Source organism: Triticum aestivum, chromosome 3D (genome assembly GCF_018294505.1).
Source record: "Triticum aestivum cultivar Chinese Spring chromosome 3D, IWGSC CS RefSeq v2.1, whole genome shotgun sequence".
In the NCBI taxonomy this organism is placed as follows: domain Eukaryota; kingdom Viridiplantae; phylum Streptophyta; class Magnoliopsida; order Poales; family Poaceae; genus Triticum; species Triticum aestivum.
The window spans coordinates 30,366,379-30,437,936 of NC_057802.1; the positions used below are offsets into that span (position 1 = coordinate 30,366,379).

The 71,558-nt window shown below is 45.7% G+C and overlaps 4 protein-coding genes, 1 long non-coding RNA gene and 1 pseudogene across 5 annotated transcripts in view; 2 read left to right on the top strand and 4 right to left on the bottom strand.

Annotated features, from left to right (window-relative positions):
• Nucleotides 1-8,693: 8,693 nt before the first annotated feature.
• On the bottom strand, nt 8,694-27,203 carry LOC123073931 (uncharacterized). Its single transcript, XR_006435798.1, has 3 exons — nt 27,058-27,203; nt 17,316-17,320; nt 8,694-8,705 (listed from the first exon to the last, which is right to left on the bottom strand). It is a non-coding gene; the product is annotated as an uncharacterized lncRNA (long non-coding RNA).
• LOC123073930 (ervatamin-B-like) lies at nt 18,415-20,121 on the top strand. The gene is made up of 2 exons (XM_044496916.1): nt 18,415-18,990; nt 19,343-20,121. The coding sequence occupies exons 1-2, from the start codon at nt 18,432-18,434 to the stop codon at nt 19,948-19,950; spliced, it is 1,167 nt and encodes a 388-aa protein (XP_044352851.1). The 5' UTR covers nt 18,415-18,431; the 3' UTR covers nt 19,951-20,121.
• Nucleotides 27,204-29,815: 2,612 nt separating the features above from the next.
• LOC123073932 (uncharacterized) lies at nt 29,816-31,436 on the bottom strand. Its single transcript, XM_044496917.1, has 2 exons — nt 31,254-31,436; nt 29,816-31,081 (listed from the first exon to the last, which is right to left on the bottom strand). Exon 2 carries the CDS (start codon nt 31,062-31,064, stop codon nt 29,943-29,945), a length of 1,122 nt encoding a protein of 373 aa, XP_044352852.1. The 5' UTR covers nt 31,065-31,081; nt 31,254-31,436; the 3' UTR covers nt 29,816-29,942.
• A 1,793-nt stretch (nt 31,437-33,229) lies between these two features.
• Nucleotides 33,230-33,631, bottom strand: LOC123073933 (uncharacterized). The gene is made up of 2 exons (XM_044496918.1): nt 33,524-33,631; nt 33,230-33,391 (listed from the first exon to the last, which is right to left on the bottom strand). The coding sequence occupies exons 1-2, from the start codon at nt 33,629-33,631 to the stop codon at nt 33,230-33,232; spliced, it is 270 nt and encodes an 89-aa protein (XP_044352853.1).
• A 19,941-nt stretch (nt 33,632-53,572) lies between these two features.
• On the top strand, nt 53,573-56,056 carry LOC123076095 (WAT1-related protein At5g64700-like; annotated as a pseudogene).
• Nucleotides 56,057-68,838: 12,782 nt separating this feature from the next.
• The window catches only part of LOC123077118 (uncharacterized), a 6,276-nt gene continuing 3,556 nt past the window's right edge, over nt 68,839-71,558 (bottom strand). Inside the window, exons 8-16 of the mRNA XM_044499334.1 lie at nt 71,193-71,270; nt 71,053-71,121; nt 70,915-70,974; nt 70,685-70,804; nt 70,471-70,598; nt 70,108-70,383; nt 69,853-69,983; nt 69,290-69,325; nt 68,839-69,202 (exon numbers count right to left, since the gene is read on the bottom strand). Of these exons, the coding sequence (XP_044355269.1) occupies nt 69,094-69,202; nt 69,290-69,325; nt 69,853-69,983; nt 70,108-70,383; nt 70,471-70,598; nt 70,685-70,804; nt 70,915-70,974; nt 71,053-71,121; nt 71,193-71,270 (1,007 nt within the window). The 3' untranslated portion in view covers nt 68,839-69,093. The remainder of the gene's footprint in view (nt 69,203-69,289; nt 69,326-69,852; nt 69,984-70,107; nt 70,384-70,470; nt 70,599-70,684; nt 70,805-70,914; nt 70,975-71,052; nt 71,122-71,192; nt 71,271-71,558) is intronic.

Below are 71,558 nucleotides of genomic sequence, written 5' to 3' on the forward strand. Positions count from 1 at the left end.
CTCGGGCATTTCATCGAACACCTTGTGTGCATAGGAGGAACCAAAAGCAAACCCACCACCCCCTTCTGAATATTGTGAAGTGAGCTGAGTGAAGTGAAGTGAGCTGAGTCCTATATATAGGGATGGGCCTTTAGTCCCGGTTGGCCTGGCCAACCGCGACTAAAGGCCTTCGGGGACCTTTAGTCCCGGTTGGCCAGGCCAACTGGGACTAAAGCCCCTCCCGTCCGCCAGCTGTCGACCGAGCGCGCTGGGCCCAGATAGTTGGTCGCGGGTCTCCTCCCGAACCGCGACTAAAGACCTCTTTTGTCGCGGTTCGATTATTTTGGGGACTAATGGGGGCGTATGGAAGCCTCTTTTTCTACTAGTGCGATACACAACTTGAACATGGCGATGTTCTATGAAGCTTGCGTAGAGCTTCTGCCGCGTTGGCAAATATTTGCAACATCTGCTTCGATGCCTGCTAGAGCATGTTACGGTGGCACTTGAGGGATGCAAGTGGTGCGCCTTCCAGTGGTTGATTCAGGTGCGAGCTGCCCCAGTCTAGTACTGGAAAGTCTTCACGGGTGATTAACTGGTGTGAAGCTAGGGTTTTGCCCTTCTAATATGTAAAATTATACTCCCTCCGTCCGTAAATACTTGTTGGATGTTGTTCACTAAGGAGGGCTGTAGAGTGATGACCAAGCTGGAACTAGGTCTCTTTTGTGAAGGGGCAGTTCCACATAAGGTGCCCGAGTATTTCCGACTGCTGATGACAAAGGGCACAAGTGTCATCATGATCACATCCTCTTGCAAGTAATATATTGACAGCAGGCAGCATGTTTTTGTGAAGTAACCAGAGAAAGAACTTCAGCATTTCCTTGATCTTTAGGTGCCACATCTTTGTAAGTTCAGGTCTCTTTCAAGTAATCCCAAGAACTAAGAAGAGTGAGCGGTCTTGGCAGAGTCAAAGCCGTCCATCTCCAGCGAATTGTATCGTGATCACAAGAAAAGCTGACATGTTGAACATGCGTCCCAGAGGTTGTCAAGGTTCTAAGTAGAGGAGATATGATCAAGACCATTCATCCATCACCCATTAGAGATAGCTTCAACGACAGTTAGGCTTTTGCTTCTTGCAAGGTGAAAGAGCTCAGGGGGCCACATCTCTGGAGGAGTTGCGAATGATCCATCTTTGTTTCCAGAATATGGCGGTATGGCCATCACCAATAGACAAGAAGGTGGAGGCATTAAACATATTTAAGTCAATTTCCGAGCACAATAGCTGAGAGCCAACCCATGGCCGAGAGGGTGATTTTGAAGTTAATCATTCCCTACGCAGTCGAAGAGCATGATTGAAATGGGTCAAGTTCTTTATACCCAGCCCGCCAATTTTGTTTTGGGAGCACAACTTCTTCCAGTTAACCGCACAATGTATCCCCTTGGCCTCCTCATCACCTCTCCAGAGGAAATGATGACGAAGCTTATCAATCATTTTGATTATCCATTTGTAAGGGGTGAAGATTGCCAGGTAGAATGTGGTGATAGAGGTGGCCAATATTCCATCTTTTTTTGGCAACTTCCTTTCCATCCAGCAAGGTTTGCCGCAATTCTTTCAATGAAGATTTGGAAATTGGAGCGTATTGGCTTGCGGATACTTAGGGGCAATCCCATGTACTTGCGAGGCAAGCAACCAGTAGTGGCCCTCATTTATACTCTAATGAAGTGCATCTCAATAGTTGTAAGATAGGTGTTGATAGAATTTGAAACATAATATTTTTGATATGTGGCACAGAATAAATGGGAAGAGAGAGAGAGAGAGAGAGAAAGAGAGAGAGAGAGAGAGAGAGAGAGAGAGAGAGAGAGAGAGAGGAGAATTGTATGTAAATGAATAAACGTCCTTGCACAAGCTCCATGGTGAAATGAGGGAGCAACCTTATACATTCTTTCACCTCCACTGGGCACATTACATACACTCTATTATTATTGAAGTAGTTGTATGATGACATGGCTATTTTTACCCACAAGCTAACCAACAAACTACTGAAAATGCCCTAACAGAAGTATCGACAAAACACTGCATCTCGGTTGGGCCATGGACCACACATGTGACATGTGCGTTGGGGATCGGTTTGACAGTTTTGTCAATTAATCTACGCTAAGCAATGTGGTAATTTTAGCGCGTTAATTGGGTAGATTCTAAGTTGAAGAACCACTTATGATGTTCCTTTGTTCTTCAAATTTGGTCGGTTGGCCCAACAAACCCCCGCAAAGGAGTGCATCTTTTCCAAACCGACCGCACTTCTCACCAATTGAAAATTAGTTGTTGCACCTTGCATGAGCTGTTAGTTAGTGCATGCATGACGCCACACATGGGTCGTAGTAGTACTCCCACCGGTTCCATAATGTAGTTATATAGATTTTTTGAATAGTCAAATCTCATAAACTTTGACCAAGTTTTTAGAGAAATACATTTATACATCTAGAATGTCAAGCATATATCATTAGATTCACTATAAGAAGTATTTTCATATATTATATATTTGATATTGTTGATATAAATAGTTTTCTTCATAAATTTGGTCAAACTTTATAAAGTTTGATTTTAAAGAAAAAGACTATACACACAACATTATGAAACGGAGGGAGTAGTCCTTTGGAGGCAACTAACGGTAGACAGGGCCGAGTACTCCTACTAGTTAAAACTGATTTAAGTGGTTTGTCGTTTGCATATATACTTCGCCGTTGCCAGCACGCGTACATCTAGAAGCCTGAGAACCATGGGGTCATTCCGAACGATCACTAGCTCACCAATCACCACAACCTTTTTTCCCCCGCAAAAAAAAAAGAGTCACCACAACCCTTTTGCTTAGACCAGTGGAGCGTAAAGTAAGAAGAAAGGACAAGGAGGCAAGACTCCGACCTGACCCAAGTCCATGACCGCGCAAACAGTTTTTTCTATTGTATTACCATGGAGGCAGCACTTAATAGTAGGTGTGCAAATGGGTACAGTTTAATGTATGATTTCACAATCTATAGTTTGACAAAATGAATTAAGTTTTGAAAAATTACATCACGTAGAAATGAAAGTCTAGTTTATTTGTTGAACCAAGTATGATTAGAGGGTACCCTAATTAAGGTCTCAATTTGCATTCCTTGTTAATAGGGGGCGAACTCCTTTTCTTGCATGCGTAGCCAAGCCGATCAATACAAACTATGGAAATTTAATTGTGATACCCAGCGAGTGCTCGTGCGAAGAAGTACAAAGTGTACACTGCATTTCAATATATTGTTGGACAAAGTACATTCTGTTGGGTAGCAAATAAACAAGCTGTTTTAGTTATTTTGTGATATTACTCGCTCCGCTTGGTAATTCTTGTCGTTTGCAAATAACGTGACAAGAATTATGGAACAAAGGGAGTGCTGAACACAATAGCTTAGCTTAGCTAGAGCCTTAGAGGTCACGCGGGTGAATGTTTCAACACGTGTTGGCATTGTTTACATACCGGAGAAGAGGCACGCATCCTGATTTTTGGGCAAAAGCAGCCCAACACAAGGGGCTCCATGTCTACTACAGGTCCAAGATATGATGAATAGGCCAGCGGACGACAAGGGGCAGTAGATTACATACGTACATGATATTCACACACACACAAAAACCGTCGCATCCTGCGGTCTCACTCACTCCAGTGCTATATCTACCTACCCCACCGGCCCACCACTGCCACCCCACAACCCAAACACTCACTCACTCACTCTTCTCTCTCGCTCGAAGACAAAAATCATCACCCGCTGCGGCGGACGACACCCAGGAGGATTGTCCAATTTGTCTAACGATGAACCACGAGTGAGTTCATTCATCGATCTGCTCTAATTCCCGATTGGTGTACAGTCTCGAACCATATATACATGCATGATTGCATGCATGCACATCTGACCGAGTCTGATCGAGCGTGTGCTCCGTTAATCAATTCATGCAGAGGACCCGACCCCCTGGCCCTGGGCACCATCACCAACAACCTCGATGGGGAGGCAGCCGCAGCCGCTGTCGCTGCCGCCTTGGGCACTCCCCTGCCAACCATGGACAACCACGTCTCCATCCTCGTCTCCGAGGACGGCGGCATCTGCGAGGTAGGCCAGTTCAATTACCTCCTGAAATCGGACTAGGTATATATCTAACTAAGAATCACGACCGGCCGGCTGGCCTGATCAGATCAGTCAAGAGAAAACCTACACTCCTAGCTACTCCTGTTCATTCTTAGTTAGATATATACCTAGCCCGATTATTATTTACAATTACCTCTGCTTTTTCTCCTGTGCTATTAGCTTGTGGCCACCGAGATGACGACTGGGCTTACGGTCAACACCATCGCTACCAGCCGGTTCACCTTCGGGAGGGTCGTTCTGTGCGCCTCCGCCGGGCCGTTCGTCGCCATTGTCGGCATAGGCGGCTTTGCTTTCATCGAGGGCTAATTGCGCGCGTGTACAAGGTGAGTGAACTAATGTAATCCTTGAAACTTTTCCCGTTTTGTATTCTCAACTCAATGTTGCACGTTAGTCGGTCTCCACACTGTGCGCCATGCACGACATGGGCTGAGTTAATTATTGCTTAATACCGCTGCCATGATTGGTTGTCGGCGTCGCCATGATGACCTCCGGGACGACGACCGTCGACGGGGGTAGTCAAGCACACTGCACACCCCACGCATGCGTTTCTCCCCACCGCCGTCTCGTCGGAGTTGTCGTGCTGCTGCTAGCTTTGTGGAGCCGTATCCGCCCTCGCCGCTTCCAGAGTCATCAAGGCATCGAGAGCGGACTGGTGGTGCAGAATGCCGTGCGGACACCTGCCGCCTGCCCGGCCACCACAAGCACAACCCAACCCGCACGGGCGGGCTCCAGCTCCAGCAGCACCACCTTGCTTGGGCCATCTATACGGGCTCACCAAAACATTCCTTTTGGGCTAGAGGCCGAAATTGGCCTCCACCACTACACATGTTGTCACACTGTTACAGTAATTCGTTAGCCACATCCCTCAACATAACAACAATCTTTTCTGCAAATCAAAACAATAATAATTAGCCAACTTTATATTACTATATGTCGCATCTTTCCTTTTTTTCTTGCGAGAATACTATCGCACATCTTTAGACGTAGAGCTAGTTGGCTTAGACAAATCATGTTGACGCGACTAGGTATATCGCGAAATATAGTGTGTAGTACATTTTCTATAAGTCAAATGTTATAAATTTTGACCAAATATATAGAAAGAAATTTAAATAGTCCTACTAATTTATTTTTGGCCATTTTGTTAGCTGATGCCCCAGCAATTCAACCGTACTTTTTCCCGGGCTTGTATTTCCGCGTTTTGTTCAGCTGTTGTCCCCGAGCTTTTGTTAAGCTGCTGGCCTAGTACAAATCCCACAGTTCCATTTCGGGGCTTCTTGTCAAGCTCTTGGCCTAGGACTAAATCAACGGTTTTATTTCTGGGCTTCTTATTAAGCTAAATGTTGCTGATTTTTCTGAACCTGGTAGTGATATGCAAACAAAACACTTTTTAAGTCTCAAGCAAATACAGGAAAACATAGATATAGAAGATAGATACAAGTATGTGCAAGAAAACTTGAAACTTAACCATGGCCGTATACGGCATGTACAAATCAAAGTGAACAAGGACAAATGTAATCTATAGTAAAAACCCAACAAAATGAGCAAATACCATATAAGACTGACAATGAAATGAAGCGGCAGCGATCGAAGTACTAACTGTGGCATAAGGAGGGGAAATTAAATCAGGGGTATTTTTCATTGCTCAACGTGCAGCATCGTAACAATGGCCTCCTGTTGGGTTTTTATGTTTGTTTCAGAGAGAAGCCCTGTGTTAGGTATTCCAAAAGAATTTAGTCGGCCTATTCATCGCTCATAGCGACTAGTTGCCTCTAATAGCACAGGACAAGTGACATGGGCCGACCCAATTCGAGACCTCGACACATGGAGCGCGCACCTGGTTCTGCGGGTTTTTTTCTTTCATGTTTCTGTACTGGTTATTTCGTCGGTTTTCTTCCAGTTTTTATTTTATTTTTCTTTTGTTCATTTGTTTTACTAATCTGTTCCATGATTTATTTTTGAAATTATGTTTTTGTAATTTGGTGTATTTTTTCAAAATCATGAACATTTTTAGTCCATCAACAATAGTTTTTAATAAAATATTTTTAAAGCTTGATTAAACCGGTAGCCAGTTTTTTCTCAAAGCTAGGATTGGTTCTTTGCAGCCAGCTTTTTTATTCAAAGAGATGATTTTTCTCAAGGTGTAGACAACGCTACTTGGGCCGACCACATGTGTGTTGTAGCGTTTATTCGTTGCTAAGAACGATGAATAGGAGCTCTCACGATCTTCGCCTAAGTTTTCTTCCTCCACAGTTCTGGTCCAAGCTCCTCTAAAGGAAAGCGTGGCTCAAGTTGCTTGGTTTTTGTGAATGAACCACCAAAGGATGTATACAAGTTTAATCTACATGCTGCTCTTAAGAATGATGGCAGAGGAGGTGCAGGAGCGGTTGTTCAAAATGATAAGGGTGAGGCCATCTGGGGCATGTTATCCTCTTTGCCACCAGTTAGATGTAGCAACAGCAGAAGCAAGAGCACTACGACATGGCTTAAAGCTTATTGAAGACTTGGGTGTATTTGGGTCATTGTAGAATTAGATACGATGATACTAGTATTCTCCTTCTTTTCTTTTTCAAACAAGTGGCATTCTCCAATATTTTTTTCCTTTTTGAAAGTCTCACTCTTGATGACCGCTAAAGCTTCTACTCTGCTGACTAGAAGATCGATACAAGGTCAACGCTCCAGGCTTTGCTTCGTGTGGTATGATTAGAATACTCTCAGTTTTTTTTCTGTGACACTTGCTTGGGCACTCGGCAGCGCCACTGTCCTTTTTGCAGTCCCTCTCACGGTCTCACCCAAAGGGCTATATCTATTATCTCAAGCAATGCAATTAACATGTGCGTCCTTGTATGCAATTAAATGTGTGTATGAAAAAAAAACGCCTTATATTCTGGAACGGATGGAGTATTAGATCTGATACTCTAACATGTGTATGATAAATATTAAAGTAAACTTGGTCAAATATTGAAATGTTTTGCTTTCAAAAAGAACACCTTATATTTTAGAATAGACAGAGTATTAGATTTGGCGTTTTGCTAACGAGCATATGGTAAATACTCTCCCCTGATATGACTTCACAGGGCAGCATCCTTTTGTCTTGTAAAGGCCTGGGCCTTCCCCTTGCAGCCCGCGGACATCCTTCCTTTGTCTCTAAGAGTGTGTCACATGCACTCCATGGTGTGGAGATGACTTGAGCCTTTCATAGGAGAAAGTTCATGAAACACGCCAAATCTATCTATATAATATATATTCTTAAGAAGTTCATCCCCACTACAAGCAATTCTCTCAGCATGCAGTCTTCTACCTCACCAAGTGTGCCATGTGAACAAGCAATTTTCACCAGTTCCCCGTGCACTAGGGAGATGATGCTTCACCCTCATCAGGTAGAGCGACATCACCATGATCAACCAAAGAATGTTTGGTGATCAGCGCAAGGCTAAACATCGCACCTTCAGTGCATTGCTCAATAGCTCTCACCCCACCGTCAGTTGGTGTGGCAGTCTTATTAGAGTGAAGACCATCTGCTGAATGCATCCATTCTCACTCAAGGATTTTCCTTGAACATGATTTTCCATTTTTTGACAGTAACTGTGATCATCCACCATATATGCTTGACATCAGACCATATAACATTATTAAAGATGTGCTCACTTCTAGTTTTCCCAAATATAATGTGCCAAAGGATGCAAGCACAAAGGAAATTGAAAGCAACATGATTATCATTTGCAGGCCACTATCTAGCATTAGAAATAAAATCTACACCTAACGGTTTAGCAAAGTATATTGCAACTGCTTCCCAAATTTTCCTAGCAACCACACATTTGAAAAACAGCCGGTCTATTGTCTTTGGTTCAGGTTCAGAGAAGAACACACAATCTAAAGGCTAGCCGATGTGACGTTTCTCTAGATTATCTCTGGTCATGAGTTTATTGTTAGCTAGGAGCTAGAGGGAAATTTACACTCTAGCGGTGGAATGGACCATACATAAGGGACGTAAACAGGTTGGAACCCCCTAAAACTGATGTCACCCTTGCATTCTCATTAACAATCATCCATCTCTCTTTAAATTTAGCAAGCAGGTCGAAATTGTCCTGAATTTTCCTTTCTGTGAATTCGATCCTGAGAATCGTGCTGAAAGGCAGGAGGCTTGAAAGATACACCGCCGTCCTCCACACTTTACAGATCATACCGTGCCAAGAATCTTGGATACGACGCATGCGTGTGGATCCACATCTTTGGTTTTCCAATTCAAACAGCGTAGTGATGGTGACAAAACTGAAGGACGGCCGGTCGGCATTTTCCCAGCTAGATGTGGACATTTCTTGCAATTGATACCGATAACTCGACCGTGTAGTAGCTAGCTAGTACTATTGTTTTTTGTTAGAGAAAGGAACCTGTCTCCAGCGTGCATCGTTATAAACACCAGTGCTACTACTACATTGCACGCTCCCTCTAGTCCTCTTCATCCTCCAGATTCCCACACAGCCCCAACGCCGCTTGACTCCGATACAGAGAGCCCGATCCTTTCCTTACATGTCCATCCCGTCCCTTCCCGACGAGCCACTCTTCCGCTCCCCCCACTCAGAGCTGAGCCGGCCATGGCCGCCTCCTCCGCCGTCGTTTTGGAAATGGAATTGGAAGTCAACAACAACAACAACAACAACCCCATGGCCAACTTGGAGCTGGAGGAGGCAAGCAGAAGCCAGATGGCGCGGCTAGTGTCTCCAGGCGCGTCGAGGGAGCAGCTCGCGCGCGCGCTGTGGGTGCTGAGCTCTGCGACCCTCTTCGTGGGCGTCAACGCCGGGCTTCACCGGCCGGCCGCCACGGGATCGGTCTTCGCCCGCCACGAGGCAGCATACTACGGCATCGTCGCGGCCATTCTCGCCGCCGTGCCCGTGGAGATGGCGACGGCCTTCTGGCTGCCCCGCTCCGACGGCCGGCGGTTCCACGCTTTCGCCGCGGGTCTCCAGCGCGTCGCCCTCGTGCTTCTTCTACTCGTATCGGCCGTGGGTGGCGTCGGGCTCACTGTCAAGCTCTAATATACTCGCATGCATGCATGCATGGAGTAGCTAGCTAGCTAGCAATTCATATATGTACATATTTTATTTTCGTCGGTCGCGTCTACATGTCCGTGCGAACGAGACGTCTCACTTGCACACATCTATCTACGTCCCTAAATAAGTCATCGTGTCTTGTTAATATATAGGAGTATATATTAGTGGGTAATTTGTCTTGGAGCAACCTGAAGACACATCTATATATTAGTGGGTATATATTAGTGGAATATCTAAAGGACCCAACCTGAAGACATACGAACGTAGATGAACAACGAACAGATCCGAGCAATCCACCAAAGGCAGATCCGCCGGATACACATCTCCACACGCCCACCAAAGATACTAGATGCATCACCGGAACGGGGGCTAGGCGAGAAAAACCTTATTTTATCTTCAAGGAGCTGCCGTCGTCTGGCCTTCCTAAGTAGGACATAAACCCTAACAAAATTCGAAAACACATCTAAAAATCGGCAAGGGCCGTGATCCACCGTGCCTCCATGGTCTTAAGGCCACCGGAGACGAGGCGAATCGGCGGCGCCACGGGAGGCGGAGGAACCCTATTTTTTGGGGGAAGGAGCGGCTACTTGAGCCCCTACGTGCGTGCGTTGTATGCCAACCAACGACTTTGCGAGGGATTTTTGACTTAAGCTGTTAAGCAGCTCCGGCACTCTCCACGTATGTAACCGGTGGAATGCAGTCTCCAAAAGAGAAAGTGTATGCACTCTCCTTTCTTGCCCTTTATCAAGTGACCAAATATAGTACATCTCCTGTAAGAATGCGTAGGTTCGATGATCACAGACGACACAGTGACACAGTAAGTCAGTGACCATCGTGATGGCGTCATTTGTGACACATGACCAATGGTGCCGCCCGGCGTCACGTATGCTGCAGCAATCTGCAAGAAAAGACGGACTTCTCTTGGCCGTGATGGCGATCTCACCTGGGAGAACCTACACTACAGAGTGCATGCCTTGCCTTGTTTCTTCGCGTCCAAGTTTCTGCAGGAAAGAGAGCAAGAGCAAGAGCTTCTTCTTTCTCCTTCCGCACCATGCCCACCTTCTTGCTCCATCTGGTCGATAGACCTGCCCACCCGTGCTGGCCTGATCGCCTGCCATCTTGGAGTACACAAGATTACTAGTAGTAGTAGTAGTCATTTTCCTCGTACAGTGTAGTCGGCAGTGCACGTACCCTCGTCCTTGGTCATCCCTCGACCCAAGTGGCGGTAGCTTTCTTTTGGCAGTTAATTCATATACGCACTGCTCTTAAGAATAAAGTAAAAAGGTAAATAGAATCCTAGTCACTAGATTCGATCCACCGAGGCACAAATGGTCCACCGTCCTGTTCACACATGCATGTACACACTACAATACACCATCATGCATATGACACCACCTTTTGCGTAGAAACATCGCAGGGCTTATATAGAGCACGGCCGGAAAGCTGTATGTGGTGCAGTGCAGTGTATTCACCCTTCTAAGCAAAGATCAGGGATGACTATTTTTCTTTAACGCGTCAACGGCAGGCTTACGCCTGCCTGAATCATGGATGACTGTGAAAAGTAACAAGAGAATAAGATGTACTACCACAGGAGCAGGACCACCACTGGCCCCAGGGGGCGATGGTGACAACCAAAGTGGACTAGTTAGGTCGGTGACCCGGTGCTCGATCGAATGAACGATGGAGGTTGAGTTTCTTGGTAACGTACGTTTCCCAAATGACGTGGATGCATACGATTTTCCTGGGCTGGGAAATGCAGCCGAATTTTCTCTCTTGTTTTTGTTCCGACAACCACGACGATGCATGGACAACAACATTGAGTTCTGCTGCTGCGTAAAGTGCTACTGCACGGTCACCTGAAGAGATTGTATCCTTGGGGACAAAACGAGATTTGGGCCTTGGAATTAATAAAATGGTTGTATGCATCGTTCCGATGCAGAGGCCGGGGGTCTTCCTCCTTTTCTAAAAAAATATATGGCAAGCGGCCAAGTCAAGTGTTTTTTTTTTTGGTTTTTTATCTATTGTTCATTGTTTTTGGCCAAGTCCCAGGTGGTTCTTCAGTCTTAACGACAACGACGAGAGATCATCACCATGTCTTTTTCGGCGACATGCCTTTATGCATGTGGTCATCTTACTTTATGAATGTTGGATGCAAGTCCAACTAGAGCTAGCTTACTTCATTAGGGAAAACTGTAGTTTGTGTGCAGCATCACACCTCCTACCCCCTCCAGATTCCATGTGACGGTAGTATCCGGTGATTTTCCACATCCCAAATCTGCAGCCTGCTTGAGTTTTGCTGCTTTGCGATGTGACCCATGCGATCGATGTAAAAAAAGCATTGTGTCGTCTCTATCCTTCCTACCTCCTCTCCTCTCCGTGACTCGGAACTGCACTAATAAGCTAGTTTCGTGGTTGACATACGAACCGCTTGACTTCACCCACGTGAATACGACCACGACGTCCCGTAGATCCAGTCGCAGAAAGAGCGGCCGGCTGGAAACCTGTCGTGCCTGATTGATGGGTATAGTTCGAATAAGTAATTTTACCGAAACCGGGATGTATCGGTGTTGGATCTACCCTTTGTTCATTTCGTCAAGATCCGTGCGTTCTTTGTCTATATATACATTGATAATACAAGTGTGGGTCCCTTTGCATGCAACAACTTTTGTCAAGGGAAAGGACACTTTGCATGCATGGTACATATATTATCCCCCTCTCTCTCCCACCGCTAGAATTTTGGATGGTAAATATGCTTTGAATCTAAACTCTATTTTTGGAAAAATTTATATATTTGAATTCAGGGCGACGAGACCTTTGAAACAAGGCCGATCTTGGATATATTTTGAACAATTTGAATTTTATAGTTTTCATATTTCAGTTCTAGTTGTATTTCACAAACATCAGTTTCACACACTGAATAAACAACTTGACAAACACAATGAAATATGTTTCATGTATTTCATAAATACCAGTTTCATATATTTTAAATAATCATTTGAACGTATTTGAAATAACCCATTTAACATATTTCCGCACACACAAAAAAACAATTTCATAAAAATGATTTCACTCATTTAAAAAAATATCAGTTAAGAAAACAAATTTCACTCGTTCCAAAAATAGATTTCACAATTTCAAAAAACACATTACACTCATTTCCAAAAGATATAATTCACTCCGAAAACACATTGCACTCACTCAATTGAAGTACTATACTATATTTCTCTTGTTTAAAAAAGATTGATTTCACTCATTAAACAATATAGATCTCAAAACTAATTTCACTCATTTTAGAAAGCACATTACGCTCACTCAATTGTAATGTTATGTTTCATTTGTTTCAAAAAAACTGATTTCACTCGTTCCAAAAGATAGATTTCACTCATTCCACTAGTTTCAGAAAACAAATTACACCGATTTACAAAAGATAGATTTCACTCATTTCAAAGAATATAATTCCACTCATTCCAAAATCAGTTTCACTAGTTTGAAAAAACACATTTCAGTGATTTGGAAAATTGATTCACTCTTTAAAAAAAAATCTCCAATACTGTATTTATGAAATATCTTGAAACGTATTTCACTCATCACAAAAATTATTTTCAAACATTGAAATAGACAGTTTCACAGAACAATGGATATATTTCATTTTTCAAGTATCTTATTTCTCACATTTCACTCATTTCAGAAAACGCATTACACTCACTCAACTAAAATACTATATTCCACTTGTTTCAAAAATCTGATTACACTAATTACAAAAGATAGATTTCACTCATTTCACTAGATTCAGAAAAACACATTACAGTCACTAAATTGAAATAACAATTTCACTTGTTTCAAAGATAGATTCCACTTATTTTTTAAACTGATTGGAAATACTCAGCTTCACATTTTTTAAATAACTAGTTTCACATATTTTGCACTGAAATATGTTTCATATGCATGAAAAAAAATGCCATTTCAAAAAAATTGGTTTCACTCAATTAAAAGAACTTATTTCAGAAAACTGATTTCACTCATTTGAAACATTGAAATTTAATCACGTTTAAATGTATTCAAGATTGATCTTATTCTAAAGGTCTTGGCGCCAGGAATTCAAATATATAAAATGTTTCTAAAATGGGATTATAGTTTTAAATATATGAATGAATGAAATTGCTAAAGAGAAAAATAAAAGGCAGGATTTAATCCCGCATGCGGATGCATCTTCACGTGAATCAAAAGAGAGAAGGGATCAGACATGCATCAAGTACTACTTTATCACAGACATGGACCTGCCATTTGATATGACATAATGTTGAATACGCCATGCTCTTTGGGAATACACTAATATACATAAGATGTGGGCCAGCAAAGCGCACGAATCACAAAGTGGACAAACGGCAGATGCTTAGCCGGTACCTCCCGCCACTGGTAAAAAGGAGTTTGCGGGTATATATGTTGCACAGCAGCATGCATGCATGCATGTTTTTTTTCTTGTAACGCCGGACAAGAATATGACCGGTTACGGTGAGACGACGGCCATTAGGACTGTAAATGAAGTAAGTTTAAATGTTAGCACACTATGCTACATACGATAGATTTTGCATGCACACACACCCAACCTATGCAACCCGTTCAATTGCCCAAAGATGGATGCCGTGGAAAGAAAACTTTCAACAGCAAGCCGCACAAGCAAGATTGGTCGACGCTCTATTTGCTCGTGTGGCGGGCCCTGTGGAATGAAAGAAATGAGAGAGCCTTCAATAACGTCAGTTGCTCCCCTGCTCCTCTCACATTGTCTTGCCAATAAGTCGCGGAAAAAGGAGGCTCTGGACATGACCACGGCGGCATCACATGATGCTCAATGGAGCGGAACAAGCAGATGCTATATATCGATCCAGGCTGAGGGTGCAGTTTTCCTGATCCGTTCCATATTGAGCTCTTTTTTTAGATACAAAGAGGGAGGAGCTCCCCGGCTCCCATTTCACTGAAAGGAAACCATGCACCCGAGTACCACAAAACGCGCGCAAAACAAAGTTTTTAAACTCTTCACTTGAGGTGAAGACAAAAAGAAGAAGAAAATGGTCTAAAGGTCCACAAGGCATACATGCCAGGACAAATCCAACATTCTAGCACACATGCAAGCAAAAATGCTCACGCTACATCGCTACAAGTGAGGCTAGAGCAGCCAAGTCAAGAGTAGACATGGGGCTCGGCGCAACGCTGAAGCGATCGACTTGTGGCGGCGACGGCGGCCCGAACTTGACACCATGCAGGGTGCATTCTTCAGATCATGTTAGTTCTATGTTTTCATATAGCCCAGAGAACGGCTGCACTAAAGACATTAACATGATCTAATGATTTGCCAGCAATCCACAGTCAGGCAATAGATTCTGGGTTTTTATAACACTAGCAGCAACCCAGATTTGTTTTGCAACTACACATCCAAAAAAGAGGTGATAAACTGATTCTTTACAAGAGCAGAAAGCACATTCTTTAGGTTTTTCCAGGTTCGTCTTTTTCGAATTGTCTCTAGTCATCAGCTTGTTATAAAATAACAACCAGTGGAAAATGTGCACCCTACTTGGCATAATAATTTTCCAAACCGAAGGAAAACAAACTTGGGTAGCCCCTCTGAAATTTACAATAGTGTATAGAGAGCTAGAGGTATACTGGCCAGAACTTTCATATTGCCAGACCAAAGAGTCACAGTCTTGTGAAAGAACTATACTCTTAGAAACCTCCTCTAGTTGAGACAATTTTCCATTGGAGTCATTATCTCCTTCAGAAAAAAAAATGTTACTAGAGTGTGGAGATTATTCATTCCTACAGTGACATGTTATTGCTTCTCTTTCTTTTCTTAATTGTGCTTGCTTTTGTGGTTTGAGCCCAGCATACTTCTTATCGGGAAAAAGCCCAGCGTACTGGAGCCCAACTTTATTAGGCCAGACTACAAAAGGGCTAATAGAACCATGGCTCCGGCCCATGCAGGGAGGAGGCAGAAGATGTGCATCTCGTCTGTCGTTCCCTGTGTGGCGTTGATGATTCTTGGAAACACTCTCTCATTGAGTGCTCGATGAGTCGATTTGTTTGGGAGTTGGTAGACGGGGATCTGCTAGAGCATACGATGGCCACGAACGAACCCAACCACAAGTCATGTCGGGTTGATGATGGTTTGTGTGCCTCCAACGGTCATTTCAACACCCACATGGGTTCGCTCGTGGCTATAAATAGCCACGCCTCTCAACCATTTGTGGTGGGCAGCTTCGAGTGATTTTACAAGTGTTGTCTAAGCAACCCATCCTCCTGAAGATTTGAGAGAAATCGTAAGTGGCGAAAAACAGCCTAAAAACTGCAAAGCGAGTGAGGATCACTGAAAAAATTGATCAAAGCTGAACCTAGACTTTTTACTCTTGAGGACTTTGCATCCTCTTGATTGTTAGAAGTTTGTTGAAGAGCATCCAAAGTGTGGATTCTCCGAAGGACTAGTATGGCTAGGTCCAAAGATCACCTCAAGATCTACCACAAGTATTTGGATGAGTTTTGTAGAACTTAGTTCAAGGAGAACATGACAAAGACTTTCATGCCTTTAGAGTTGTGGACCAGCCTCTCCAACCCGACGCAGAGTTGTGCCAGCAAGTTGAACTAGGCGAACACTTCACGTTGTTTTCTATGAACAAACGAGTTCTATTTCTTCGCAATGTATTATATTTCCCCCCTTCGTGTTTTGAATCATTTCCCTTGTCCATCTTTGTCTGCTATTGGGACATCTAACTTATTTCATTGCATATCTGGATGCTTTGTACTCTATTTAGCTTTTCAAGTGTATCTTCTTGTTTGTTAGACTCGTCTATTGGTACTTCTACCTGGTTACATTCTTTGTATCGAACCAGTGAACTTTGACTTATTTCTATATGAACTTGAGCCATGGGAGGGGGGAGGGGACTTTGTTGTCCTGAACCTGCACCGCAGAGTTTCATTCTTTGAGTGTAACCAATAAATTTCGCTTCATTTCTATCCGAACTTGTGGTTAGAGGCCTTTGTTGTACCAAATGTGTGTCACATGGTTTCAGTCTTTGTTCTAAACCAACGAATTCTATATTATTTCTGTCTAAACTTGGTCCGGGAGGATAATGCTATACTAACGCTCATTTGGTGACTCACCGATCTACGAATATTTTGTTCCTCTAACTAATGTGTGTTTTAAAATCTATAACACCAAAATTGATGCTTAATTACTAGTTGTAACATACATTTGTTAATTATCCGTGTTTGCAATCAAGGTTGACATGTTGTTTCTCAGCTTCGTGGTTGGGATGCTCTATGTTTTGTTTAGTTACGACTAAGCTTATAGCCACTTGCACTCATGAACTAAGATCATAGGAGCAACAACACCGGATTGTGTGGCTATTCTATGTTTTGTTTAGTTAGGACTATGCTTAATCACTTGCACTCATGGACTAGGATATATCATGGCAGTAACACCACTGGCCGGATCACGTGGAATCTTCTTTGTGTCTTTTAGTTATAAGTATGATAAACTTAACCATGTGCACTCGTGGTCTAAGATCATGACAGCAACAACACCGGATCGTGTGGCATGTTCTATGTTTCGTAAAAACAAATCTATTGATATACATTACAACTGATTCTCACAACAACACACATGCATGGTATTATCCAGTTGACTAAGATCGTGGCAGCAACAACACTGGATCGTGCGGCATGCTCTATGTTTTGTTTAGTTAGGATTAAACTTAACCACTTTCACTCATGACTAAGATCCTGGCATGAACATCACCTGATCGTGGCAATAATTAAGAAACTGCTAACCGACATGGTGAAATATCCACATGGGCTCGGCTTTAATCTCAACCATTGATTTGCCTTGGGAGTTGTATATATTTTATAAGGAGGGTGTACATAAGCACACTTTTTTAACGCAGTATTAGACACAGACACTCATACACACACATATACATTCACCTCTACGAATGCACACACACCTTACCCCGATGAGCATTTTCAAGAGACTAAGCCGGGACAACATCTTGAGATCGACGAAGTCATCAGAGGTGCCTACGTAGTCAATGGAAATATCTCCTTCCACTGAACACAAGCGCTTGCGTAGTCAACGGGAACATCTCCTCCCACTAAACAAATATCACCGGAAAGGCTGAAATAAATCCAGAAAAATACAAGCACCTATCCCAAGTCTAGGACTTGAACCTTAATGGACTGATTCCACTACAAAGATCCTAACCATCTGAGCTAGGCTTTTGTACTCCTCTACTCGGCCGCTTGCATGCCCATAACTACACAGGTAAACACGCTAATTAGCTTGAGTAAACATTTATTTTCTTTGAAACTGAAAAAAACTGTTACTACAATTTGAGAGCTGTAATAAAATAACACAAGAAATATTTTCTTTGTAGAATACTTCCTGATAAAATTGAAATATGCCAATGCTGGATCGTGGCCTTCTACTCGGATCTGACATGTTTTATTATGCAATTAGCTCTCTTCTCTGTCTAATCCGATCCAAGAGCTACCTCCATCCATGGTACATAACTGAGTCAATTAAATTGTATGCACGGTTGAAGCCAAACTTAATCTCGCGGTGATCAGATATTTGCATGTCCACGCTTTGTTTAATCCGGCCATCATGCTGGCTAATACTCCCTCCGTCCAAAAATAAATGTCTTAACCTTAGTACAACTTTGTACTAAAGTTAGTATAAAGCTGAGACACTTATTTTAGGATGGAGGGAATAGTATTTTATACGGAGAAATTTTGGCCTCTATAATTTCAGATATGTAAGCATGTCACAAGCATTACATAGCTGGTGCAGTGCCCCGTTGGCTACCGGATGATTCCGCTTTGGTGATGTAAAAACCCGACTGCATGATAGCTTCAATCATCGTATGGTTGGACAAGACTTTACTCTAAATAAATATGGGTGGACTAGACGTGGGAGACATGCCTTGTCCACACCACCTGAATCACCACTTTCTTCCCTCGTCTCAGTGTGCTTCATCTCAGTTACTATTTTCGTCTTCCTCATTGAGCAGCTACCTCACACGAACCTCCGTTGTAGAGTCTGAGCCGAGCTGGACCAGCGGGGCAGCACGTGGGCCATGCCCTCATGCATGTTACTTCTTTCATATAGCAGCTGATTTAGTTGGGCTATAAAAGCACCACAACCTAGCTGAGCATGAGAGCATCCAATCACCATCAACACACTAGCGTTACCATCAAATGACTGGTCACACGATCACGTTCTCCATGTCTAGGTGCTCTTCAGTAGCGTTATGTGTGCTCCTTGCCACCAGCTGCCTCATGCTAGCCGGCTGCTCCTCTGAGTCGTTGCCGACAAGCGATGATCTTCCCCGTGAGCGCTCCGACATCGGCATTGACGACCACCATGGTCTGATGATGGACCGTTTCCACGTGTGGATGACGGCGCAGAACAGATCCTACTCCACCTCCGATGAGAAGGCTCGCCGGTTTGAGGTATACAGGAGCAACATGAGGTACATAGAGGCTGTGAATGCTGATGCGACTACCTCTGGGCTCACGTACGAGCTTGGAGAGGGTCCCTTCACCGACCTTACAGATGAAGAGTTCATGGTGCTTTATACCGGGCAGATTCCAGAGGATGACAAGGAGATTATCACCACCCATGTTGGCCCTGTCAATGGCGCGGGCCCATATGAGGGTGTCACCGTGTACGCTAACTTGTCGGCTAGGGTGCCGAGTAGCGTGGACTGGAGGAAGAGAGGCGCCGTCACCCCAGTTAAAGACCAAGGGGAATGCGGTATGTGCAACATCTCTTGTTCTTTTTCTCTACTAGCTATATATAATCAGTCTTGCTAAGTCCCAATCGACTAAGATTTAACGAAGTCTTAGTCAATGCTATATTCCGTAAGATCTTACATTAAGATTCATGCAAAATTTTCTTTATAGTTTTTCCTTTTTCTCTATTGTATGTTATGTCACTTGACCGAGACTTTGTTAAATCTCAGTCGACTGAGACCTAGCCACACCCATATATAATTATGACAATTGAGAATGACAACTTGCTAACAAAGTAACAACAACTACAAAATACCTTTTAAATACCATGCTAGCTCAATGATTAAGTTATAAGCATTGCTATGCAACTGCAGGATCTTGCTGGGCATTCGCCGCCGTGGGTGCAATCGAAGGACTACACAAGATCAAGAGAGGGACCCTGGTGTCTCTGTCGGAGCAACAACTAGTAGACTGCGATTCCTTTGACGGTGGTTGCAATGGTGGCCGGGCTAGCAGAGCTTTCCAGTGGATCCAGCAGAATGGAGGGATCACCACCACATCCTCCTACGGATACAAGGCAGCCACTGGTCGGTGCAGAACGAACCGTAAGCCGGCCGCAAAGATCACTGGCTCCGGGAGAGTCGAGAGCAACAGCGAGGTGTCGCTGAGGAATGCTGTGGCTAACCGACCTATAGCCGTTTCGATCGCGTCAAGTGGCAGCCACTTCCACCACTACAAGGGAGGCATCTTCAACGGGCCATGTAGCAGCACGAAACTGACCCATGCCGTCACCGTTGTAGGCTATGGGCGACAGGCACAAGATGGTGCCAAGTATTGGATCGTGAAGAACTCGTGGGGGGTGACATGGGGCGACAAAGGTTACATGCTAATGAAGAGGGGCACAACGAATCCATCAGGTCAGTGTGGCATTGCGACACGCCCAGTCTTTCCCCTTATGGAAGTAAGAGAATCGACTGATTAATACGCACAAAGTTTGTAATATTAGCCTGCAAGTGCAAAGTGCCTACACGTATGTTGCATATATTTGCCGCTATATGTCTAGGCGTGTAATTCGTTTTAACAATGAAGGATCTGTACGAACTTTGTAAGTTATGTTTATTTGGTTTCAATGTAAGATGTTAACTTATTGGTAGCACTATCATGCACATCACCTCATCCTTTAAAAAAAATGCACATCACGTCATGTGCTTAGTTGCATCTACCTACTTCCATCCTCTATATAAAATGGAATGTGTTGTTGAGGGTCAAAAGAGTGGTAAACCTTTGTCTACACAGGGACAAAATATTTATAAATCATGAGCAGAACACAGAGACCAAGGAAGAAACAAAAGCTAATTCTTGGACGCGGCAACAGCCAATCAGAGTCCTAAAGTTACATTCTTTGCAGAGTCCTAAATAGAAGAAAGGTGTTCAAACCGTTGTCGTCTTGTGTCACATTCTTTGCAAAAACAACCAGCTGCGCGCTCACGTCGCATACATGGCACACGAATTAATGGAAACTAATTTGTTTTTACAAATCTACTTTGAAGCTTCGGTAATAAGCAAGTGCCGCTTGGGCCACTATCTATCTTCCCGTACGCCGCTGATGTTCATCTTTTTTTTATCAGGCAGTTGATGTGTGTCGCGTGTTTAGGCTCCTATCATATCATAGGGATGAGCGCCATCTATACTTGTTTAGGAAGAAGAGGCTCCGATATCATATAATGCAATGGATTGTGATGTTGCAGTGTGTTGTCCTCTGGGGCGTGTGATGTATATTTATATGTATATTGTTACAATGGTACTCGGTGACCTTGATTGACGTTTAATAAAATGGCTGCATGCATCTTGTGATGTTGTAGCGTGTTGCCCTATGGATGTGTGATGTATATTTATATGTATCATTACAATGTCGGTCTACGTCAACTTTGGCGAATAAGCCATAGAGACCTAAACCGATAAATAGATGAATATGTTCTAACAGCTCCATCAGCTTGTATAAGAGTCCTATTAGCCCTCCATGAAAGAGAAACCTCCTATGCCGATGATGGCAACAAATGGCACGATGGAGGCACATAGGACAACCCTCCCGATCAAGAAACAACGTTTGTCAACCTCGTGAGAGTGGGACAGCCAAACGGCGATCAGAGCCTCCGCTATTCCAGAAAAGAAAATGCCGATGAGGGTGAGGTAATAGGCGAGCTTGTTGTGGCCGAACAGCATGCCTCTGGCCGGCTTGTAGAGCGCAGTGCCAATATCGATGGCCAGAGTGAGCAAGGCCACTGTCCACAGTGCTTGTGAGAGCTGCACTGAAGATACTACTCTGGTAGACGGCTCCTCATCGATTGGGTCTATGTTTATACTGAAGTTGTCATAATGGTTGTCATTGTCGTGTCCACCCTGTGCAATCAAATTGTCGCATCAGTATCATCCCCTACAATCATGGCAAATAATTGGAGAATAGACAGGGAGGGAAAGAGATGGAAGACTAGGGGGAAACCTAAGTGTGCTTGTGTGTTTGAGAGAGAGAGAGAGAGAGAGAGAGAGAGAGAGAGAGAGAGCGCTTTAGACGGGAGGCAGAACATGCCACGGTGTCTCAAAACTAAATATCAAATCATATAGCGTAGAGTAGCGATATCTCACCTGCGTCGGCGCCACCGGAGAGTTGACAGGAACCAGCTGAAGGCCGTCCGTCACCTGAATGGCAACTTGTGCAGCAAGCTATATGCATGTAGCAGTACCATATTTAGTTAGGAATAGACAATTGATTAAGCTAATGACGGTGGCTAGTGAACCGTTGTACTACTAAATACCTCACTGATGTCGCCGCCGCCGTTGACCATGTCCGTCATGACAGTGTAGTCGAGCTAGTTGAACGAACGTGCACATGCTCTAATAAAATAAGCTGACCAAAGAGGCGCATCAGGGAATACTACAGTCATATACTATAGAATCTCACCTGCGGTCCGGGGTTGTTATTGTTAGTCCTGCTGCCGCCGCTGTTGTCGCCGTCGTCCTCGTCAGAAACCACAAGGCCGCTTGCCATCTCAGTGGCTACGTGCTGAACAACCTACATACATTAATTTATAATACGATGAATTAATTATGGAAGTGCAAATTAGGGTAATTGTACACGTCGTAATAAGAAAGAGAATATCTCATTATCGTACCTCGTACACGACGCTGGTGGGGATGAGGACTGAGAGGTGGTCCTTGGTTTGCTGGGACGACATGGACTTGAGCTCCTGCTGCTCGCTGGTGCTCGTGCTGGTCCTGGTGACATATCAGATCGAGATGTGGCAACGGATCGAGGCTACACGAGAGAAAGCTGATGAATTCATGCATGCATGCTTACCGGAGGTTCTTCATGAGGCATTCCGCCACCTCCACTATCTCGCACATCGTCGGGAAGCTCTCTGCCATGGGAATGGGATCCATGGTTCATTAAACAGGGAGATCGAGGGTGGCTGCTGGCAGATGATTTGGCTAGATGCTATCTCCTCTTACACCGTCCGGCAATCAAGTCGGCCGCGGGAGGGGTCCTTCTCTTACCGTTCTGTGTTTATACTGTAGGGGTTTTGCGTGCATGTTCAGCTAACCCAACCGGCCACCTTTCCCTTACGCGTAGGGATTAGCGCGTATGAGTGATCAATTGGATGCTTTTTCTATTCTAATGTGTGTTTGCTACCGGGGTTTACTACCTACTAGAATCTTGGAGCCGGCAGCTCGGTAGTTTTACTGTACCTGGGCAGATAAAGACGTGTTCCATTATTAGAAATGAAAAAGTTTACGGCTGACCTTATTTTACCGACATAATCACACGAGTGTCAAGCAGAATATGTGATACTTCCTTTGTTTGTTTTTATAAGACGTTTCAGACAGCTTGCTTTGTACTGTTTTGAACAGTGTCTGAATGTCTAAAACGTCTTATAAAAATAAACAGAAGTAGTACATAAATATGCCATCTTGGAAAATCATGTGTAGATACTGTCCCTACCCAAACAATTAATGTTTTCTTAAGAGAAAATTAAAACGGCAGAACGCTGGTATTTCAACTAGAAGGAAAAGTGGAAAACCAACGAAAGCTAAAGGGGGTCTTTTGATCGTATTGTTACTCTCCAAACCTAACATTTTTTAGCCAACTTGTTTTGCATTCGTGGCTATCAGCGTCAAGTGGAACCGACTAACGATATGGAGCAAAAGCATAGGGGCACGTTACGTTTTGAGTGCCCATGGCCGGTGAACCTTTAGGTCAGTACTCCCGTAGCATGGACGCATGGTTGTCAAGTCAAGATTACGATCCCAACCTCCAACTTGCATTCCTCCTTCCAGGCTCGGTCTTCGTTAGATTTATGATCTCATTTCCAAAAGATATTGATCAAATTTATAAGTGAAACTAGAACAAAAACCCTGACATCACAAGAGGCAATACCTCTTGCCAAAGCAAGAACAAAGGAAACACAAAACACCAAGTGCATAGTTACAATACAATGCGAGAAACAACTCCTAAATATTTGGAGTTAAGTATAGGTTGGTTGTGTGATGCAACACATGTTATGTTGTGAGCACATAGAAGACAACATTTGCAAAATAGAGGGATGCTATCGAGGCAGCACATTACACTAGGGGACAATATAGAGCAAACTCGGAAGGTCACAGATGGAGAGCACAACAACATTTGCGCCGGAAATATTGGCCAACAAGCATCGGACACATCAACCTACACTACAAGAGACATCATCGTCTACATTATTAGACCCGTTGGAAAGGACCTTGTGGTAGTCTTGTGCTAAAATGCTTCGTTCGCCCTCCGTGGTGAGGAGCCCCGAAGGAGGTAGTAGTGTCGCAAGAGCACGAGGATCGGTGCCTCGCTAACCTAGCTTTGGAGGAACATGTGAAGCAAAGAAGAGAAAGCTGAACAAGCTGCATCCTGGGTACGCATTCCTTGCAACACCTTCAGCAAGGCAAGGACACTCATAAGCGTCATCGTCGCGGAGCCCCTATATGTTTTTAGGGTCTCTTTCCGAAATGTAGACCCACACTCTTTCCCAATCCCTCCTGCTCACTATTCTCGGGTTTCTGAAAATACCGAGACACATACACAGCTGGTCACATGACATCTACTAAGAATTAGAATCATGGATGTTTAAATTTCACGGGTGTTACAAAAAAAATCATGATAAATCTAGTAATGTTTATTTGATGTTTTAGATACTATGTTCAACTCTTTTGTAGGTGGTTATGGTTATTCTTAGAAATCTTTTAGAAGATATATTGTCGTTTTCACGCCACCCAAGCGCATTCGGCGGGGCACCGACCTTGCTCCTCTGTCAAGCCAAATTTTCTTGAGTTGTTCATGCACGCAACATGCGCTACATCACGCTTTCACGGTGACACTATGACACATAGGTTCCACCGTCTAAAGTAGTATAAATGTAAATACAGTTGAGTCATAAAATTCCACTGTGACACAGAATGGTCCCCTCTCGTCGACACATGAATTGACCATTATTAATACTAGCTTTGTAAATTAATATATCTCTACTCTTATGAAAAACAGAGTTGGTGATGATGGTATGCTTGTCATCCTGCAATATAGGCCATCTGATTTATATCTGACGGATAGGAAGGAAACTATGGCAATTTTGCAAAAAGATACCCACACCCCTCTCCACATTTGCAAATAAGGCCTTCCCTCGTTTATCCTTTTCTCTCACAAGGTAAACTACTCATACAAATGCATCTTGATGTTCTGTGCAACGCACGGGCATCTTGGTAGTTAATATAAGACGTAGAAAGGCTTTAGTGATTTGAAATGTATTTTATTAGTTTACAGAAGAAGTAACTTTTGGATAAAACCATGGTATAGGGCAAGGAAATTAGGTTACCATGTGGTACGGTGTAGACACTGGCGGAGCTATGTGTATTACTGCAGGGTCCATGCCCCCCCCCCCCCCTCCCCCCAACCGAGCCCACGAATCTTTTGTGAAGGAACTCCGTTTTGGGTGCCACAAATGGAGAGAAATGCAGTCTTTGCCCCCTACAAAAAAATATTTTTGACCATCCACCCTCCCCCCCCCCCCCCCCCCCCCTCATTATCCCTCACTAGCTCTGCCACTGGGTGTAGGTGCACCTTGGGACGCTGCTTCAGTGACGTAACTGCAGGTGCACAGTTTAGTCACTGACATGTTACGTCACCGAAGCTCAGTTCTGCACCTTGCATATGTGCATGCATGATCTTGACAACACAGGGATGGCGAGAGGCCAAGTGGTTCTCGACGACAGCCAGGACGACTATGACTCTGGAACGCAGGTGAGACCATCGATATGTCTAGAAGGAGTAGTAGTTATGATTCTGATTAGTCTCCCAAAAAAATAATTTGCCCCGACACGTCTTTTCGCATGTGGTTAGCCTATTTTATTCGGGCATGCATGCATGATGCATGTTGAACTAGAGCTACCTTATTTTATTAGAGAAATGGTGGTTTCAATGGCATCACCAAACTCACGCTTTTGTTTCCTCGTATGCCCCCCGAGAATAGACCCCTTGGAAATGATTCTGCATGTCCCAAATCTGCAGCATGTTTTAGTTATTGTTGCTTTGTAGGAAAAAAATTGTCCGGTTTTGGGACTACCGACTATAGGAGCATGTATGTGATTGTGAGACCACCAGGATAGCAATCACGATTTGGCTTTATAATATAAAGCGGGGCGAAAGCCTTTTTCGGTAATAGCAATCACGATACGTATCCTTGTTTAGGGTTTGTCGCAGTGCCGGCCTTGGTTTTTTTCTTTTTGAGGTGAGGGGTCGCCGTTCCCTCACACTGTAGTGGTTAGGAGACTCATCCCTCTCAAACTTGACCGGTGAGTTAATGGATCCACCTCTCCTCTGTTAGTTGGTGACGGAGAGGCGGGAGGGGATCCCAGGGACGAAACAAAGAAAAATTCCTATGGTGTCAGCTACCACCTCTGTAAACAATATGTAAAATGTTTTAGGTCACTATTTGGGTGATCTAAAATGTCCTATATTTGTTTACCCAAGTAAACTTCAATTAAGCAGTTATTAGTACAAATTAGTGAATAAATAATAAAAACGACTAGTGTTAGCTCACACCGATGCTTCTATGTCAGCTTTGTCCCTTGGGGTCCACGTGCCTTGGCTCTGGCGAATAGTTTAGGTTAGGATTCTTTTTCTCACGGGGGCGACATTCGACGAATAACAACGCTTCATCTTCGAGCTAGTTTTCCGGGTTATGATCCACCTTGAGCTCATCCATAGGGACAAAGTCGGCAAATTCCCAGCATAGATTCTTGTCATCTCTTTAGGGCAACGATGTTAGGGTTTTTTTTTTTTGTCGAGCGTGCACGACATCGAGACTTGGTGTCACAAGCTTCAGGTTGATTCAAGGGTTCTAATGACGACGACTGCGGCTCTGGGACACTGGTCCCTAGGGTCACATGCACGAAGACTTTTCGACTATCATCTAACTGGTCAAATGGGCTCTGGCAGAGAGCTGTGACAACAGCGCATCGGCAGCTCGTTTTTGCGATAGTGGTCGTTCGGTGGTGCAGGGCCTTTGTTGTAATTTTTACTATGTTTGTGGTGATTTGGGCCCTTCTGAAAGAAAAAAAAATATTCTGCTTTGCGATGGGACCCATGGGAATGCAATGTAAGAAAAGTCGTCCGTGTCTCTCCCTACCTGTGACTCGGAACCGCACCAAGCTAGTTTTTGTGGTTAATTTCTGAAAATATTTTCCCCAACACCCACGTGAATATGAGCACGACGTCGTGTAGATCCACTCACAGGAACACTATCGTGCCGGCCTGAAAGATGGCTATTTGTTGCTCCAGCAGCATGCATGCCTGTTGGTTTTAATGCCATGGGCATGCACTAGGCACTAGCTACGGACAAGACACGAAAACTGAGATTAACAGCTCCAGATTCATCATCCGTAAGAAACGACAGAGAAAGAACAAAGAAACGATTGGTTGGTTGCTTTGTATACAAAACGGGGGAAAACCCTTTTTCAGCGATTCATCATCCGTATATTACAACAAGAAGCGATTGATCATCGTTTTCTGAACGACTTTGCTTCAAAACTACAGGTTTTAGCCCTCCGTTTGCTGGTCGCCAAAGACGAGAGCTTCGCTTTTGGAAGCGCCAGTAGCGTAGGGCGACCGGGCCAGCCGAGCCCCTCTGAATTAGTTGACGGCTTTGATGACTCGACGGTGAATAGCTCAACCACAAAAAATTGTCTGCCACCTCAACTTACAATCAATATATATATACTGAGAGCCTCAACATCGCGAGGATGTTGCATTTTGTTACAAGAATTAGGATTCTGAATAAAGGTAGCAGAGGACAGTGCACAAAGAAGACGAACTGAAACTAATTTTGTGACAATTTGACAACTATTTTTGGAGGCAACATCAACTTGATAATGACACACCTGCTTTGTTTGACAACCACTTTTGGTACAGAGACAATCTATGGTATTCTTATCTCCAACCACTATAAGTAGCTCTTCATGGTTCCAATTCCAGACGCCGAGTGAAGGACCCAATTAGGCCATGCCGAGTTCTTGAAGGGTGTAAAGTCAGAAATAGACAAAGCATGCCAAGATGGTCGGCTCCCAAATTGAACAATACAACAGCATGCCGAAGCTAAAATTAGGCAAAATGGGATTCAAATTCAATTGAACCACGACGGAAGTGCTTGGAGGCTGCCGTTTCGCTCTTTTCCTTCTTTTTGTTTTCCAAACATGCACCATTGTCCATTTATTTCTTTTCTGAACACCTCCAACCCCAGCGTAATAATTGCAGTTGAGTTTACTTGGTTTATCAGGGGAAATTCAATTTGGCTCCCGGGAGCACATGCTCCCGGGCCCAAAAATAATTTATTAAATGTCACAAAAATAAATACAAATTTTTTATGTGATCTTAGTCACACACAGATGCTACCTACAAATTTTGAGGCAAAAGGGTTAAGCATTTTGGCCTGTGCAAAAAAAAAACAAATTGAAGACCAAAATGTCACCCCCAAAATTGTTTTTTCACCGACGAAACACTGCTGCTCCGTTTCGCATAATATTTGTCAAGCATGCTTGCGACACTAACACAAACATCTACAAAAAAATTGAGAATTTTTTAATTTTTTAACAGTTTTTAAATTACTGTTCATCCGGAAGCATATGCTCCTGGGAGCCAAAACGTCCCTCCCGTTTGTCAGTCAGTATGCCACTAGTGGCCATTAATCTGCCTGATTCGTAGACACGCCGTATGGCTACAACCTCCCCATGAGTTTCAGTCTGCACTTGATCATAGATTTACACTGTCCTGTACAGCGGAAGCCCATGACGCTGAGGACAGCAACATTATATTGTACTCCTAGATAGTAATGTTGCAAAGTCCCTGTGGCATGTTGTTTGTCTGGAAGGACACTTCAATCTTGAAATTATTGCACTGGTGAGAGTAAACCAGTATACTACTGAAGAAATAAAATGGATATTTAAACAATTATTAGCGGAATAACAACCTTTAAGTTATCAACAACCTTACTTTCATCAACAGCACTTCTAACCAAACTTTCCGAGGTCAGAACTCTTGTGGTGGACTTGCTGCAGTCTAGAATACACCTGTGCAATGCAAGCAAAGAGCCTTGCTTCTCTTACAAAGAAATTAAGATCACTATTTAGTGATAAGATAGGAAATCAAATACTACCGAAAGTAATTAAGATCACCAGTTAGTGTGACTAGACAACACTCAAGAGTCATATTTGAAGCTACTCTTTTTGTGAGTTTGCTCCAGATATTTTCATTAAATTCCTGCTCAAAACAAAAAATGCAAACGCATGCCACCTGGTTACGTAATTACGTTACAGAAACATTGATGATGATGAATTAGCTGACAGTGGGTAATTTAGCTGTTTTTAAGGAGTGAGCGAGCTTTCCTCACCTTATATATAAATCGGACTTGTGAGATTCAGGAGACTGTCGTCCGTTGCCTGCACCTCTTTCAGTTTTACTGTTGCCTCCTTTCTGACTTGTGCCTCTGCAGCAGAATGTGATAAACTGATGCCTAAATCCCCCAAAGTAAAACACAAATCATATATATGCACCAATACCCATAAAAACTACAAAATTAAAGTGTTAAACAGTGGAAAGACGGAAAGGAAATAGGGACTGAACCCAGATGGTACTAAATAAATATTTCAACAGAGAAAAATGGAGAAATACTACATCAAGATTAAAGGAACATTAAATACTCTGGGTTTCCTAGAGTCACCTTCCTCAAATGAACTAGGGCATGTCCTTTTCTTCCAGGAAGGGTTCTGCTGATGGGTGCGTTGTGGTGGTCACTGACAGAGAAAGTACGTTAAGCCTATATATGATTCCGGTTGCTACAAAATGGTGCATCAGACTCTGGATTTGTACCTCATAAATCTCTCAGCAACAGCTAAGTTTTTTTACCAGGTTCTGTTATACAGCTTGGGGAAATACACACACAACAGTTTGTTCCCTAACCAGGTATATTTCACAATGCAGGTTTGAAATCTCCAGCTTCAGCTTCCCAACAAACCAAAAACATACATGTCCTGAACTTCTATTAACCCAGAGTCCCAGACCAAAAGTGCAGATCTATAATCTTATCCTTCACTTCAGAAAGTATGTTAGATTACAGGCATTAGAGCCTGCGCCACCTTCAGATCACATAAATTTTATTATGCTCGATCAACTTCAGATCACATAAATGCTAGTATTATTCGATCAAACCTGCGCCACCTTCAGATCACATAAATTATATTATGCTCGATCAAACTTGTGCCCAAAACAAGGCAGCTTCACAGAGCAAAGGGGAAGCCTCAGCTTAAATATACTGAAAGTCTGAAGCCAACACAATGTCATTACAAAGGTAACATAAAACCATAAGAACACAACCATGAACAGCGATGGAAGCCTACACTCCCTTTAAGTTACCAGAGGTCAAGGCTGGAGAGGAGTTGAATAATTGTGTAAGGGCGAGAAACAAGAGATATGTCTTTAGAGACTCGTTCTTCTCTGCGGCACTTGAGGTTGTACATGTAGATGTAATCACGAGAAAAATCATCGCTCTTTATGTAATAGATGCAGTTGGCGTCAATGGATGGGAATTTATCAGCATTAACAGACATGCACCTGCAATAACCACGGAGGAAGATGGCACGGTTACCAATGTTGTGCACATGCTCGAGTACATAGCTCTCAGTGTCCATCTTGTAAACCTCCATGCCATCTTTTAGCTTCATGATGATCAGAATTTCTCCGGCAGACTCCATTAGGTAGCAGCGGTTGTCATATCCTATCCAAAACTTCGATATGGATTCTTCTTCAGACATCATGGTATCTTCATCATCCGACTCAACAGGCTCAGCATTGAAAAACCTCATCAGATTAAAGATCCTCCTGGCCACGGCAAGCGGAAATGGCGCCACCGATCCCAACTCGCCGATAGTGTGGATACCTCTGACAGCCAGCCTGATCAAAGGGCAAGCATACCTGTCCTCGGACACGGCGTAAGATTCACTATCAGGTTCAACCATGTACACCCTGCGAGGCGATTCGCGTAACCGGACATCATCATCATCAATGTACTTCCTGAATAACAAGATGATTGCGGGCGAAGAACCGGCGACGAGAGCAGCAGAGTCCACGAACTCGTCGGGTTGCGGCGCCGCGAAACGGAGCGAGTAGCCTGTGAAAGAATTGAGGACACTGAAGCTGTGAGGGGATTTATCGTCCATCAAGACGAGGAGACCGTCCGGGGTGGTGCTGTCAATAAAGTAGTCACGGAGAACCGGGAGCTCCTTGCGCAGGAACCGGCCGGTTGCAGTGTTCACCAGGAGGTGTGTGTTGCTGCGGGAGCTGTCGATGCTGACCCAGTGGCGGGGGCGGAAGCGAGGGTCCGGGGTGCCCTTTGGGTCGTCGGTGGCGGCGCGCCAGCTATGGCAGACGGCGCGGAGGTCCATGTAGTAGTCGAGGTCGCTGGTGGCCAGGAAGCCGTCGGCGATGCGGCGGACGAGGTCCGCCGGGAGCGAGGACCAATCTGCAGATTCCATGGTGGAGGCCACCTGGCCTGTTGGCAGCAAATACAGAAACAAAAATGGTGGATGGATTCAGTGGGGGATACTGATAGCAGTAGATGTGAATCCTAGTCCATGGAAACTGCAGGGCGATAGGACATCAACCGGCGCGGCCGCCATTGGGGCTTCTTGAACAGAGCAGAGAGGGCAGAGGAATGGACTCACCGTGGCGAATGCGGCGATGCAGCGGCAGCGAGGGCGCGGTGGTGCCGACGCCGGCCGTAGTGGAGGGCGTGGTGCTGGGTGCGGCGAAGCCCCCGCGAGATCTGCGCCGGATTGGCGGCGGATTGAGGCGAACGGGAGAGCGCCGGGGCGGGAGGGGAGGGAGGGGATTCGACAGGGGGTTTATTTGAGGTTCACCATTTTTGTTTTAAGGAACAATCACTTCCTTTTATTCCTTTTATTCAATCACAACAGAACGTTATATGCTCAACCAAATCTGATACATTTATTGGTTGCATAGATGAGTCCACGTATGCTTAACCAAATTATTTTGAAGTTGAATGTGAGTTACCCAATAACGTCTTTCATTATGAGATTGTGTGAACTTTGTGAACGTTACTGGTCCATGCTCAGTCTCTACACTTTCACCTTGGTAATCACCTTGTGCATGATCACATAAGCAATCATCACATTTCACACATCTTGCGCTAGCTCCATGTTCTGGTAGGGTACCGAACAATAGCCCATCGAGATTGGAGCACGCCGAAAGCACACTCCACATCCTTCCTAGCACTCTCTTGTGCTTGTGCAAATCTAGCTCGCTTCTCTCCTGGAGATTGTTTTCACAAGAGTTGACCACTGAGGATAGATACTGTCAAGTAGTATCCCTTATTGTAGTGGTAGCCATTGACCTCAAACTTGACCTCAAGGCAGTTGCCTTCAGCAAGCCGTGCGGACACTGAAGACCGCTGGAGCATGTTGATGTCATTGTGAGAACCTGCCACGCTGACGAAAGAGTGCCAAATCCAGAGGTCTTGTGATGCCACGACTTCGAGTATGACCGTGCAAACTTTAACATGCCCCTTATACTACTCCTGTCAAGCAAATGGACAGTTCTTTCACTTTCAGTGCATACAATCTATACTGGCTAGCGTTTTCAGAAAGCGTCTAGATTCATTGATCACCAGCAACTTGGGTTGTGTCTACAACATTTGATTCTCTGAAGTACTTCGGGTCAAACACAACAACCAAAGCTCTGTAGAACCTGTACAATGATTCAAGGCATGTGGACTCACTCATCTAGGCACACGCATCCAGAAGATCACCAGGAATTATGTATGCAAGCATCCGGATAGCCGCATGCATTTCTGATAAGAGGAGAAGCCAACCCTTCCATGGGCACCATTCTTGTATCTAAAGTAATCATCATACTCCACCACTCCCTCTTGGATATAGTTGAACACATGTCTAGCCATTCGTAAACGTCACCGGAAAAGCTTGACATTATAGGGTGGGGACGTGGACTGGAAATAATCGTCATAGAGTAGGCAATGGCCGCTCTCCTTATTATGATTCAAGGCCGGAGCATGGCCCGGGATCAACCCCCTAAACATTGGCTAAATTCTACAAAAATGTGCTCATTGACGACCATAGTAGCAATTACAAAAGTCCTTTAAGATATGATTGAAACATTTTGCTTATATGAACTTTATTAATGATTGATAGTTCATCTTAAACGTGAGACATTTTGATTTTTGATGGTAAATTAAGATTATTTATGCAACTTATACCCCCGCTCCCCAAATACAATTTTTTTTGTCAATCCTTGATGAAATTAATGAGGGGGTAAGTAGGAATATCGTTAACAAATGTGTATCAGAAGTGTAGATAGACTTGCATTTGGGTGAAGTTAAAAACGCCAAGGGTAGTTGCTCACGTGATCATGTCCATCTAGTCGATAAATGAAAAACTTGTTTGTGCTTATGCTATCAACACGCAGGTATCAACTACTACTTTTGTTCAAGCTTCATTAGTCATTACTTTTGGTTTGTGTCCATATACACGAACAATGATAAAATCGTTACTACAAAAATCGCTGAAAAAGCTGGTTTTCAAAGATTTAGAAAGGTATAATCTCTTGCTTATATTATTGGCATCTCCGTTTCTTCCTGGAACACTTCAGAGGCGCTTATAATTAACTAAATGGGACAACAACAGTTGTTGTCGTCATTGCAGAAAGCCCCGGGGATCAGCGGCATGTCGCCGCCGCCGCAAAACTTCTTGCACCGCTCGTCGATGCAGTTTGGGAAGTGTTTGGAGTAGCACGAAGCCGGCAGGGGAAAAGCACGGGGTTTATCCATCTGCATACGGGTGTAAAGAAACAAACGATTAAAAAAATGTAGAGATTAGATATCCAATCTGAAAAAAAATTGCTTCATCGTATGATCTCAACGGAGACATTGCAAATTAAATAGAAATTTCAAATGATTAACCTTTTCGTGGGCACGGCATGAGGAGAGAAGAAGGGTGGCAGCCATGACCACCATGAGGGCGGCCACGAAGCAGGACAGGGCGCTCGTGTTCTTCTTCAGCATCGCCATATGTATAGTACAAGAGGAGGCTAACTACACTTCACGTACGTACAGTTCTTCTTTTCCCTGTGTTGTTATTTGTGATTTGTGTGTGTTTATATAGACCGTAAATACATTGGTGTGCCTGCCTAGCTAATTATATCCTGTTTTATGGGGAATGGATATATATCCTGTTTTAGGGGGAATGGATATATATGTTGTGTATGGACAAGTGGATAGCTACTGCATGGATGCTCATGGAAGAAGGTTATTAATTGTGATTATTAGTACTTATCTTTGGCGAAGATTTCTATTCAAATTTAAGAGTAACCTAAAGTGTCTTATAGAAGTTTACAGAGAGAGTATATTTTTAGCTGCAAAATATGCTAGAGTAGGGATTACTCCTTGCACTTTTTGATTTGAGAATCATTACTGCTTGCACTTGTTGCCTCATGGGTTAACCCACAGAATACGGGCGCTGCTGTGTATGCTCAGAGCGAGCGGTACCGCCTGCGCGAGATGGGCCTGTCGCAGCAAGCCAGTATAGTTATGTTTCTTTTGTCAATTCTTTTCTTTGATCCCTCTTATTTAAAATTTAAAAAAAAATCATGGGTACAGTACAAAAAAGTTTTAAATTCGAAAAAATGTTCACATAAATATTCTTGAATTTAAACAATGCTCAAACCGCCGCCCCGCAAAGCACAGACGGCACAACTGGACGCGGAGGCACATGTGATCGCGGATTAGAACGCCACCAACTGTGCATTCTACCCACCGCCAAACATTGTTTGGCCACTCCGGCGGCGAGAGTGCTGGCCCCTCCACTTCCCTCATGGGCCCCGCGTCCACCGGCCACGGATAGGTCGCGAACTCCGATGAGGGTGAGTAGGGCATGGGAGCAATAGAGCATTGTGTCCCAACTGGGCTGGTCCGCCTCCCATGTTCTACTTCTCCTCGCAGGCGACCATACCTTCACTTCGTGGGTGTTATTGCCGCCACTCATGGAGACAACAGATGGATGGAGCATTCGCAGGAAGAACAAGGACTTGGACGACGAACACCGTTGTAAGCTAGGTTTAGGTCCGACCCCCTTTTTCCTTAATGAAAATTGTTCAAAATGTAATGAATTTCGTTCGGTTCGTATGAAAATCATCCAGTTTGCATGTAATTCGTCTGGTTAATTCAAACTAGGCTTGATATGTGACGCCCCCGATTTGACCGTACACTAATCATACACGCAACGTGTACGATCAAGATCAGGGACTCACGGGAAGATATCACAACACAACTCTAAAAATAAAAATAAGTTATACAAGCATCATAATACAAGCCAGGGGCCTCGAGGGCTCGAATACAAGTGCTCGATCATAGACGAGTCAGCGGAAGCAACAATATCTGAGTACAGACATAAGTTAAACAAGTTGCCATAAGATGGCTAGCACAAACTAGGATACAGATCGAAAGAGGCGCAGGCCTCCTGCCTGGGATCCTCCTAACTACTCCTGGCCGTCGTCAGCGGGCTGCACGTAGTAGTAGGCACCTCCAGTGTAGTAAGACTCATCGTCGACGGTGGCGTCTGGCTCCTGGGCTTCGGCATCTGGTTGCGACAACCAGGTAGAAGGGAAAGGGGGAAAAAGAGGGAGAAAAGCAACCGTGAGTACTCATCCAAAGTACTCGCAAGCAAGGAGCTACACTACATATGCATGGGTATATGTGTAAAGGGCCATATCGTGGACTGAACTGCAGAATGCCAGAATAAGAGGGGGATAGCTAATCCTGTCGAAGACTACGCTTCTGGCCACCTCCATCTTGCAGCATGTAGAAGAGAGTAGATGGTAAGTTCACCAAGTAGCATCGCATAGCATAATCCTACCCGGTGATCCCCTCCTCGTCGCCCTGTTAGAGAGCGATCACCGGGTTGTATCTGGCACTTGGAAGGGTGTGTTTTATTAAGTATCCGGTTCTAGTTGTCATAAGGTCAAGGTACAACTCCGGGTCGTCCTTTTACCGAGGGAGACGGCTATTCGAATAGATAAACTTCCCTGCAGGGGTGCACCATATTTCCCAACATGCTCGATCCCATTTGGCCAGACACACTTTCCTGGGTCATGCCCGGCCTCGGAAGATCAACACGTCGCAGCCCCACCTAGGCTCAACAGAGAGGTCAGCACGCCGGTCTAAACCCTATGCGCGCAGGGGTCTGGGCCCATCGCCCATTGCACACCTGCACGTTGCGTACGCGGCCGGAAGCGGACCTAGCCCCCTTAATACAAGCGCGAGCTTACGGTCCAATGCGGCGCGCGCCATTCAGTCGCTGACGTCAAAAAGAGCTTCGGCTGATACCACGACGCCGAGTGCCCATAACTGTTCCCGTGTAGTTGGTTAGTGCGTATAGACCAAATGGCCAGACTCAGATCAAATACCAAGATCTCGTTAAGCGTGTTAAGTATCAGCGAACGCCGACCAGGGCCAGGCCCACCTCTCTCCTAGGTGGTCTGAACCTGCCCTGTCGCTCCGCCACAAAGTAACAGTCGGGGGCCATCAGGAACCCAGGCCCACCTCTACCGGGATGGAGCCACCTGTCCTTTCAGCCCCCTCATCAGAATCACTTGCGGGTACTCAACGAGCTGACCCGACTTTAGTCACCACATGTGTCATGTATATAAAGTATATAGTATATACCCGTGATCACCTCCCGAAGTGATCACGACCCAATAGTATAGCATGGCAGACGGACAAGAGTGTAGGGCCACTGATGGAACACTAGCATCCTATACTAAGCAGTAGGATAGCAACTGTACCAACAATGACAGGCTATGCAGCAGAATAGGATTAACCGAAAGCAGTAACATGCTACACTCTTCTAATGCAAGTAGTATAGAGAAGAATAGGCGATATCTGGTGATCAAGGGGGGGGGGCTTGCCTGATTGCTCTGGCAAGAAGGAGGGGTCGTCAACAACGTAGTCGAACTGGGCAGCAGCAGCAGCGTCGTTCTCGTAGTCTACCGGAGAGAAGAGGGGGAAGAAACAGTAAATACAATGCAAACATAAGCATGACGACGCATTGCCATGACAATGAGCGGTGTTAGGTGTGCCCTAACGCGGTAGTAGGTGATACCGGCGAAAGGGGAAAACATCCGGGAAAGTATCCCCGGTGTTTCGCGTTTTCGGACAGATGAACCGGAGGGGGAAAGTTACGTGTTCGCTATGCTAGGGATGTGTGGCGGATGAATGGGCTACGTATCCGGATTCGTCTCGTCGTTCTGAGCAACTTTCATGTACAAAGTATTTTTCATCCGAGCTACGGATTATTTTCTATGATTTATCAAAGTTTTAGGCATTTTTGAAATTTATGTCATTATTTAAATCAAACATTATCCAGAATATTGAAAGGTGATATCAGCATGACATCACCATGACGTCAGCAGGTCAAATCTGACCCGTTGACTGGTCAAACTGACCCATGGGTCCCACTGTCATTGATAGAGTTTAGTTAAATAGAATTGATTAGTTTAATTAGGTGATTAGTTAAATCTAAATAGGATTAATTAAGTTAATTAATTAATTAATTGGTTAAATATTTTAATTATTATATTTTTAATTCCTTTTTTAAAAAGTTCTGGGCAGTGGGCCCCGTTTGGCAGTGGCCCAGAGGCCATAGCGGGCACGGGCTCGGGTGCGGGTGTCACCCGAGCGGGCACTGGGCAGCGGGCGAGCGCCCGAACGGATGCATGCCCGAGGGGGCGCAGGGGTCTGCGCCCGCGGGGCCAGTGAGGACGGCGAGCGCGGGGCCGGCGGCGACAGCGGAGCCACGGGGAGGAGACCCCGGCCGTGAGTGCGTGCATGCATATGGGGACAGGGGAGAGAAGAGGAGGGGCGGAGGCTCACAGGGGGGCCGTAGGGTTCGGGGCAATGGGGCGTGGGGAGGGCGACGGGGACGAGGACGACGAGTCGGCGACGAGGCGAGGCCGATTGGCTCCGGCGAGCACGCACATGCGCCGACAGGCGCCGGCCACGGCCGTGCGCGGCCAAGGAAGGCGCGCAGCGAGGACGGCGCTGGCGGCATGGGCGGCCAGCAACGGTGGGGATGCGGAGGACGACGCCGGCCAACGAGGGAGAGGCGGGGACGGCGAACGGCGTTGGCGTCCGGGAGCGGAGAAGAGGTCGAGGACGGGGAGCCGGGTTGAGGAGCCGGGCGCCGGCGACGACGGGGCAGCGCCGGGCGGTGTCGGGGTTCGACGACGAGGTCAGTGGTGGGCGGCGGGGCCGTGCCCGATCTGGATCGGGGGCAAAGGGAGGAGACGAGGGGGAAAGGGGAATCGGGGAGGAGTGGGGCGCGTGGGGGTTAGGGTTCGGTCGCCCCAGGGGGTTGTAGGGGTTCGGCGGGCCGGGGGAGGGAGCTGGGCTGGCAGGGTGCGCGGCCAGTCGGGCCGTGGCCTAGTTGGGCTGGGGGGGTGCCCCTTTTTTGTAGTTATTTTATTTATTTTCTAGCACCTTTTTATTTAAGTGTTATAAAATATAAAAGCACACCTAAATTAGTGCTAGTAAATAGGTCTCTGCCCCCAAATATTTTTGGCACTTTAAATAAAGTATTTTGCATTTGTTTTTTTTACTTTAAAAGCATTTTTGGTAATTGTTTCATCACTGTTTTAACTAATTTAGAGTATTAAAACATTTTTTAAAAGTGGGGTTTCTTCACCACAATTACCCCTGCGTTTTTTTGGCACAACTCGAACATTTTAGTTTTATAGTTTGAAAACTATTGTTGTTTGCCTTTAATTTAATTTTGAATTTGAATCGGTTTTGAACTAACCCGAGATTAACTCCAGTGACAGAGGTGACGTGGCATCTTTAGCAAGGAATTTGTGTAGTCTAATTATCCGGTCGTCACATGATGCGAAAAGCTTTGGTCCGCATCCGTGTCCGTGGACTCCCCCCCACTAGTAGAAAAAGGGGCTTTTACCCCGGTTGGTATGGGCCTTTTGTCCCGGTTTTCGAACCGGGACTAAAGGGTCGTTAGTAAAGCCCTAACCCTTTAGTCCCGGTTCGTACACAAATCGGGACAGAAGGTCCTCCACGTGGCCGCTGCTGCCAGCCCAGGCAGGGGGGCCTTTGGTCCCGGTTGATGACACCAACCGGGACCAATAGGCAGGGCCTTTTGTCCCGGTTGGTGTCACCAACCGGGACCAATAGGCATCCACGCGTCAGCATTTCAGGGGTTGGGGTTTTTGTTTTTTTTTGAAAGGGGGAGGTTGGGGGGTTAATTTAGGTGTTTCATATATTGTGTTAGCTAGCTAATTAATAAAGAGAAGTGTCCTCTCTTATCTCCGTGCTTGGTCGACGCTACGTACTATATACGTATGGAGAGGACTAGACACGCTAGCTAGTAAGCAAATGAAGGAAACAGAAGATCGTCATGAACATATGCATACAGAGAGAAGTGATATCGACCACCTCTCCTTCTCCGAGAGATTGGTCGAACAACAAGTTCTCGTATATCTATCTGACACTACTGGCTACATATATACAATAATTATCTCTTATGATATAATCTCCTAATTAAATTGTAAGAACACAGGGTCCACATAGTATTCTCCGTTTTCAGCGATCACGTGGTCAAGGAAGAATGCCGCCAATTCCTCTTGAATTGCTCGCATACGATCTGGTGCTAGGAGTTCATCCCGCATCCGAAAGATCTAATTTGAAGAAGGGGGTCAATACATATATATATATGAATAAATGAAACTCGACACAAATGATGGTAATAAAATAAAATTGTGAATATTATTTCTTACGCACTTCATATTGTTCGTCAGAGTAGCCCCGCTCACAGGTCGTGTGGCGGATAGACTCGCAAACGTAGTATCCATAGAAATCATTCCCTTGTTCCTGCCACAACCACTTTACAAGAAATAGAGGTCAATCTAACTGATAAGCAAGCATGCTAAGTGGTATTGATGAAACTAGCGCTTGAATCACTAGGAGATGTGCGGAACATGCTACTATAGTACTTACTTTCGGGTGTCTAAATTGCAGCTTCTTCGGCAGTCCCGGAGCTTTTGTGGTGAATTTTCCCCAAACCCTGCCAGACAAATGAACAAAGTTGCTGATATGGTGGATAATGATCGATTTAACTTACTTCTCGAGCATTTGAGTCATGTCCGCATAGTCCTGGGGATCTTTTCGTCTCGAGTCTAAGACGGTTACTACTCCCTGCTCAAGCTTAATCTCTAGGAGAATATAGTGGAAGCTGCGCATGCATGCATAAGTCATCAATTACATTACCATAACCTGGACTAATAAGGGAAACCGAATATGCACAAGACAGTAACACTCACTTGAAGTTATAAGGAAAGAGTATTATATCTTTGTTTTGATTTAATACCAACGATCGTAGCAAGTTGGCCTCGGCTTCTTTGGCATGTTTTTCAACCGTATATGCATCTATGAGATTTGTGTTAATGAACCCAATATCACCGATTTGTCTTTTCTTCAATTCGGCGATCTTCAATCTGCATAATATAGTGAGGATAATTATAAATACATGCAATGAAAGAGCTGACCTATATAGAGAGAGACTTAATGATAGAAGTAGTACTACTTACAGACAGTAGCAAGTGATCGTTGATTTATTGAGGGCCTTTTGATTGAAAAACTGGAAGAACTCCTCAAATGGAACATTCAGCAGTTCAATTCCAACGAGGTCATGCTCCGGTTTAACTCTCAGCGTCAAAGTATTCATCCCATCAGACTCTCTGCAGGTTTTCATGTACCAATCATGTAATCTTCGCATCATCGTTGTTAGCGATCTTTCATCTTTGACGAGAGGCTTCCCGTAATGGTATTTGTGTTCGTCCACCTCCATGATTTCATAATGTACATCGTCGGGCAGGTAATCTCCAAGATTGCTATAACCGGCCACCATCCTCGGATCATTAGCGACGATGTCTTTTGACACCTTGAGCGGGGGGCACGATTGGTTCGCTTGTTCGCCGAGCTGGGCAATTTTTTTCCCAGCTCGTCGTTCTTTTAACCTTTGATCACTGACAGTACTTCCCGACCGCTCCGCTTCGGCATATGTCTTTGCAAGAATGCGCTCATAGTTGCCTCTCGGCGGAGACTTTGGTGGTTTTGTCAGGGCAGCCAGAGTGCGCTTTGCTTTCACCGGATCTACCTTCTCCTCCGGAGGTGGATGTTTCTTTGCTTTCACCCCTTCAAAGAAGTTTGTCACTTCGGCTCGCACGATCTTCCTGGTTTCCTCCTCGGTCCTCTCGTATGGTAACTTCTCCGGAGTCTTCAGAGAAGGACCGAATCTGTATTGCCTCCCGCCTCTGGCAGCTGTACTGCTAGACGCCGGCAGAGCAGACGGATCGGTTGCGGCTGTCTTCTTTCCTTGCTTACGAGGCGGAGGAGAAGGACTACGACGCGCCGGAGCAGCCGGAGCGGTGGTGGGTCTCTTCCGCCCTGGCTGACGAGGCGGAGAAGGAGGAGGCTGGCTGCTTTGGCGCGCCGGCGCAGGCAGAGAAGGAGGCGGAGTGCCGCCACGCGCCGGAGAAGGAGGCTGAGTGCCCTGATCACTCGCCGGAGGAGGAGGCGGAGGAGGAGGCGGAGTGCCGCCACGCGCCGGAGAAGGAGGCTAAGTGCCCTGATCACTCGCCGGAGGAGGAGGCGGAGTGCCCTTACTCGCTGGAGGCGTCCAGTTCGGAAGGTTGATGAGCTCCTTCCGCCATAGGCATGGAGCCGAGTCTCCCCTTCACCGGTAGGGTGGTCAAGCTGGAGGTCCTCAAATCCCTCCGTTATTTCATCCACCATCACCCTAGCATATCCTTCTGGAATCAGCCGACAGTGGTAGGTTGCACCGGGTTCAGGAGGTAAAACAGAGCCAACAGCCGCCTTGACTTTGAAGTTCTGCCATTGCGTCATAAGGTGGCAATGTTGAGACTCCGTGATAGCATCCACGGGGTAGCTAGCAGGAGCCGTCAAGACATGCTCCGGCTGAAGCAACTCGGTGGAAGCCACGCTGCTTCTCCGCTGAGATGGCGGGGTAGCTTCGGGGGTAGTTTCGGCATGTCGATTGCCGTCTCGTTCCTCTAGCGCTTGAACCCTTTCGTGGAGCTTCTGAATTTGGGTCTGCTCCACTTTTTTCCTCCTCTCCTGGCTTTTGTAACCGCCTGCGTCCGGAAAACCAGCCTTCCACGGAACGGAGCCTGGCGTGCCTCGTGTCCGTCCAGGGTGCTCAGGATTCCCGAGGGCCATTGTGAGCTCGTCGTTCTCTCTGTCTGGAACGAACGTCCCTTCCTGCACTGCATCGATATAGTGCTGAAGCCTCTTGACTGGTATTCTCAAAAGCTCGTCCGTCCAAACGCACCTCCCTGATACAAGGTCCAATTTTCCACCAGCCCCGAAGAACCAAGTCCGGCAACGGTCTGGCCAGTTCATTGTCTGTGGTTCGATCCCTTTATCAAGCAGATCATTCTCAGCCTTGGCCCACTTAGGCCGGCTTTGAGGTAGCCACCTGACCCCGTGCGATGGTGAAGCTTCTTCTTCGCAGCATTCTTCTTGTTTGTCGCTGACATCTTCTTACTCTTTTTCGATGTCTTGTGGGCCACAAATGCGGGCCAGTGATCTCTGATCTTCTCATACCGGCCGATGAATTCTGGTGTCTCTTCTTTGTCGACAAACGTTTTCAGCTCATTCTTCCACCTCCTGAATAGGTCTGCCATCTTCTTAAAAGCATGAGACTTGATTAATTGCTCTTTAACTGGCTTCTCCGGATCCTCCTCTGGCGGTAGGGTGAAATTTGCCTTCAGCTCAGCCCAAAGATCATCTTTCTGCATATCATTGACATAAGACACCTCAGGGTCTTCCTTCTTAGGCTTATACCATTGATGGATGCTGATCGGGATCTTGTCCCTAACAAGAACCCCGCACTGAGCAGCAAATGCATCCTTTATCCGGATGGGTTCAACCGGTTGGCCGTCGCGCGCGATTGCCAGGGCCGGTCCTGAGATTTTGGGGGCCCGGGGCGGACCTAAAACTCAGGGCCCTTTTATATACTCCCTCCATTATAATGAATTTTTATCACTAGAATTTTTATCATTGAAAATTTCCTTTAAATAAGAATTAAATTATTTGCTTTTTATTACATATAACCCATATTTGGTTGGTCTAATTTATGGTTAAAATTAAATTTTAGGATGCATGTGCGCTTTATCCATTGGAGTGGAGAGAGTAAATAACATAGCATTGATATTTGATATACGTATCAAATGTTTTACAAAGAATACGGAAATGTATCTAAAAATAATCTTCATATCTAATATTTCACTTTCCTTTTTTCTATGGCAGACGCATATACTTTTTAATCGTCATGATAACACAAAGCGCTAAAAATTTGCATCAAAGATTAAACGGTGCAAGCTATATATGCATGATGTGTACGAAGATATATAAATTACTTAATTAGAATAGATGCAGGTTCCAAAAATCCACACCATATAGATTTTTGTGAGTGGTTTCACACGTGCGCAACAGGGTAAAGGCCGGTGCAGGAATTATGGGGCTCTTCGACCTATGTTTGTGAATCTTACGAGATGCATCACGATCAACTGATGGAGCAAATCACATCACACAATGCAACAGACGAGCGGCCGTGAATCCATTATAAATCTATAGATAGATAGATCATAGATATGCCGATATAACATTGGAAGTGATAAATTACCTCGGATCGGTGAGATCTCATCTCAATGATAATGCGATGTGAATTTGCATCTGGCTCCGGCCGGAGGCGCTCGTCGACGTGCCTGCGCGTCCAGCGCCTAGAAACCAGAGAGCGGGGCGGAGTTCGTCGGAGTACTGCACCCTGGCCCACGGTTCTTCCAGCGCCGGCAACGCATCTCGCGACTTGAAGCCTGGGCTAGGGATCGTTACGGCTCAGCTAAGGAAACTGACAATTTACAGCAAACTTCTCGCTATCATCGCGGACTCGCTGCATCTCAGCGCGTGTGTCCCTACATGGCTGCTAGGCCCTTCAGCCTTGATTCTGCGTACTTATCAATCGGGCCTAATACCTGAGTGTCTAGCGTCCCTGCTTCCCAAGCCCATAGGCTATGTGCGACCTCGGGGGCCCCCTGGACCTTGGGGCCCGGGGCGGCCGCCCCCCCGCCCCCCCTCAGGGCCGGCCCTGGCGATTGCTGTGATCTCAAACCTTTCATCCGAGCGCAACTTTCTCTTCGGGCCTCGTCTCTTTCCCGAAGTTGTGCTCGATCCGGAGGGCTAGAAAAAAGAAGAAAGACGAGAGTTAATTAATATGTGTACATACCGAAACAATGAATGCATCAATTAGCTAGTCAGCACAGGCTTAACTAATATATTTACCTGGCCGGACTCTGTTCGGTCACCAGAGCCGTCACCACGGGCTCCTTCTTGCACCAGCATTGGGTCACCGGAGCCATCATAATCATGTCTTTCCTCCTCCACTCTTCGATCACTGTAGCCTGCTTCTTCACCCTGTTCTTTCAGACCATCATTGTCGTTAAGATATGACAAGATATCACCTCCGGCTAAGATTATGTCCCCCAACACCTCTTCTGCTTGCTCATCTCGTCCATGCTCCATTGTTTCAGCAAATATTACAACATGGCAATTATTACACAAACATGACCGCAGGTGGATATATTAGTGCAAACGTAGACCTAGCTTATTCCGGGTTTGGGGTGGCCTCGGCAACGCTTCAAGGGTAGGGGCGCGGCGGGAGGTGGTAGGAGACCGACATCGTTTTTTTCTAGGGTTTGGGTGTCCTCGAGAGTTTTGGTCGAGCGAGAGGGCCGGGGGGTGCTCCCGTGGTATAAGTTATCACGGTCGAGAGGGGGTATAAATATCGACCGTCCATCATGTCGAAGTTATCTGGGAGGGAGTTATATATATCGACAACGATGACATACATACATGGGAAAATAATGTTATCGGGGAGGGGGTATATCGACAACGACATACCCGATAAAAAATAAGAAGACGAAGAAGAAATAAAAAGAGGAGAAGAAGAAAGGAATAGAGGAGAAGATCGAAGAAAAAAAGAAGAAAAAGAAGAGGAGAAGAAGAAAGGAATAGAGGAGAAGAAGAAAAAATAGATATATCTATTTTTTTCTTCTTAAAATAGATATATCTATTTTTTTCTTCTTCTTCTCCTCTATTCCTTTCTTCTTCTCCTCTTCTTTTTCTTCTTTTTCCTCTTCTTGTTTATTTCTCCTTTTCTTCCTCTCCTCTTCTTCTCCTTTCTTCCTCTTCTTATTTTCTTTTTTCCTATCCTTCTTTTTCTTCTTCTTCCTAGCTAGATATATAAAACTTTTTAAAAAATGTAACTTTTGCATATATATAAAACTTTTTCTTCTTCTTCCTTGTTCCTTCTCTTCCTTCTTTTCCTAAATATATAAAACTTTTCTAAAAATGAAACTAACCTAAAATGGATTAAATCAGAGAACATATATAGATAAAACTTTTCTAAAAATCTATGTTTTGCATACATGAACACATATATACACAGAGAACATACATACATATATACATTTTTATAAAAATGCAAAAAACAAAAAATCTGAAAAGAGGACATATAATCAGATATACACACATACATATACTCACACATATACATATAATCTGGAAAAAACATCATATATATGTGAAAAAAACTAGGGAGGCAGGAGGCGGCGCCGGCCTGACCAAAGGAGAGGTGCGGCGTGGTCGGGGCAGGGGCAGAGGCACGGCGCGCGTCGGGGTAGAGGGCGGCGACGGCGGCGTGGTCAGGCCAGGGGCGACGGCGGCGTGGTCGATCGGGGTAGGGCGAGGCAGAGGCACAGTGAGGGCCCGTGGCGTGGTCGGGGCAGGGGCGCGCGGCGTGGTCGGGGCAGGGGCGCGCGGCGTGGTCGGGGCGGGCCGACGGCGGCGTGGTCGGGGCAGGGGCGGCTGCGTCGACGAGGCAGAGGGCGGCGACGGCGTCGACGGGGCGAGCTCGGGTAGCCTGGCGGCGTCGTCGGGGCGGGGCAACTGCAGAGATGAATCTGAAAAACGCTAAGTGTTTTCTTATATACTCAGAGCATTGGTCCCGGTTCGTGGCACCAACCGGGACCAATGCCCCCCTTTAGTCCCGGTTGGTGCCACCAACCGGGACCAAAGGCCTCTTTTCAGCAGCCCAAAGGGCGGGAAGCGGCGGCCTTTGGTCCCGGCTCATGGCACCAACCGGGACTAAAGGGGCGGCATTGGTCCCGGTTGGTGCCACAAACCGGTACGCATGCCCCCTTTAGTCCTGGTTGGTGCCACAAACCGGTACGCATGCCCCCTTTAGTCCCGGTTGGTGGCACCAACCGGGACCAAAGGCCTTGTGCTGCCCCGCGTCAAAAGTTTAGCCCCACCTCGCTAGTTGAGAGAGCTCGAGAGTGGTTTATAAGCGCTGCTGCGCCCACCCTCTCGAGCTCCTCTCAACTGCAGGCTTTCGGGCCTAACCGTTCTCTTTGCCTGTGGGGCCTACTGGGCCTTCTGCGGGCCTGAATCCTGGCCCATGGATGGGTTTCAAGTCGTATTCAGGCCGTGGTGGCCCAGTAGATGGCACTTTTTTTCTTTGTTGCTTTATTTATTTTATTTTGTTTCTACTTACAACAAAATACTTACTGTTGCTATTTTTATTTATTTTATTAAAGTTTATTTTTTAATTCTTTTTGTTTTTAGGTCACAAAAATTATAAACTTTCTGTCAGTGCCATTAGTTTTCAAATTTGAATAGTTTAAATTTGAATTCTTTGAAATTTGTGTGAATCACTAGTTTGTGATTAACTTTACTATAAAAATAGATTTTGGAGTGATTCTTTTTCCTGCTATTTAATATTACTGTGTTTTATGATTCTATTCAAAAACAGATTTTGTTATTTTAGTTTCTAACAAAAAAATCTTTATGATAATGCTTTTTGCTATTAAAGTTTCTATCAAAAACATTCTTTATGAAAATTCCTTTTGCTATTGGAGTTTTATAAAATCTTTTTAGTTGATTCTTTTGGCTATTGAAGAATATTATAGTTTTGTTTTAGTTGATCATAACAGCATATTTTAATTGATTATTTTTAGTTCATTCTTTTTGCTATTAGTTCATGAGCTATAAATGACCCTGAAATTGAAAAGCACTACAAATGAACTCTGAAAAGGTTGAAAGTTGGCATGGTGTCATCATTTCACCCACATAGCATGTGCTAAAAAGTTGAGAGGGTTACGGCAAAAACTGGATGCACTTCGTGTACAAAATGGACAATCTCTTCCGAAGTATCAGGGTTTCGAACGAAAACTCATTAGGTACAAAGGGATTTCATTTTTTTTAACTTATTTGAACTCCAGACTTTTTGTGTGTTCAAAATGCACCATTCAAAGCCACATCATCAATTTTCAACCCTTTCTGACTTCATTTGTTAATTTTCATGCATTTACTGATTTTCATGAGCTATATGACCGTGAAATTGAAAAGCACTACAAATGGACTCTGAAAAGGTTGAAAGTTGGCATGGTGTCATCATTTCACCCACATAGCATTCGGACGAAAACTCATCTGTTACAACAGGCATTTCAAATGAACTACAAAAAGGTTGAAAGTTGGCATGGTATCATCATAATAGTTGTGGAGAGAAAGTCTTCACTTTTTCTTCGCTTGTGTCCTTTGCTTATTGCGCCGTAACCATGGATAATCTTCATCGTTTATCAGGATGCTTGGATCTGCCTTGACTTTGAAGGGAGGAATTTCATGAAACTTTTCATAATCTTCAGACATGTCTGTCTTGCCCTCCACTCCCACGATGTCCCTTTTTCCTGAAAGAACTATGTGGTGCTTTGGCTCATCGTATGATGTATTCGCTTCCTTATCTTTTCTTTTTCTCGGTCTGGTAGACATGTCCTTCACATAGATAACCTGTGCCACATCATTGGCTAGGACGAACGGTTCGTCAGTGTACCCAAGATTGTTCAGATCCACTGTTGTCATTCCGTACTGTGGGTCTACCTGTACCCCGCCTCCTCACAGATTGACCCATTTGCACTTAAACAAAGGGACCTTAAAATCATGTCCGTAGTCAAGTTCCCATATGTCCACTATGTAACCATAATTGTGTCCTTTCCCCTCTCGGTTTCTGCATCAAAGCGGACACCGCTGTTTTGGTTGGTGCTCTTTTGATCTTGGGCGATCGTGTAAAATGTATTCCCATTTATCTCGTATCCTTTGTAAGTCAATACAGTCAAAGATGGTCCCCTGGACAACGAGTACATCTCATCACAAATAGTGTTGTCACCTCTGAGACGTGTTTCCAACCAACTGCTGAAAGTCCTGATGTGTTCACATGTAATCCAGTCGTCGCACTGCTCCGGGTGTTTGGAGCGCAGATTGTTCTTGTGTTCATCGACATACGGGGTCACCAAGGTAGAGTTCTGTAGAACTGTGTAGTGTGCTTGAGACCAAGAATATCCGTCCCTGCATATTATTGAGTCCCCTCCAAGCGTGCCTTTTCCAGTCAGTCTCCCCTCATACCGCGATTTAGGGAGACCTATCTTCTTAAGGCCAGGAATGAAGTCAACACAAAACCCAATGACATCCTCTGTTTGATGGCCCATGGAGATGCTTCCTTCTGGCCTAGCGCGGTTACGGACATATTTCTTTAGGACTCCCATGAACCTCTCAAAGGGGAACATATTGTGTAGAAATACGGGCCCCAGAATGACAATCTCGTCGACTAGATGAACTAGGACGTGCGTCATGATATTGAAGAAGGATGGTGGGAACACCAGCTCGAAACTGACAAGACATTGCGCCACATCACTCCTTAGCCTTGGTATGATTTCTGGATCGATCACCTTCTGAGAGATTGCATTGAGGAATGCACATAGCTTCACAATGGCTAATCGGACGTTTTCCGGTAGAAGCCCCCTCAATGCAACCGGAAGCAGTTGCGTCATAATCACGTGGCAGTCATGAGACTTTAGGTTCTGGAACTTTTTCTCTGGCATATTTATTATTCCCTTTATATTCGACGAGAAGCCAGTCGGGACCTTCATACTGAGCAGGCATTCAAAGAAGATTTCTTTCTCTTCTTTCGTAAGAGCGTAGCTGGCAGGACCTTCATACTGCTTCGGAGGCATGCCGTCTTTTTCGTGCAAACGTTGCAGGTCCTCCCGTGCCTCAGGTGTATCTTTTGTCTTCCCATACACGCCCAAGAAGCCTAGCAGGTTCACGCAAAGGTTCTTCGTCACGTGCATCACGTCGATTGAAGAGCGGACCTCTAGCTCTTTCCAGTAGGGTAGGTCCCAAAATATAGATTTCTTCTTCCACATGGGTGCGTGTCCCTCAGCGTCATTCGGAACAGCTAGTCCGCCGGGACCCTTTCCAAAGATTACGTGTAAATCATTGACCATAGCAAGTACGTGATCACCGGTACGCATGGCGGGCTTCTTCCGGTGATCTGCCTCGCCTTTGAAATGCTTGCCTTTCTTTCGACATTGATGGTTGGTCGGAAGAAATCGACGATGGCCCAGGTACACATTCTTCCTGCATTTGTCCAGGTATATACTTTCAGTGTCATCTAAACAGTGCGTGCATGCGTGGTATCCCTTGTTTGTCTGTCCTGAAAGGTTACTGAGAGCGGGCCAATCGTTGATGGTTACAAACAGCAACGCGTGCAGGTTAAATTCCTCCTGTTTGTGCTCATCCCACGTACGTACACCGTTTCCATTCCACAGCTGTAAAAGTTCTTCAACTAATGGCCTTAGGTACACATCAATGTCGTTGCCGGGTTGCTTAGGGCCTTGGATGAGAACTGGCATCATAATGAACTTCCGCTTCATGCACATCCAAGGAGGAAGGTTATACATACATAGAGTCACGGGCCAGGTGCTGTGATTGCTGCTCTGCTCCCCGAAAGGATTAATGCCATCCGCGCTTAAACCAAACCATACGTTCCTTGGGTCAGCTGCAAACTCAGCCCAGTACTTTCTCTCGATTTTTCTCCACTGCGACCCGTCAGCGGGTGCTCTCAACTTCCCGTCTTTCTTACGGTCCTCACTGTGCCATCGCATCAACTTGGCATGCTCTTCGTTTCTGAACAGACGTTTCAACCGTGGTATTATAGGAGCATACCACATCACCTTCGCAGGAACCCTCTTCCTGGGGGGCTCGCCGTCAACATCACCAGGGTCATCTCGTCTGATCTTATACCGCAATGCACCGCATACCGGGCATGCGTTCAGATCCTTGTACGCACCGCGGTAGAGGATGCAGTCATTAGGGCATGCATGTATCTTCTGCACCTCCAATCCTAGAGGGCATACGACCTTCTTTGCTGCGTATGTACTGTCGGGCAATTCGTTATCCTTTGGAAGCTTCTTCTTCAATATTTTCAATAGCTTCTCAAATCCTTTGTCAGGCACAGCATTCTCTGCCTTCCACTGCAGCAATTCCAGTACGGTACCGAGCTTTGTGTTGCCATCTTCGCAATTGGGGTACAACCCTTTTTTGTGATCCTCTAACATGCGATCGAACTTCAGCTTCTCCTTTTGACTTTCGCATTGCGTCCTTGCATCGACAATGACCCGGCGGAGATCATCATCATCGGGCACTGGTTCCTCTTGATCTTCAGCAGCTTCCCCCCTTGCAGCATCATTGGGCACATCGTCTGGTTCCTCTTGATCTTCAGCAGCTTCCCCCGTTGCAGCATCACCGTATTCAGGGGGCACATAGTTGTCATCGTCCTCTTCTTCTTCGCCGTCTTCCATCATAACCCCTATTTCTCCGTGCCTCGTCCAAACATTATAGTGTGGCATGAAACCCTTGTAAAGCAGGTGGGTGTGAAGGATTTTCCGGTCAGAGTAAGACTTCGTATTCCCACATGTAGGGCATGGACAACACATAAAACCATTCTGCTTGTTTGCCTCAGCCACTTCGAGAAAATCATGCACGCCCTTAATGTACTCGGAGGTGTGTCTGTCACCGTACATCCATTGCCGGTTCATCTGCGTGCATTATATATAATTAAGTGTGTCAAAAACCATTACAGAACATCATGAATAGATAATTAAGTGACCAAATTAATAGAAGTTCATCATCACATTAAAACCAAAGTACATACATAGTTCTCATCTAACAACATATATATAGCTCTCCAGAGCATCTAATTAATTAAACCATACATTGAAACTATGTAAAACATTTCAATGCGAAAACAAATGCGATCATAATCGCAACCAAGGTAACAATTGATCCAACGGCATAATGATACCAAGCCTCGGTATGAATGGCATATTTTCTAATCTTTCTAATCTTCAAGCGCATTGCATCCATCTTGATCTTGTGATCATCGACGACATCCGCAACATGCAACTCCAATATCATCTTCTCCTCCTCAATTTTTTTTATTTTTTCCTTCAAGTAATTGTTTTCTTCTTCAACTAAATTTAACCTCTCGACAATAGGGTCGGTTGGAATTTCCGGTTCAACCACCTCCTAGATAAATAAAATCTATGTCACGTTGGTCGGCATATTTGTCATAAACAATAAATGAACCAAATAGTTATAAAAAGATAATATATACCACATCCGAATCATAGACAGGACGAGGGCCGACGGGGGCGGATACCAAAACCATCGCACTATGTAATAAGAAGGAATAATAAAAGTAACAAAATTAGACAAGTATCTATCTAAAGTAAGAATTTTTTTCTTTCAGAAAGAAGATAAGAACAAGAGGCTCACCACGGTGGTGCTGGCGACGAGATCGGCGCGGGCGATCGACGGCGGTGAAGACGGGGACGGGACGTGACGGACCGCTAAACCTAGACAAATCTCGGGGAAAATGGAGCTCGGAGGTCGAGTTTCGAGAGGAGAAAGATTAACTAGTGTGGCTCAGACATTTCATCGAACACCTCATGTGCATAGGAGGTGAGCTAGAGCACCCAAATGCCCTCCCCTCGCCGGCCAGAAAAAACAGAGCACTGTGGAGTGCTCTGCTGTGGCGATGGGGTATATATAGGCAACTCATTGGTCCCGGTTCGTGGCACCAACCGGGACTAAAGGGGGGGCATTGGTCCCGGTTGGTGCCACGAACCGGTACGCATGCCCCCCTTTAGTCCCGGTTGGTGGCACCAACCGGGACCAAAGGCCTTGTGCTGCCCCGCGTCAAAAGTTTAGTCCCACCTCGCTAGTTGAGAGAGCTCGAGAGTGGTTTATAAGCGCTGCTGCGCCCACCCTCTCGAGCTCCTCTCAACTGCAGGCTTTCGGGCCTAACCGTTCTCTTTGCCTGTGGGGCCTACTGGGCCTTCTGCGGGCCTGAATCCTGGCCCATGGATGGGTTTCAAGTCGTATTCAGGCCGTGGTGGCCCAGTAGGTGGCATAATTTTTTTCCCTGTTTTTTGTTTTCTCTTTTGCTTTATTTATTTTGTTTTGTTTCTACTTACAACAAAAAACTTATTTATTTTATTCCATTTTGTTTCTAATTACTTATGTATTTTACTTTATTTATTTTATTTTTATTTATTTTACTGCTGCTATTTTTATTTATTTTATTAAGGTTTATTTATTTTATTTACTATAGTTTATTTTATTTTATTTTATTAAGGTTTATTTATTTTTATTTATTTTATTAAGGTTTATTTATTTTATTTACTATAAAAAATGAACATAGATGCGCCTATAGAGAAAATTCAACCTAAATTCATAATAAATTTCTATGAAATTCAAAGAAATTTACTCTGAATTTAGGTCAAATTCCCTGTATAAGGGCATCTATTTTCACTTTGAGAGGAGCTCAACAAGGCAGAGAGGGACGGGCTTATAAACCGGTGTGGGCGCCCTTCGGTTGGCGAGGTGGGACTAAACTCTGACCGCAACTAGGACCAACCCTTTAGTCCCGGTTTGTGGTATGAACCGGGACTAAAGGGTGAGCCTCTGGTCCCGGTTCAAGCCACCAACCGGGACCAATGATGGTGGGCCAGGAGCGAGGCCCATTGGTCCCGATTTGTCCCACCAACCAGGACCAAAGGGGCCGGACGAACCGGGACCAATGCCCCCACGAGGCCCGGCAAGCCCCTGGCCGCACGAACCGGGACCAATGCTCACATTAGTCCCGGTTCGTGACTGAACCGGGACTAATGTGAATATTGCCCTGTAACCAAAGCCCAGTTTTCTACTAGTGCCGGGTCCACGGACGGATGCGGAAGGATGCAACATCTAGATTGCCTGTGGTGAGTGCGTTTTTTTTGTACATGTCAAGGTAGTCCTGCAGCCTAAGCTCGGCGTGCCCTACTTTGCTCACTTCTGGCAAGGACAACCAAAGTAAGGTATACATAACGAAGATGGTAATGTCGGCACCCCAAGCAATGAGAGTGACTGGTTGTAAGAGTAATAGAAACTTTTTTTTCTTGCAGGGGAAGAGTAATAGAAACTTAGGTGTTGATTGGTGAAGTTCCCTTCTTTGCATTGGAAGTAGCTAAAATGATTGTGTGAATGCTGGTTGATTAATACAGGTAAGTGTTTTCAATAAAGAAAAGGAGTGGCTGGCCCTGATTATAGCATCAATATTAGCAGCCCCAGCTGGACTTTATGAATTATTAGCATGTATGTGCAAAATATTTCGTATTTAGTTGGGTTGATTTATTTCTTTGGAGGGAGGAGGTACGTACCTAGGTATCTGGATCGAATTTTGGAGCATTATGCGTGTGTGGAAATATAGTGAATATTCGATGTAATCAACCACTACCTTTTCTTTTTTGCGGGAATCAACCATTATACCAACCACACACAACGCAAGCCAACCATCATGTTATTGCCTTGTTCGTTTCGTACATATTGCAAGTTTGCAACCTCACTACGTAGCTAGCTCTCTCCCCATCCTCTCACTCTCTGGCATTGCGTTGCTCGTGTGTCCCAAGAAGTGAAGCTCGGGCCCTCACTTTGAGAATGGCAGCGGCAGAGGGCAGCAAGGAGGAGACGAGCAGGAGGAAGGCAGAGCGGGTGGCGCTGCCGGCGGGCATGATACTGGTGCAGGTGTTGACGGTGGTGACCATGCTATTGTCCAAGGCGGCGCTCAACGGCGGCATGCAACCCCTGGTCCTCCTCGTCTACCGCAACCTCGTCGCTGCTGCCACCGTTGCCCCCCTTGCCGTCGTTTTTGAGAGGTGCGTGTGTGATCGATTGAGCCATGGTGCGCAATATCAGTTAGTTTTAAACCATTGTATCCGTGTTCGGCGAAACACGTAGAGTACATCATTCATGAATGCATGCATGAAATGTCATTTGTTTTGCTTAGCTAGGTTGACTGACGGACAGCATGAACGCATAGGTATACACATGCCCGTACTTATAGCCGCCAGGTGTATGCTCATCGATCTGATCATTTGGGCACATGACAGTGCTAGACATGTCGCAACCGCCAGCTGTAGGCACGCTCGTCGATGATCTGATCGTTCACATGACAACATCTGCAGCCACGTCTGGATTCTGGAAGGAGTTTTTTTTTTCCTTTTAAGTACTGTTTTTTTTTTGAAAGGACAACATATTTCCCTAACATGCATGCATTTTTCCATTTGATTCTCTGCATTTGCATCATCTGTTCTTATTTCATTAATATAGCTACCGCGCCACTGTCGTTGATTATTGCAGGGAAATATTGAAGAAAGTGAACATGGTTGTTTTGGGCTGGATCTTCATCAACGCTACTTTCGGGTTCGCATCCAACTATAGTATACTGCAGCCTGTAATGCAATGCGCTTGCATGCTTCTACATTTGTTCATGTCCTCAGTTTATTGCGATGTGATTTCTGATCTGTACGAAATTATAACTCTGTTCATAATCTCGATCCTTGATGTTTTTTCTTTATCCTTGATGTTAAAAACAGGGAAAGCTTATTAGCATTAGGCTAGGCTAATCCACGCTACTAATATGGTAAACGTCTATGTTACGTTTTGAAGATTTTTGTTGTCCTTCCACTTGTCAAATTATAGTAATGTGGTTATCAGTATATATTGAAGTAATGTGCTTATCAGTATCTAAATTTTACCACGATAACAATGTATGATTACTGTGCTAAATATGTATGATTGCCAGGTAAATATTTATTAGGGATAGTAGCATTGCTGTGAATGGCCAGGGTGAGTATTAAAATGTTACTCTAAATAAGTAAAAGATGAGGTGAGGCTGTAAAACTACTACTCCTTCGTCTCATATTAATTGTCGCTCAAACGAATGTATCTAGCACTAAAATGACAACCAGGGAGTATCATGGAAGTCCTACAATTAATCGAGAGTAGCGTTATGTAACCTGATAACCATGTTCTTTTCTTTTGGTTGTAACGAATTAAGTTACTATCACCTCCATCGCAACCAAATGGTTGTACATGCATGTAGCCCGACAACTAAATGGCTATAATTTTGCAATTACCAATGAAAAATTATGAAACATGTCAACATGGGACTAAGTTTGGAAATCTCGTCATAGTGAAGCAGCCATCAGTGAAAACGTGTGGTTAATCGGTTTAACGGTTGGTGAAATAAGAGTTTTTGGAAGTTTTCAGAACCATTTTTTTTCGTAATGTTATGTTTGCATGTCTACTCTCTTTATTTGCATGCATGTGTGAGAAAGTGGCACAAAAATAACAGACATCGAAATTACGTCAGGCTATTGTGTTGGATTCTCAGTTATTTAATATGTATTCAGTACAGTCTTGCATCCAATAAATTTTGAATTATGCGTGTATGATGCAGAGTTTTGCTGGCGACGGGGCTGTACTACTGCGCCCTACGGGCCACCAGCGCCGCCTATACCGTCAACTTCTTCAACCTCATTCCCGTTGTCACCTTCCTCATCGCCGTCGTGCTCCAGGCCGAGCGCATCTCCCTCGGCACCTGGCCCGGCAGGATGAAGCTGGTCGGCACGGCCGTTGGTGTCGCCGGCACCATGGTGGTCAGCCTATGCAAGGGCCCTCATCTCCCGCTGCCGCACCTCCGGCCGTCCAATGCCCACGCCCACGCCAGCGCACCGGCACCGGCGTCGGTGATCCAAGGTGGCCACGACATGGCCGTCGGCACGCTGCGTGAGCTACGCACTATGGTTCGTGGTGCAGGCTAGGGTTGCCAAGGTGTTCCCGTCCCGATACTGGTCCACTGCGCTCACGTGCGCGGCGGGCAGTCTGCAGTCAGCCGCGGCTGCCGCGGCGGCGACCGTCCTAGCACCCCGCGAGGGCTGGGCGGCGGAGTGGAGGATGGGGTGGGACCTGCGCCTGGTCACAGTGGTGTACTCCGGGGTCTTCAACACCGGCGTCACGTTCGTGCTCGTGTCGTGGGCGGTGGCGCGCCGCGGGCCCGTGTACCCTCCCATGTTCAACTCCCTGTCGCTCATTGCCACGACTGCGGTTGACGCCGGCATGCTCGGCACCGACCTCTAACTCGGCGGTGTTCTCGGGGCGGGCCTTGTCGTCATGGGGCTCTACGCGTTCCTCTGGGGCAAAAGGCAAGGAGCTCGCTGCCGCCAAGGCGGGCAACGGCGAGCAGAAGCTGCAGTGTGTACACGCCGATGATGGCATTGCCTAGCGGTTTGGCCTAGCAAGCCAGAGCAGTCCATACGGAATTAACTGAACTATTAGTCCTAACTTGAAATTGTCTGCGAATCAACGTGTGGTTGGTTGGTTAGAGGGACTGTGGTATCCCCAGCCCACTAGGGTTCAAATCCTGATGCTCGCAGTTATTCCTGGATTTATTTCAGGATTTCCGGTGATGCCCACTCAGTGGGAGGAGACGTTATGAGGTGCTCATAGGGATGAGTGTATGCGCGTGTATTGTGCTGACGTGGCTAGTGCATGGCAAATTGAACGTTTTTCATGGCAATTCATATTGCCACGAGGATGGCAAATCTTCACCAAGCACGACAAATCCTATGATAAGAAAAGAATGCTAAAGAAAATTACAATCCTCAGACAATATAAATTGCCATAAAAACCGTTTGATTTGCCATGCCCTTCAGCAAACATTTGCTGCTATCAAAATCCTTTTTTATACAAGATCCCTTCTTTGTTATTGATGGTCTAATAATGATTGTTATAATTAGCCAGTCCATGTGCACTCTTGTACTAGTAGAATAAAGAAGGGATTAGTCAGTCACCGAACCTACTCAAAAAAAGAAAATAAGAATCACCGAACCTACTCAGATGCTAATTGCTGCTATATGTACGAAAGTGCTCTCGTGAGCTCGAGCTCACATGCACCCTTGCTACAGTATAATTTTAAAAATATATTTTTTTTAAAAAAAAACTGAAGTTTTTGGCCAACAAACATTGTTGTGTTTTTCACATGCGTGCAAACTTTCGTGACAAAATGGCATTCATGCAGGTCATGGCAAAACAACAAAATCGATGCTCCAAAGTGCTTCCAAAACAATTTTTTTAGCATGATTTTGCATTTTTGCCCAGACCTCCACACATGTCATTCCATCACCAAAATTGGCCCGCATGTGAAACACACATCAATGTTTGTTGCAAAAAAGTTTTAATTTTACTGTAGCAAATGGTGCATGTGAGCTCGAGCTCACATACTCCATGCCCATGTACATACACATACACAACTGTATATACCTTCTAGAGTTGTAATCGCACTAGAAATAAATAAAGTAAACAATAGCCACACATGCCCGTGTTTTTTTTCTTCAAAAAAGTGTCGTGAGCTCTGTCATTTCTATTAGGAGAAGTGAGAAATTGTACATAATCAGACTACAGATACACTAGGCCTTGCCTAGGGTTATGTGCTATCTAACAGAGGAACAACGCCCATCATCTTGAACAACTCTGTGAAAGGCCATTGCTCTCTCCCTCATAAGTTCCCTGATCATATAGAGCGTACGTTGTTGCCACTGTCCTATATTCATTCCTAAAAATCCTATCATTCTGTTTGTTCCATATTTGTCAGGCGCTGTAAAACCTGACCACATCGAGCCTCCTGTCTAATTTCGGTGCGTCTTCATGTCGATCGACCACCAATCTGCATACTTGTCCGGAACTGGAGCGGTTGTGGGGGCTGGCTGAATCTCTTGGAAGCCCGAGGAGGATGCCATTCCTACAAATTTGCGTAGTAGCAAAGTTGCAGGCTATAAAGAGATGGACAACAGACTCGCCAGCCGAGGCACATATCAGACAAATGGCGCTCCCTTTCCAGCCGAGACGTAGTAGTTTGTCGGTTGTGAGCAGTCCACCATGCGCTAGAAGGAAAATCCTGTTGTCAGTAACTTGCTAGGAGGGGTCGCCTATACCACTACCATGGTTAGCATGGAACCGTCTTCTCAAAAGTTTATCAAATACCAATTGGCTTACTTGAGCATGTGAGAACTAACCATTATGTAGGATATGAAACCGTTCGTCCAATAATTTACTCAAACTTTAAAAAGAAAAAGTGATATCTCTAGGCTTTCAGGTTCATGAGAAGATGGAGATATGAAGAAGTTGTTCCCTCTATCTTTGGAGGGCAAAGCATTGAAATTCTTTAGTCTCCTGGATGATCCTTATGAAATGGAATTGATTGAACGCCGTTTCGAATTTAGCTCAAAATATTATCATTTTTAGCAAGTACGTGAGGATAGGAATTGTATTTATAATTTTTTTTGCCACATTCCGAAGAACGTATGACTTAGGCTTAGGGAAGACTTTTTTTTCGAAAAGGGGGACTCCCCGACCTCTGCATCAGAATGATGCATACGGCCATCTTATTAAAGCAAATAGATAGGTTCCAACAAGGTCTCAAAGTCTCCAAATGAAAAGTAAAAAGTAGCTCACACAGAGCCAAAAAGGGCTAGAAAAAACAGACTAGCCAAATAAAGGACGCCACAACTGGCTGGCAAAAAAGAGATAGGTAAATTAATTGTCTATCCTATTACATGACCGTCATCCAAACCGGTTGAAGATATCCCGAGCTACCATCTCCCAGCGGATAGGTCCAGTAACCAAACGCTCCCTGGCCTCCATCGGAGTGAGTAGTGACCACGAACGGATCAACGCCGTGGCTCTGAAAATAACCTGCAAAAAATGAATGCGTGTTGTCCTGTTAAAAACAAAATCATTTCTGCAATTTCAGAGCGCCCACAACAAGGCGCAGACTCCTACACGAATATGTCTCGCTAACTCGGGCTCTATCCCGTTAAGCCACGTTCCAAGTAACGTGTTGACAGAACTCGGTGGAGTAATATTAAAAGCAATATGGACCGTCCTCCATAAAACTTTGGCTAGCGGGCAATCAAGAAAAAGGTGCTTGATCGTCTCATCCCGATCACAGAAACTACACCTAGTAGGTCCTGTCCAATTACGCTTTGTCAAGTTGTCCTTGGTTAAAATAACTTGTTTATGGACAAACCACATAAACACTTTGATTTTCAAAGGGACTTTGACAGCCCAAGCATGTTTGGAATTAGGAATCGAGCTTGAATTGATAACATCAACATACATTGATTTAACTGTAAATACTCCAGACCTAGTAAGCTTCCAGCGTAATTCATCAGGTTGTTGGGAAAGCTGAACCTCCATCAATCTACTTACTAGATGTAGCCATTCTTCCCAACGATTACCCACTAACGCCCTTCTGAACTGAATATTAAGGGGGATAGATTGAAGTACCGTTGCAACAAAAATCTCACGTCGTTGAACAATACGATACAAAGACGGGTATTGGATGGCTAAGGGTGCCTCTCCGAGCCAAGTATCCTCCCAGAATCGCGTACTAGCGCCGTTACCAACAATAAACTTTGTCCTATTAAACAGGGAAAGTTTGACTTTCATAAGCCCTTTCCAAAAAGGTGAATCAGTCGGTCTTACTGTCACCTGAGACAAAGTTTTGGTTTGAAGATACTTGCTACGGAGGATTTGCGCCCAAGTGGCGTCAGTCCCACTTGATAACTCAACCACTTGCTGAGAAGACATCTGTTCTTAACTTCAAGATTCTCAATACCAAGACCCCCTTGGTCTTTAGGTCTACATATGATATCCCATTTGGCTAAACGGTATTTTCTTTTTAGCTCATCACCCTGCCAAAAGAATCGCGATCGATGAAAGTCCAGTCTTTTCCTAACTCCAACTGGGACTGCGAAGAACGACAAAAGAAACATAGGCATACTCGTGAGAACCGAATTAATCAGAATTAATCGGCCTCCGTATGACATGAGCTTGCCCTTCCAGCAACTCAGTTTCTTTTCAAATCGGTCCTCGATGCACTTCCATTCTCTGTTTGTCAGCTTACGATGGTGGATTGGTATTCCTAAGTAGGTGAAAGGTAAAGCCCCCAAATCGCACCCAAACAATTGCCTATATGCCTCTTGTTCGTCATTGGCTCTACCAAAGCAAAACAACTCGCTTTTGTGAAAGTTAATCTTTAACCCGGTCAATTGTTCAAATAAGCATAACACCAGCTTCATATTTCTCGCTTTGGCCAAGTCATGCTCCATAAAGATGATTGTATCATCGGCGTACTGGAGGATGGACACACCTCCGTCAACGAGATGAGGTACCAGGCCACCCACTTGACCAGCCTCCTTAGCCCTTCCTATCATAATTGCCAACATATCAACTACAATGTTGAACAGGATAGGGGACATCGGATCCCCTTGTCTCAGGCCCTTATGTGTCTGGAAATAATGATGTATCTCGTTATTCACTTTAATTCCAACACTCCCTTTTTGCGTATATGATTCAACCTGGCGGCGCCAGACTTCATCAAAACCTTTCATACGCAACGCCTGTTGTAGGAATGGCCATTTTACTTTATCGTACGCTTTCTCGAAATCCACCTTAAAGACAACTCCATCCAATTTTTTCGAGTGAATTTCATGGAGCGTTTCATGCAGGACCACCACCCCTTCCAGGATGTTTCTGTCCGGCATGAAAGCAGTTTGGGAATGCTGCACCACAGAATGCGCAATCTGTGTGAGCCGATTAGTCCCAACCTTGGTGAAAATTTTGAAACTAACATTGAGAAGGAAGATCAGCCTGAACTGCTCGATTCTCACAGCATCTGTTTTCTTAGGAAGCAGTGTTATTGTTCCAAAATTTAAGTGAAATAACTGAAGTTGTCCAGAGAAAAGATCATGGAACATTGGTAGTAAATCCCCCTTAATAATATGCCAACACTTTTTGTAAAACTCCGCCGGGAATCCATTAGGCCCGGGAGCCTTATTGTTTTTCATCTGCGCTATAGCATCAAACACCTCCTTCTCCGAGAATGGGGCAACCAAAATATCATTATCATTAGCAGTTAGTTGAGGCACATCCTCAATCCTGGATTCATCGAGGGATACACAACTATCCTCCGGAGGTCCAAATAACTGCTTATAATACTCGGTGATGTAATGTTTCAGGTTGTCCTGCCCTACAATAGTTCCTTCATCTTGTTCAAGCTGAAAGATTCTCTTCTTTCTGTGCTTGCCATTAGCAATCAAGTGAAAGAATTGAGTGTTTGCGTCCCCCTGGACCACTCTGCGGACCTTAGCCCGCAACGCCCACTTCAATTCTTCTTCGCGGAGAAGTTCTTTCAACCTCATCTCCGCATCTAGCTTAATCTGGAGCTCTGCAGTTTGCAAAATCGTGGATTCGGCTTTGATATCTAGGGACTGAATCAGAGAAAGGAGCCTTTCCTTTTCAATCTTATAAATCCCACTAAGGTGTTTAGCCCATCCCCGTAGGAAACTTCTCAAATGCCTAATCTTATTCTGCCAACGCTCGACAGAAGTCGTACCTCCTGCATCCTTAGCCCATTCCCTGGCAATCAGATCCAATAAACCTTCTCGTTCAAACCATGCCAGCTCGAAAGAAAAGGTGTTTTTGTTTCCCACGTGGTTTGGCTCACCTGAGTCCACGAATAAAGGTGTATGATCCAAGATTCCGCGCGAGAGAGCCTAAACCGTTACGAGAGGGAACTTCTGTTCCCACTCGACACTCGCGAGGACTCGATCCAGCTTCTCATACGTCGGGTTTGGCAAAGCATTAGCCCAGGTAAATTTTCTACTGGAAAGCTCTATCTCTCTCAGATCCAAGCTTTCAATAATGGTATTGAACATAAACGACCATCTGTTGTGAAAATTATCATTATTCTTTTCCTCTCTCCTCCTAATGATGTTGAAGTCACCCCCAACTAAAATTGGGAGCTGCTCGGATCCGCAGATTCGAACAAGGTCCACCAAAAACTCCGGTTTAGGCTCGGGTTGTGCGGCACCATAAACCGCCACCAGTGCCCAGTTAAACCCATCAGCTTTGGACCTGACCCGAAATTTAACCGCGAAGTCACCCATCACTACACTTCGGACTTCCAGTGAATCGCATCTCACTCCAAGCAAGATCCCACCCGATCTTCCTCGCGGAGGAAGTCAATGCCAATCAAAATCGACACCACCTGATAAAGTGTTGAGAAACTGGGGCGCAAAATTATCCCTACCAATTTCGGGGAGAGCAATGAAATCTAATCTATGCTCAAGAGACGCCTCAGCAAGAAACCTTCTTTTAGCCAAGTCCTTCAGACCTCTGCTATTCCAAAAGATTCCTTTCATATGTCATCATGAAATTTTTTGGCAGTCCGAATCCTAGCACTCCTACGAACCGCGGAAGCGGGATAAACCTTCCGCTTCCACTTACGTTTGGGTTTACTATGGTCCTCCATCCGGTCCTCATAACTGGGCTCAGTTGGTCTAGCTACTGCATCCTCTAGAATTACATCCTCTTCCTCAAATTCAGGAGTGGATGGTGCAAGATCCGCACAAAGATTATCGAGCACTCTGACCCCCAACGCGTCAACCTCTGCATCATTCATGGGTTTACCGCTGCTAGGTTTCGAATTGTTTCTAAAGCACGTTCCGCTTCCAAATCTAGGAGATCATTAACCGAGTTGGAAATTTCACTATTAGTACTCCCTAGCGAAACTCCTAATTGGTTGTCATTATTTATAATCTCCTCATTAGAAAAATGCAATATAGAATTAGACATGTTGACAGACATACCAGTAGTGACATCAATGTCACGAAGCTTGGCCGCCCTCATAGCGCACCTCTGCTGCATGTCATCAACCTCCGGGTGGTCCTGGGGACGAGAACTCATCCGTCGCCCCGCAGAGACCGGGTCAGGGATCCCACCAAATGCAATGTCCTCCTCCCGACTAATACCTCGCGCTGAAGAATCAGCCAAAGTTACCGAAGGAGGCGGCGGTGGGCTCCCAAGCCCCACGGATGGTACGCCAGGAGAGGGAAGCGCGGGCGCCGCCTGCACGAACACTCCCCCCGCCCCAACCCTCTGGCCAGAGGGCAACGCCGTCCTGACTGCCGAAAGAGAAGGGGGGGGTCGAGGACACCTGCCCCAAACCCCCACCCAGCGCCACTGGAGATGTGGCCGCTCTAGCTGCCACCGGAGAAGAGGGAACCGGGGTCACCTGACCCAGACGGTCTCCCCCATGGCCGGCCGTCGTCGGCATCGCCGGCGCCAGGATAGGAGGGGAAGAAGTCGAGGCCACCTGCCCCGGACTCCCCCCCCAGGCACAACCTCCGAAGCAGACGACATCTCCCGGAACGCGACCACTGGGGGAGCGGGGGAAAGCGAAGCCACCTGAGACTCCACCTCCCCTCCCCCATCCAAGGTCGTCGCCGAGTGCGTCCTCACCAAGCCTCCCACCACGGGACTATCAGCAGCATCAAACTCCAACACCGGAAGCGTGCACTCAAAAACATCATCAGATTCCACCCGGTCGCTCAGGGCAGAAGCTAGCTCAAACGACCCAAACCGCAGAGAACTCATCGGCACCGATGGAGCTGGTGCCGGCTCTACCTCGGGCCCATCCACGGGCAACTGAGCAACAGGTCCCGATCCGTTGGACCTCTCTCGTCCAGCCTCATCAGTCGGTTCCCCACTAGCACCCGCGCTGTCATCACCCTCGTGCATATCCACATCAGTCCCATTGACCGCCTCAGCAAACAGATCTGCATCCTCAAACTCAATCTCAAGAGGAAACACCTCTCCCCTATAAGTCCAGTTGACCACATCCGGGACGAACTCAATGTCCAGAACGCTCACTAGAAGTCGGGCCACCCCATGGGCGCGGGTGAAGGCCATATCCACTTTCTCAGTTTTTCCAACCATAATACCCGGACTAGCCACAACTCGAGCATCCTTCAAAGGCTCAGAGGGAGCCCCGGAAAACCGCAACCACACCTGAGTAAGGAGCTTGCCCTTAGGCTCCACCTTCTTCCACTCGTGAAATTCCAGAATGCATTTAGTGCCAGGACCTCTGCACAACCCAAAGCTCAACAATCTCTGCAAATCCTCCTCTGTTGGGAAGTCAACCCTGAACACATTGTCCTCAATATGGACAAGCTCCCACTGAAAATCACCTGGAGCCAGTTCCTGAAGTCTCTGCACAATCTGAGCCTCAGAAACCTCTCCCTGGGTAGCTTTCACAATTCCAGTGGTCAAACTCTGCGTCTCCACCGGAATCTCTCTCGCAGCCGGGGACTCAAAGAACATCAGCTCAGCACAATATACTCCATACATTGTAAGAGCCGGAACCTGATCACGCAGAAGCGGGCAATCCCCCGTGGCATGTGCTGGCTTACCACACGAATCGCACAACTCCGCCAGCACTCAGCAATGAAGCAACATCTTCTCCTTCTTACGCGCCCACTTGGACGCTCTCTCAGAATCAGTCCTGTCGCCTGCCTCAGCTGAAACTCCAGTCCCAGGACCATCCGCGTTAGCCAGTGCCGTCACGACCTCCATCGCCTGGCTAGGCAGTTCAGTCGACTGAACGGGATCGGCTGCCACGACAGAAGCCTCAAGGTCAACAACGGCCGGTGGCGGAGGCTGTCTGCGGTACCGACCACGACCACCACCCCGACCACCACGGTGACCACGGTAGCCACCTCTCTGCCGGTAGTCCGAGCCTGAAGCTCCCTCGACAAAACCACCAGGAGGGCCGAGAAAAGGTCTCTCAGCAGAACCATCACTCTGCCAGGCATAATCACGTCCACCTCCCGTAGATGACGATCCACGGTGTTGGCCATCCCCATAAGCATCATAGCCATCGTTCCCCCACTGTCCCCGGGGCGGATCATAAGACTCTTCAGCAACTGCGTTCTTCCTCGTCTGCGTTGGGCCCGAGCATTTTTGCGTCGGCCTCGCGACGTAGTGAGGCGGCGGCGCGGCACGAGGCTGCGGCAGAGCAGCACCACGCCCCACAGCCGCAGTTGTCGGTGGCCTCGGCGGAGCAACGCCGCGCCCCACACCGAAGGCAACGCGGAAACCGGCGCCGGTGGCCGGAGTCCCTGAGCGCCACGTCCAACAGTCGGCGACGCCCCCACCGCCAGCGCAGGTCGCGGGCCTGGCGGGGTTCCACGTCCTGGAATCACACCCGGGCCCTGAGGCGGCGGCCGAGGACCAAGGCCAGACCCGCCCCAACCCGTGGCGGCGGCAGCAGCCGGAGGCAGCATCGGTGGTCTCTGGCCATTCACACCTCCACCTCGACCCGCGACAGGAAGGTTTGCACCAGCCAGCGCTGGCGGTCGCGGCGCAGCCGGCACCGCAGCCCCACGTTCGACCCCAGGCGCCGGCAGCGTGGCACCGGCACGCGCAACGGGATCCGCTGCCGGCTGCTTCTTCCCAGGCGGCACGCCCGCACCTCGGCCTGCCATAGCCCTGAGTGGAGGAATACGCGCCGCTCGCCCCGGACCACACGACGGGAACCCCGGTTTCGCCCAGCGCCGAGGAACCCTAGCTCTACGTGATGGCGAACGAGACGAGCAGAGAAAGATCGAAGACGTGCGCGTGTCGGCGCCGCTCAGTTGGGTTGGCACCGGTTTAGCCTGGGCCTCATACCCAGCTAACCCCGGCCCAACCGATCTCGGCCCATGCACACTTAGAAACGGCCCAACTGGGCCTAGCAGGGAATTCAAACGCAGCGCTCGGGCTGCAGCGATCCCGGCGGCTGGAATTGCGGGCGTGACCGGCGCGCACGCCGCCGGCGCCGGTCTAGCCCCCGTCCTGCGGGCATTCTTCTTTCTCTTTACTACAATCCACGATTCCGGCAGAATTAAATCAAAAACGGTAAGGTTAGGAAGAGTAACCTTCGGGAGAGGACCTTTCCAAGGCCTGACCGCCGTCGCCGCCGTTCTCCGATGAACCACCCGGCGAACCATCTCCTTCTTCTCTCCCGCGTGCAGCCCTATCCTGGCCGGATCATCAATGGGCAAAACGTTGTCAATAGTCGTCACCACTTCATCTTCGGTGTATCCGGCATGGAAGAAGTCACAGATTTGGTCAAAGGCCGTCGGTGACGGCAGAGATGGCGGAGTCGCGTCCGCATCCTCGTCCACATCGTCCTTGTCGGTGTCCGCAAGCGCCCAAAACCGGCCGCCCACACGCCGTCGATCGCTGGAGGAAGGGGGCGGCGCACCCGCTGGTCGCCCCCCCCAGTCGCCTCTCGTGTCATCCCTATGCCCCCCCCCCCCCGGCTTAGGGAAGACTTAAATCATCAATACTCAAATGCCGCAATAATGAGTTTTCCAAAGAGATGATCATTATAAATTTCTAAGCAAGACTTCCTCAACATGATAAAGAAGCGCTTGATAGTTCTTTTGGTTGTTTAAGTTATGTGTAAAAGCATGTGGACAAAATTACTAGGACATACATTTTCAGTTTTTTCATCATTGATGATATGAATAAAACATTCATAGTCAGGCCTTAAGGTTCTCAATCTAGCGTTAATGCACGAAATTCTATTCTAATATGCATGGTAAAATAATGTACAAATTTATACCGCAATAACAATGAGTCATCCACAAGATGCTTAGCAAACTCCAAATTTGAACACTAATAGAAAGGGATAGAGCTCTCAAATTTGAATAATAATAGAAAGGAATAGAGCTCACCATCGTGGCCCCACCGCGGCCGAAGAATGAGGAAGCACATGTCGGGTCTATGACCGCGCACACATGCATGGTAGACCCGGCGTCCGACGGCCGGGCGGAATGCAACTTTTGGATCAGACAGAGTCCACACGTTGCCATAGCCGATGGGACAAAACGACGGTGTTCATGAAGGAGTAAAGGTGCGGTGGCACTAGATTGTCGATCCGCTTCTTCCCGACGCACGATGTCGGCCGCGGCGTCAGATTCTCTCCGAGCGACGGCGCCGGAACAGAGGGGAGGTACAAGAGGAAGGAATGCGGGTGGATGGAAACTGTGAAGGAAGGGGGAGAGGTGCTGCTGGGAACGGCGAAAAGAGAGTGGCACCAGGGACGGTTAGTGAGAGTTTTGATTGTGGGGCAGCAGTGTATGACTAATTTTAATAGGCCGCGAAAACGGATACTTCTGTTCTCTCTGCCGAAGAAACTTGGAGACCTCAACTCACCTTTTCTGGGAATGCCCGGTTTCTAGAGCAATTTGGAGACAAATAGCAACCTGGACTGACTGCGACAAGCTTGCACTTATTTCCGAGAGCATAGATGACACCTCCCCCTCCGCCCAAAGGATACGCAACATCCTCCAACAGGCAAGGCCGAGGCTCAGAGAGAAACTCAAAACGACAATCTTCCTAGCTGCATGGCACATCTGGAAGGAAAGAAACAATCGCACCTTCAGGCATCAGGCAAGCCAAGTCTGCAATGTGGTTGCTGCGATCAGGAGAGATGCTGAAGGCTAGAAGTTGGCAGGAGCTAAATGCCTTGAGACACCGCTGGGTGATCCAAGCTAGAGTCATCTCTTTTCCCAGTTATAACGGAGGCAACTTGTGCCTAACTCTTGTAATCAACCATGATCACTTGATCATGAACATATTTTCCGCCATCTCTCTGCTTAATATATGAACGCCGGTGATACACCGGTTCTTTCAAAAAAAATTAATAGGCCGCGAACAAACCAGCACTGACCAGATGGAAAACTGAAGGGTCAAATATAGAAGACAGTTAGTTGAAACGTTTGGTTCATTTTGGTCAGCGGAGCACGTTATCACAGATCGACCATTTTTGTACCCATCTGTGATATGCATTTAGCAGAGCCAAATAAACATTTTCACTGATGCCTCCGGAGTGGCCAGTTAGTGCTAATGCTCTTTACTGCCGTATCGTGTGGTCACGGGATGGTCAGTGATGAGAGGTTAGTGCTATTCGGATCTGTAGGGCATATGGAGGAGATCGAGTCAACCAAAGAGTGAGGTCTTTTCTATAGATGGCCGGACTAGGAGGCGAAGAAGGTCTTTGGCATGGACAGCTGGATAGGCAACTTTGGGGATTGCCTCAATGTAAAAACTTATTGAACATCCGATGCTTTTTTATTGTGATTGCATATGCTTACAACTATTAAAAGTATGTTTAAATTGTTATTGATCTTGGTATGCATGTCAAATGGAGGAGGCCGGAGCAGGGGCGGACATTTGATGCCTGCGGTTGGACGGCCTTCGCTGCCCTAAAACTGTTCATGAATACATCCAGATTTCCAGACATGTTTGCAGACATCTCTCTGCATTCTGCAAGCGAACATCCCTTAGTCGACGGAGGAGGAGCTGCTGGAGTTCTACCTCAAGCAGCAGATCAGTAGCAACAATAAGAATCAGCAGCTTAAGGCGTGACGACTGACGAGCGCTGGATTTCACTCTGCATGCAACACAAAGGAGTTAGCATGAGCACCGCTGAAGCTCTGCTTCTGATCGGTGGATCTTCAAGGCATGTACATGGTCGGCTTTCGTGCCGTTGGAGATGGCGTGCTTGGCGAACTCAATGGCTCTTGATGAACAGTAAAAGAAAAATCTGCAATGCTTTGTGGCAAACTTTGACAAACGCTTTGTGTGTTTGCCAAAATTTGTCAGAAAATGACATTTGGAAAAAACTCAGACGCTCCAAAAATGCTATTTTAGAAAGCATTTAGGAGTGCTGATATTGCTTTTTTTTGCCATGACCTCCACAAATATCATTTCTGCTAAAATCTGTCAAGCACACAACATTTATCAAAGTTTGCCAAGATAAATTCAGAAATTATGATTTGTTTTGGATTTACTGTTCATCCTGAGCAGAAAAGGACTTCGATGCTGATGAAACCTTTTTGGACCCATCTTGAGCACAGCAGAATGGAGCTACCTTCTGCTGCTACTCAACTTGCCCTCCAAAGAATCTGATTGCCAAGAGATGCAGGTCACCAACCTAGTCGTTGGGGCCAGACTTGTACCGATGTTTCTTAGGACAACTGTTCATCACTGTGCCTTAAAATCACAACCGTAGCTGCAAACAAACTTACAGTACCGAAAAATATGACAGTCTCCCGAACCATTCTTGCTAGACACGAGGGTACGTTCTTAAGCTAGTATTTCAGGGTTCAGATTAGGGAAGTTACAAACACTTCATACTTGCTAGACACGATCAGCTTGTGCTTCAACTGGATCAGCAGCTTGAGGACAAGATACACACATGCATCGAGATACACTTTATCAGGTTAGAATTGTTGCCACTGCCGCAGATATATAATTTCTTCTTCCACATCTATTCCTTCCTCAAGCTCGTGCCATTTGGGATAGCACCAAAATGGCTTAGGCACGGGCCATCTGTCCAGAGTAAAACATAAATAAGCTGCTAAAATAATATACATCTCTAGCCAGCAGTGTTAATGAACATGTAGTAAATAAACATACCTGTTTGGGCTATCATCATCGTCTCTAGCAACAGTCCTGCAAACAGGCCGAAAATAGTTTTACGTACAACAACAAACACGCGTGTGAGGACAAGACCAAAATCACGCAACATCAGTTACTACTTCATATGTCTGAACAATAAGAGGCGAAATGGCTCAACCGCAAAAGCAAGTTGGGATTTAAGAACTAGCATGAGTTCAAAATAAAAAGTAACCTGAAAATAACAACCAAAACCAACCCATATTTACCATTACAATTCCAGGTTAGAGTGATGCCATGAGACATACGATAGGATACTTCCATAATCACAAATGTACGTACAATCAGACATGCTCAACTGTCGGCCACAACAACAGGACGGTCTTTGTCGTACCACTGGCGTATGTTATTTATCATATGCACAGCAGTTCTATTCAAGCTTCTAATTAATGTGCTCAGTATAAGAAGATCAAAATGGCGACAAATGTCCTATCGAGGCTACTAAACTTCCTCAAGATTGCATATTATGCACACGCAAGACACCTGCATACTCACAAAAAATTACATAAATATAGAGAGCATACCCTGGTGCATCAAAATTCTTCAAGACTTTTAGAATTATATTCACTGGTATGTATGGAGTCTCTTCCAAGCCATAGAAGTTCATGCCAATAAAATTTCCATCAAAATCAATAAGAGGTCCTCCAATCCCAGCCTAGCACACAAAAGTAATGAATAGGAAAAGACAGTATTTGTAAGCCATACAGATGTGAAGATGGATTTAATTACTCATTCTGACGAAACTATTTATTTCCACCACACGAAAAGACACAGCGTACCTTGGTGATTTTACAGGTGGAAATCTTAAGCTCTTTGCAACCAAGCTTACTTGGTTTGTCAGTGACGATCCCACTTGTGGCCATTAATTTGCCTGATTGGTAGACGCGCCCTATAGCTACTACCTCCTTCTGAGGTTTAATTAGCATCTGGTTATCGATTTGTGCTGTCTGAGTACAGCAGAAATTCTTGATGTGGACTACGGCAATGTTATAATGTAGACTGTAATGTTGCAATGTCCCTCTGGTATGACGATTATCTGGAAGGCACACTACAATCTGCAATTAATGATATGGTAAGACTAAACCAGTGATATCATGAATAAGTGGAAGGGGCAATTAAACAATTATTAGCAGAGTAACAACCTTAAGGTTATCAGCAACCTTGTTTTCATTGTCAGAAGTTCTAACCAAACTTGCCGAGGTCAGAACTCTTGTGGTGGACCCATTGCAGTCTATGAATACGCCAGTGCAAGCAAAACACCTTGTTTTTCCTACAAGAGTAATGACTCCGATAATTTAGTGAAGAAATTGGAAAAAGAATATTGAAAGTAAACGAGCTTATAATGAATATAATTACCACTGAATGAAGCCAATGCAACAACACTTTGAGACATATTTGAAGCAACGTTTCTTTCGAGTTTACTCCAGATATCTTCACTAAATTTCTCTTCAAAATTGTTAAGCAAAGGCATGCCCGCTGGCAAAAGCAATAAAGATTCAGTAGTGGAGGGGAGCTGGAGAGACCAGTCAGATGACAGATGTTCCAACAGAAAAGAGTAAATATCAAAAGGACACGAATGAACTCACCATTCTGCCAAACTGGGAGGGGATAACCATTGGACCTCAGCTCCTTTTTTGTAAGAACGCCTAAATTTTGCAACATAGTTAAGTGATTGATGACCCCATGTATAATGATGGTCAGGAAAACTGCAAGCAACAACTCACCAAAACAAGGATAACTCGGCCGCCCAGAACATAAAGACTTCCGCTCTAATAATAATCTATCCATGAGTCCTGGTGCCACAGGGGTGAAACAATTAATGACTGTGACCAATGATCAATAGTTAACATTAAAAGTGACCAACCTGGTTGACATTCTGGATCACAGAGAGTACATATGGAAGGTTTCTGATCCTTAAGTTTCTCTCCCTTCCTTGAGCTGACTAAAATAGAGAAGGGAAATAAGCAGAATTTAGAACACTGAAAAGCAGTATGAAGGAAAGGAGTATATTCTCATATTCATATACTACACTGAAGTACTTAGAATGAACTAATTAATTAGCATATCAAATATGTTATGCTAGCATGATAATAGGTGCAACCATAAAACTAAGTATGTACCCAGATTCTACAAATGATTGTTGAAAATTAACATTGGCGGTGACTCTGGCGAGGAATTGCCTGATGATGTGATGATTGCGCACAATTTAACAATATTAAGGTGCTTTTCT

What these genes read in the sequence shown, in the direction of transcription:
- LOC123073932 (XM_044496917.1), bottom strand. Translation starts at nt 31,064, where the DNA reads ATGGAATCTGCAGATTGGTCCTCGCTCCCGGCGGACCTCGTCCGCCGC.
- LOC123073933 (XM_044496918.1), bottom strand. Translation starts at nt 33,631, where the DNA reads ATGGCGATGCTGAAGAAGAACACGAGCGCCCTGTCCTGCTTCGTGGCC. An exon ending in CATGCCGTGCCCACGAAAAG is followed by an intron (nt 33,392 to 33,523) that starts GTTAATCATTTG and finishes ACCCGTATGCAG; the next exon opens with ATGGATAAACCCCGTGCTTT.
- LOC123073930 (XM_044496916.1), top strand. Translation starts at nt 18,432, where the DNA reads ATGACTGGTCACACGATCACGTTCTCCATGTCTAGGTGCTCTTCAGTA. An exon ending in TAAAGACCAAGGGGAATGCG is followed by an intron (nt 18,991 to 19,342) that starts GTATGTGCAACA and finishes ATGCAACTGCAG; the next exon opens with GATCTTGCTGGGCATTCGCC.